General features: G+C 34.7%; 1 protein-coding gene across 1 annotated transcript; it reads left to right on the forward strand.

Annotated features, from left to right (window-relative positions):
- Positions 1-36,046: 36,046 nt before the first annotated feature.
- LOC115960910 (beta-carotene hydroxylase 2, chloroplastic-like) lies at positions 36,047-38,803 on the forward strand. Its single transcript, XM_031079913.1, has 7 exons — positions 36,047-36,613; positions 36,701-36,760; positions 36,872-36,943; positions 37,253-37,387; positions 37,554-37,679; positions 37,817-37,873; positions 38,376-38,803. Exons 1-7 carry the CDS (start codon positions 36,236-36,238, stop codon positions 38,451-38,453), a joined length of 906 nt encoding a protein of 301 aa, XP_030935773.1. The 5' UTR covers positions 36,047-36,235; the 3' UTR covers positions 38,454-38,803.
- The last annotated feature ends 22,145 nt before the right edge of the window (positions 38,804-60,948 follow it).

Consider the following 60,948-nt stretch of genomic DNA (forward strand, 5'->3'; position numbering starts at 1 on the left):
GGTTTTAGTATGTGGCTTGGAGTGGGACCAAAAGGGAACAAACAAGACACTAGCTCTAATGGGCCTTGGGCTTTTCTGTCAACTCTTGACAAGTCCAAAATTATCATTAATTATATTTAATACAACTATATAAATATAGTTGTACTCTAAGCTTTATTAATAAATTATATCCCAAGACTTTATTGTACATGCAACCCCATCATACAATATTTGTAGTAATACAAAGTCATGAATGTAGACTGTCACTTTGAAGATCACTACATCTTAATCCTTGAGTACCCAGTTTAATCCTTTAATTTATTCATCATATATTTATGAAATCCAATTTCATAAATATATACTTTAGTAACTCCTTACTAAATTGGTTAGGCTTAACACTCTAAATAACCGAGCTCATTAAATTTATCTCAAGGGAATATTTTATATCTCCATTAAGAGATTATAAATTCCATCTTGAGAATATATGTTCCATCAACACTAAATGTGGCTATCCAACATACTGAGGTTTTGATCGTGACTTTAGATCTCACTCCTGATATATCAAAACAACCTACACTTCATGATCAGGTCCATTATTCTCTCAAGATTAAGAGTTCATGTAAATAGAAGTCGTGAGATTTATTATTCATTTGACAGTCATTAGGAGAATAATAAATTTCACAGCAGTCTAGTTCAATATGTTTTAACTCTTAAAACATATCAACATATCAACCAGAAGTCCCCACTTCCATGATCAAGACAAATCATCTTAGTTGATATATTATAGTCTTCGCAGATGAAATGTCAAATTTCATTACTGACTACGAACTAAAATTTTAAGTTTACAAAGAACTTATGATTTATATCTTTTGTGACTAAATTACATAAATCATATACTATGTATCTCATGGGCTATATGATAATGTCCAAATATTCATGTTACCATTATTTTATATAACAATAAAACAACTTTATTAATTATAACATTAAGTCATACATAATGTCATACATAGCATCATACAATAGGATTTAAAGGCACTAATCCTAACACATTACACCATTAAGGCATGGGAGAATGCGTATGTGGTTGCATTTGGATCTTACACGTGGAATGGCTATGAGCAAAGGAAGAGGCAGCGTTGGCTAAAAGATTCTATTCTTGGTCCATGCCAAAGGCATGATTGCCTTGGGAAGGAAGTAAAATATGCATCTCACATGGTACTGAAGCACTCACAAAAAGGGAGATAGTGACTTTCTAAGGTCAGCAACTATGAGGACACCCCTTATTGGTTGAATGCATGTTAGACCACTTCAAAGACATGTGTATCATTCATAGTATTCCTGATGTCCCTCTTAATGTCTAGGGCTTGTTTCCAAAGTAGTGGCAAAGTCACCTACCCATGGGCCCCAATGCCATGTTGGTACAATCTCTATCCTCTAGTCAGCATATAATATCACAGTTATGAAAAGGTTCAAAATAAGGAAATGATGACTTGACACCTGTCATTGTACTCAGCCATATTCCTTAGATTATAAGAAGAACATGCAGCTGTATTTTAAGGTAAGAACCCAAGTAGATAGTTGGAGAAGAGAGTGGAAAGTTGACAAAATAGGAAGGTAAAAAACAAGGTCTCTTTTTAAAGAAGAACACTCTTATTGTACAAGAGTGACCTCTTTTCCTCACATAATACAAATTTGAACGGAGCAAGAACATTCCATTCTTGCTCAAACTGTGGTTTTTCATCCCTTTTTTAGGGTTTTCCACATACATCTTGTGTCCTTTTTATGTTCTTCCTATAACTTTCTTCTTCTCTAACGTGTGTCATGTCATAGCTAGCATCTTTGTCACATGGAAGCTTTTTCATGTAGATGTATTGTTAGATAACTTATTTTATTCCTTCATATAAGCTGAAATCTAACTTGCACGTACAGAAGGTATTTAGTATCAAATGATAACATTTTAGCGGTATCAAAATCTAATAAATGTGAGACATGTCAGTAAAAAATAACTAATCCATTAATAATTAAAAGACATATGTTAGTGGGTAGTTATATTAAAAAATATATTTCTCGTTTTTTGGATTTTGATACGGATGGCGTGATATCATTTTATACAAAATACTTTTTCCTAGTTAACAGGAGCCCTTAGAGCATTTGTTACGAGACTATTTTTAGGAAAGTTTTAATATCACTTTTATGAGAAATATAAATAGTTGTTAAAAAAATCAATTACTTTTTTTTCCTTTCACATAAAAAGTTTCTAAAAATATTTTCTAAATCAATGCACTTATGGCATCAGTTAACTTTTCCCAAAAATCAAATCCTAAACTTACGATAAGAGAATAAATCAAATCCTAACCTTAAGCCCTCTTTGGGAGGAGGGAATGGGATGGAATGAAAATGACTAAAATTTTAGAATATTCTTCCCTTCTCTTGTTTGGTAGATAAGTGAGAGGAAATAGAATGAGTAGAAGGGAACACTCATTCCACTCTATTCCCTTCAAACCTCAAATTTCCATTTTCCCCGAAATTGAGAGGAATGGGTAGGAATGAAATTAGATTTAATGAATTTTTTACTAAAACTCTGAAAATACCCCTATATATTCAACCATTTATTTTAAAATAAGGGTCTAATAGTAATATTGTCATAAAATGATTTTATTTCATTCCCTCTATCTTGCTTCCAAACAAGATTACTTACATTCCATTCATTTTTATTCATTTCTATTCCTTTATTTTAAAATATCCAATCAAGGTTACTTAATTCCATTCCATTTCTTTCCCTTGCTTAAATACATTTTATTCTATTTCATTCCCTTATGATCATTCCATTCCATTCTATTCCCTTATGAACTCTCAAACAAAGCCTAAAAGAAGAGAATTATAATGTACTTTTACATTTTAACTAAGAATTAAAATTACTTTACACACATCCCCATCCCTTATTACATCAGGCATGTTATTGTTTTTTTTTTACTAAACAGGCATGTTATATAGTTAGGTATCTCATATCTGTCATTTTTTCCATTTTACGTACGATGTGCTTGTCATACTACTAGTAGAAGATGCAGAAATTCTTTAACAGGTAAACTATATCTTGACATTAGTTGACTTCCATACTCAACTTTCTTTCTTTTTCGATAAACCATACTCATCTATCAACGCATATAATAACGGACAAAATTTAGCTATAAAATTGGTTGTAACATTAGGCTACAACCTTACTCGATGTCTTTTTTTTTTTTTTTTTGAAGTAAATTTTGACAAATTCACCATTGGATTACATCCTCTTCTTATATCCTTCATGCTTGCATAATTTATAGAAAATTAAGGATCAATAGCTATGTCATCAATAAATTGTTTAAATTGCAAGTTTTTGTAGTTTAAAATTATACATAAAATATAAACTTATAGATCATATAGTAAATAATATCTGATTGACACAAAATTTAACATTTGTATTAAGAGTATAAAGAACATGTAATTCAATGGTTAGATTTTCAAAATATGAAGTAATATTTATTTTATTAAATAAGGTTGTAGCCTTATTTTGTAGTTAAATTTTGTCTTTATAATAACGACATAATCAATCCTAAGCGATTTGGTTTAATGCTCATGGTTATTAAACTTGGATTAGCAAGTCCGGTCAGATCAATGATCCAATGAATCAGAACTAAAGTTAGTCTTGTTATTTAATTAGATTACTTATACAATTAAGCCAATAAAATCCAGTAAGACCCAATGATTTTTTTTTTTTTTAACCCCGTACGGTACAACTCAGTCGAGTTGCATGTCCATTGGTTTTATAATTCAGCACAAAAAATACCTCTATAAGTCTTTGGTAGTAATGTTTTTTTGAATAAATAGAGTAATGAAAATAAAGGAGTTTATAATGAATTTGATGTTAGACTTTTCAAGGGATTGGAGTAGTTAGGGAGATCAATATATATGCAATATCCATACAATGTGAAATATGCTTTTGTTTATAGAATTTTAAAACCTAATATAATAGAATTTTATTTAGTAAAAATTTGACTACATTTTATGACATCGTCTTTTTATTTTGTGTTTTTTTTATTATTTTTCTATATTTTTAGGCTTTATTTATTTAATTAGTAAAATAGGTTTGCCTTTATTTTTTTAATTATTATATTTCTTTCTTTCTTTTTTGATAGACCATACTCATCTATCTACGCAGATAATAACGGCATAATCAATCCTAAGTGATTGGTTTAATGCTCATGATTAATTAAACTTGGATTAGCCAGATCAATGATCCAGTAAATCAGAACTTAAGTTAGTCTTAATTAGATTACTTATACAATTAAACCGATAAAATTTAGTAAGACCCAATGATTTTTTTTGAAACCCATGCAACTCAATCGAGTTTGCATGTCCTTTGGTTTTATAATTCTGCACAAAATCACCTCTATAAGTCTTTGGTAGTAATGTTTTTTTGAATAAATAAAGTAATGAAAACAGAGGATTTTATAAAGAATTTGATGTTGGACTATTCAATGAAAATAGAGTTTTAAGTACTAGCTCAGATTATAATCCAAAGGATTGGAGTAGTTAGGGAGATCAAAATATATGCAATATCCATACAATGTGAGATATGCTTTTGTTTATAGAATTTTAAAACCTAATATAATAGAATTTTATTTAGTAAAAATTTGACTACATTTTATGACATCGTCTTATTATTTTTCTATATTTTTAGGATTTATTTTCTAATTAGTAATTTAGGTTTGCCATTATTTAATTTATATATTTATATTACGATCTCTTAGACTTAGTTTTATTTATTTTTTATTTCTTATTTAACCTTGGGTCACCATCCAATTTGGATTTAATGACTATGTTAATGTTTTTAGGCCTATTAGGATAGGAAAATAGATTCTCTCCATTCGAAATTGATTATTTTATATGATTTGAATTAAATATTACAATAGAATATATTCACTTTGTAACTGTTAGATTGATGGCATTTCTAACTCTTATTCGATTTATGATTTTTTTTTTATTATATAATTATACTGTATGTATGGAACAAAAAGGATTTACACTCATCCAGTGATACCTAAGCATAACATAACAAGGTGTCAGTTTTTGAAAGCATATCTAAGCACTAAAAACGAGTTTGCCTTAAAATTATTATGTACTCCCGGAGTATCATAAATACGTACTTCCTCCTCTCACATGAATGGTAGGTCTCACCATGAATTGGTGGAACCTATCATTCATGTGAAAGGAGAGAGTACGCATTTATAGTGCTCCAGGAATACCTAATAATTTTCCATTTAATCATGTAATTGTGTAATTGGAATTGTGTGATTATCGCTAGAAATAGCTAGTAGTCATATGGTTTTTTTTTTCTTATTCTCTTTTTGGACGAGTTATTCATCAGTGCTATCAGATCGTAACATTATCATTCTTTTGATGGGAGGTATGGGAGCAAACTCTCCATGACATTGTTGACAAACTTTTTACCGAATTACTCTCTGCCCATCCTTATTCCCATTCTCTTCAATCAAACACTACATTATATACGTGCAAGTTTAGAAAACTTGTTAGGCAGGAAGTGAAAACATTAGAGCAGTCACGTCAAGCTTGTGAAAAGCATGGTTCAATTCATATAAATGTTCTGCTATATATGGAGGCCAGGGAACTTAAATTTCTTTACCTGTACGAAAGAAAACTAGCTAGGCCTCAGGCTGAACTTGTATATTGAATAATATTAGCGAAAGATAATAACTCAAGCTTTACTTAATTGAATAAACTTGGCGGAGGAGAAAAAACTCAAGCTTGCTTGAAAAAGATACTACCACGTTTAGAGTAATTCTTAAGCACTCTTAGAACACAGAGAATAGTGTTTTTTTCTCTCACATTTATAATGGATTCTACTCATTATAATCTTGATAAGGTTCACCATAAATGTGAGAGAATGGAACACAATTTCTTCATATTTTAAGAGTATTTAATAATTATTTCTGCATTAGAGTCATTTCAGAGAAGTTTCCTCAAAGATCTAAAATATGACTCTGTGACTGTGACTCTGTCCCATATCTATTTCTCTCTGATTTTCTTCAGCGCAGTGCTAGTTTCCTTTTGAAATCTTCTTGTGTGCAGTGTGCTCATGACAATATGACATGCTCCTGAAAGATAAAAGGCTCTTGTGAGGAAATGTCAAATAAACAACCGTTTGGCCCATGTCAAATTGTGTTTACTACTTTTTTTATTCTTTCTTTCTCTCACCTAATTTTTGTTTGGATTTGAAAAATTAGATTACTGAAATAAAAACAAACACACAAACAAGCAGATTGTGTCCATTTAGAAACAACTTATCTAACTTTTGTTGAAAGTATTATAAATAAAAGATAAATAATAAAATAAGTGTGTGACTTGCATAAGACCAACAAATAGTAGGGGAAAAAAAAAACAATAAGCTAGCTTATGAGTGCATCCCAAACAAACATTAACCTGCCAAAGATGGTTCATTTATTTCAATGACAAGTGCATCAAAGATTTCGCTTGATTGTTGAGAAATTATTAATTCATTACTATCATAGTAAAGAGAGTTTAATCCTTCCTAAAACCCTGATAAGTTTACAAGTTACAACTTATGTAATTTTTCATTTTTAAAGTTTCAAAATATTTTAAAAAATTTGAAAACATTCGCTTCACTAAACCCTAATCATGATTTGGTGATCAGGAATGATGCTTAACACACACACACACTCACACACAAAAAAAAAAAAAAAAAAAAATTAAAAAAAAATTAAAAAAATTAAAAAAAAAAATCTCCTATTAAAACAAAAACAAACAAAACAAAAAACAAAAAACAAAAACTTTCACTAACTATGGTTAGGATTTGGTCACGGGAATTATTTTTTTCAAAATTTGAAATATTCTACTAGTTAATAATAGAGAAATTCTACGTCTACAATATTTTCACAACACTTTCATTACAAGTCCTAGATAGCAAGTTGTTACAGGTTTTTAATTTGAATTCACTACTGAAATTATTTTTTTTCCCAGTAACAATAGCAACCTATCACCTGAGATTTGTTATGAACATAGCATTTCTCGTTAAACCCTTAGCATTAGATAAAAATAAAATAATAATAAAAATTGTGCAATGTTTTTATCTAACTTGGATTGCATAAATTTTTATGCAACTCACTACAGGACGGATAAAATAAAAAAAAAACATGTACTATTTTATTAATGATGGGAAAATTTAGACCCCGGTTGATAGAATTAACAAGTTTTTAACCCAAGTTGTTAATTAGATTTATTATAAATAAAATTTGTTAAAACAAACAAACATCAATATCATGTCAAAATCATGCAACAAAAAAACAAATAAGACAAGATATGATGACCTAGGAAAACCAATGAAACAAAGTAGTTTCACAATTAAAAACCTAGGGGGAAACCTTCCCAAAAAGCAATACACTATAGTAAAAAGAAATTTCAGATCTAGTACAAAACCTTTGTCCCTAGACTCTACAATCCTCATAGATGAACTTACAACAAAAACCTTCCACCGCTTCAGAACCTCTGAACTCTTCAATATATGAACGCCACCCCTTTTGCACGGATCTTAGTACGTGACTAACTAATTGTGCAAATCTCAGTACAAGACTTAATCACCAACTTGAAGAAGATGTTGGCTGCAAAGTTCTTCACTTCATCAACAATGAAGATCAAAAAGCACTTGATTACAAAATCCTAAGGCGCAAAGACGCAATAGCTTTTTTCAAAGAGAATAAGGCATTGGTCACTTTTTGCATATGCTCTCCTTGTATTCTCTTATGTGACAGCCTTTAAAATAAACCTTATATATGTCTAAGGTTGTGAGAAAAGAAACCCTACACAAATACATAAGCATCGGCTGAAAATCAAATTTGAAAAACTGATTTTCGTATCTGTTGTGAGCTATCGAGAGGTATCGAGAGCTATCGAGCTAGCTATCAAACTTTAATGAATCAGCACTTCTTCACTTGTTTCTTGGACAGATTTGCATGGCTTCAATACTAGACTTGAACTCCTATTTCTTGAAGTACTAAACCCATCCTAGATCTACCTAAATACAAATAAAGTGCGTTTTGTCAAAGGATTAGCCAATTCCATAATGACATATGTTCCTAACATGATTTACATATATCCTAACAATCTCCCCCTTTGGCAATCCGTGACAAAACCACAACAAACAAATGAACATATGAGAGAAGTCATAAATCACTCAACTCATACTCACTTGTTGAATACAATAAAATCTATCTTAACAAAAACTCTTGAAAAATTTTGCAAGAAGAGAGTTTATGGCAAGTAGACTTTAACAACCTGTATTTCTGAAACACTTTACACTTTTTTCAGAGAGAATAAGGCATTGGTCACTTTCTGCATGTGTTTTCCTTGTATTCTCTTATGTGACGACCTTTAAAATAAGCCTTATATATGTCTAGGGTTGTGAGAAAAGAAACCCTACACAAATACATAAGCATCGACCGAAAATCAAATCTGAAAAACTGATTTTCGTATCTATCGAGAGCTATTGAGCTGGCTATCAAGTTTTAATGAATCAACACTTCTTCACTTGTTTCTTGGACAGATTTGCATGACTTCAATACTAGACTTGAACTCTTATTCCTTGAAGTACTAAACTCATCCTAGATCTACCCAAATACAAGTAAAGTGCGTTTTGTCAAAGGATTAGCCAATTCCATAATGACATATGTTCCTAACATGATTTACATATATCCTAACAATCTCCCCCTTTGGTAATCCGTGACAAAACCGCAATAAACAAATGAACATATGAGAGAAGTCATAAATCACTCAACTCATACTCACTGGTTGAATACAATAAAATCTATCTTAACACAAACTCTTGAAAAATTTTGCAAGAAGAGAATTTATGGCAAGTAGACTTTAACAACCTGTATTTCGGAAACATTTTACACAAAACTCATCAAGGCATCTTAGTGTGAAACGGAAATAATAGATTGTATACAAAAAATAAGAAATATGTGTATAAAGAAAGAAAAGAAACAACACATGGAGAGATAGGTGAAATAACATATATCAAAATATATATAAACCAAATATAAGTACAATGTATGTCAAATGGTCACAAGACCAATGTACAAGAAGAAGGAAGTAAGCACTCCCCCTATTAAGATGAAACACATCTCCCCCTTACAAGGGCATGTATTTCTCTCCCTAACATATAGAATCTTAAAAAGAAACCACATTTTCTCCACAATTTTCCCCCCTTTTTGTCATGATTGACAAAAGGTACAAGAAGCTAGAAAGCTCTACCCGAGAAATATAAAGATGATCAAGGGGGTACAAAGAATCCATATAAATGCATGAATGTGATGAAACAAGATGTTATGGATGACAAGACAAAAGAAAGATGCAATCATGGTATATTACATAAATTAATTTTATAACCTAGTTAGTAATGGATCGTACATAATCATGGTATATTACATAAATTACTTATATATGTGAATTAATTTTAGTTATATGATTAGGTTTTTTATGATTTATTTATATTGGACTCCTAGTTTTTTACACTAAATTAACTCATTTGACGCAAGATTAAACTCTAATTGAATTCCAATTTTTACACTAAATTAACTCACTTGACACAGAAATTTAAAACTTAGATTGTATGAGACACATGTCACAAAAGTAGACTCTAATTGAATTCCAATTGAATTTTTTCTCAGCTTTACCTATTAATATATATATATATATATATATTACTAAAGCTACATCATTAATTTGTAAAAATGTTTTAAAATAGTTTGTGTATGTACCATTACTCATCTCACATTATATAGATATTGCATATATATTGATCTCCCTAACTACTCCAATCCCTTGGATTATAATCTGAGTTAGTACTTAAACCTCTATTTTCATTGAAAAGTCCAACATCAAATTCATAATAAACTCCTCTGTTTTCATTTCTCTATTTATTCAAAAAAAAAAACATTATTATTACCAAAGACTTAAATAGAGGTGATTTTTTTTTTTTTTTTTTTTTGTTTACCAAAAAAAAAAAAGAGGTGATTTTTTTGTGCAGAATTATAAAACAATGGACATGCAACTTGACTGGGTTGTACGGGTTTAAAAAAAAAAACAAAAACAAAAAAAAAACAAAAAACAAAAAAAAAAAAACTAAACTAAACAAAAACAAAAAAACCATTGGGTCTTATTGGATTTTATCGGTTTAATTGTATAAGTAATCTAATTAAACAATAAGACTAACTTCAATTCTGATTCACTGGATCATTGATCCAACCGGACTCGCTAATCCGAGTTTAATAACCATGAGCATTAAACCAAATCACTTAGGATTACTTCTCAAAAAAAAAAAAAAAAAAATCACTTAGGATTGATTTTGCCGTTATTATATGCGTTGATAGATGAGTATGGTCTATCAAAAAGAAAGAAAGATGAGCATGGAAGTCAACTAATGTCAAGATATAGTTCACCTGACAAAGAATTTCTGCATCTTCTACTAGTAGTATGACAAGCACATGGGAAGTAAAAAGGAAAAAATGACAGATATGAGATACCAACAATATAACATGCCCGTTTAATCAAAAAAACAATAACATGCCTGACGTAATAAGGGATGGGGATGCGTGTAAAGTAATTTTAATTCATAGTTAAAATGTAAAAGTACATTATAATTCTCTTCTCTTAAGGTTAGGATTTGATTTTTCCTCCCAAAAAAAAAAGTTTAGGATTTGATTTATTCTCTTATCATAAGTTTAGGATTTGATTTTTGGGAAAAATTAACTGATGCCATAAGAGCATTGATTTAGAAAATATTTTTAGAAACATTTTACGTGAAAGGAAAAAAAAAGTAATTGATTTGTTTAATAACTATTTATATTTCTCATAGAAGTGGTATTAAAACTTTCTTAAAATAGTTTAGTAACAAATGTCCTAAGGGCTCTTGTTAATAAGGAAATAATATTTTGTATCAAATAATACCACATCATCTGTATCAAAATCCAATAAACGAAAGACATGTGTACAAAAATAACTACCTACTAACACATGTCTTTTAATTGTTAGTGGGATAGTTATTTTTTACTGAAATATTTCACATTTATTGGATTTTGATACCGCTGACATGTTATCATTTGATACCAAATATCTTCTCGTTAACTAGATCCATAAGGTTTTTTTTTTTTTTTTTTTTTTTTTTTTGTGTGTGTGTGTGTAATTATACCACATAGAAATGAAGTATTTTTTGTTTCTAAATTCCTTTATAAAAAAAAGGCCATTTATGTGAATATAAAGAGGTATTTTAGTGCAAAAAATAGACAAGACAAAGATGCATTAATTTTGATAAATAATGATTAATTAGGGACCATAAATGCATAGATACACTGTGGGGACCGGCCCAGAATAACAAGTTGGCTGGGCCTTGGGCCCGTCCGAGGACGACCCTGTCCGAGGAGACATCGCGGCCCATAATCCCTACCCAAGCCAACTGGGGCGAAGAAAACACGTCCGAGGAGTAATTCCTCCTCGGACATTCCAAAGTCCAGATCAATGATGCATCCCAGTTACTGTAGCCCTCACTCCAAACGCATAAAAAGAAAGAAAGCTCAAAATATCCCAGTAAAGGCTGTCACCACCACATTAAATGCACCACAACTACTCTCCTGGCCGCATTAATGAAGAGAAGACCCCTGAACAGTATTACCTTGGTCACTGCAACTCACAAAGAACTGGTAAGGGCGTCTGATGAGACAGGTGCTCAGGTGGGGGTTTGGATGATCAACAAGTGTAGGGCCCAGATGATAAAAGAGGGTCTATATCATATGTAAGAGTCCCTCAGAAAGGGGGACGGAAAAAAGGGGAGGAGAGAAGAGAGAAAAGCAAGAAGTCATTGTATGAAAGCATGCCCATGAATAAAACTTCCACTTTCACATCCATTTTCTGGATTTACGTTTCTACATCCACTAAGGACATGCAACGAACCGTCTGAGCCAACTGGAACCGAGTTCTTCAGCCCACACTCTACAAACTTCATTGTGTGGGACTTCTTGGGCCAGGGCCTGATCATCCAGGACCGGGTAAACGAAAATCGTGTCCCTACATATACTAATTTGGTTTCTGATTTTTTGCATTAATTTTAATAAGGGTCACAGTAATCGATGTCCTTAGAGCAATTGTCAATAAATCATAATAGGATAATTTTAAACTACTTTTATGAGAAATATAAAAAGCCGTCAACAACATTATTTTATTATTTTCCTAATAATTTTTTTTCTAAAAATAGTTCTTAAACTAATGTCATAAGAACATTGGTTAACATTTCCATTATAATAAAGGGTATGTTAATGGGTGTCCTTAAGGCAATTATTAATAAACCATATTAAGAAAGTTTTAACACCACTTTTATGGAAAATATAAAAAGAGTCATGCTAATGGATGCCCTTAGGGTAATGGTTAACAATTTATTTTAGAAAAATTTGGACATCACTTTTATGGGAAATAGAAAAAACTATCAAAATATTAATTGCTTTTTTTTTTCCTTTTTCCATAAAACTTTCTTTAAATGAATTGTTAACCATTGCCCTAAGGACATCCGTTAACATTTCTCATATAAAAAATTGTCATAAAAATTAATTTTTTTATTACTTTTCACAAAATATTTCTAAAAATAGTTTCTAAACCAATGTCTTTAGGACATTCATTAACATTTCACTTTGATAAATAATGATTAATTAGGGACCATAAATGCATCGAGGCATTAATTTGGTTTTTGGTTTTTGATTTTTTTTTTTTTGCATTAATATTGATAAATAATTTATAATTAGGGACCATAAATGCATAGATGCATTGATTTGGTTTTTGATTAGTTTGAATTAATTTTGATAAATAATGATTAATTAGGGACCATAAATGCATAGATGCATTAATTTGGTTTTTGATTTTTTTTTTTTTTTGCATTAATTTTGATAAATAATGTATAATTAGGGACCATAAATGCATAGATGCCTTGATTTGGCTTTTGATTTTTTTGCATCAATTTTGATAAATAATTATTAATTAGGGACCATAAATGCATAGATGCATTAATTTGGTTTTTTTATTTTTTTTGCATTAATTTGGTTTTTGATTTTTTTTTTTGCATTAATTTTGATAAATAATGTATAATTAGGGACCATAAATGCATAGATGCATTGATTTGGTTTTTGATTTTTTTTTTGCATTAATTTTGATAAATAATGATTAATTAGGGACCATAAATGCATAGATGCATTAATTTGGTTTTTGATTTTTTTTTTTTTTTGCATTAATTTTGATAACTAATGATTAATTGGGGACCATAAATGCATAGATGCATTAATTTGGTATTTGATTTTTTGCATTAATTTTAATAAAGTGTATGTTAATGGGTTTCCTTAGGGCAATTGTTAATAGGGAAATGCTAACGAATACCCTTAGGACAATGGCCGTTAACAATCATTTTTTAAAAATTTTTTATGGGAAAAGAAAAAAAAAGTAATTAATGTTTTGACAATTTTTTCCTTTTTCCATAAAGAGTAATGCTACAAATACAAACTATTTTACAACATTTTTACAAAATGTTGATGTGTCTAACCTCTTATTGGTTTTCATCTAAGCCCACTATTAATATCATTTTTTTTATTTACCAATAATCACTAACTACATTAGCAGTTTGTAAAAAAATTTGTAAAATAATTTGTATCTCTAGCATTATTCTTCTCATAAAAGTGGTGTTAAAATTTTTCTAAAATGGATTGTTAACTATTGCCCTAAGGGCACCCATTAGCATGGCCATACATTAATACCTCTTTATATTCACATAAATGGCATTTTTTAAGGAATTTAGAAACCAAAAAAACTTCATTCCTATGTGATATGATTACAAAAAAATAAAAATAATATGAGTTTGGTTAACGGGAGCTCTTAAAACATTTGTTATTAAATTATTTTAGGAAAATTTTAATATAATTTTTATAGGAAATATAAAAAAATTGTTAAAAAATCAAATACTTTTTTTTTCTTTTTACTAAAAAATTTTTTGAAAATTCTTTTTAAATCAATGCCTCATCATCAATTAACTTTTTCCGAAAATCAATTCCTAACTTTATAAGTTACTTTTACTTTTTAACTACCAATTAAAATCACTTTGGAGTTTACACATATCCCCATCCCTATTACGTCAGGCATTTTTTTTTTTTTTTTTTACTGGAAAACACACAATATTTTATTCAAAATTGGAAAAGGAGAGTACATCATGCATGCACGCATGCTCAATACAACTAGGGCATTCCTCAAGCCAAACTACAAAGTCCTCCACGTTAATTGCATGTTAAGCCAGTACATGGGCAGGGGCATTTCCTTGTCTTTTGGTATGGGAAAAAGCAAAAGTGTGAAAACCTTGAACACGTTTAAGGATTTCTGTGACTACATTCTGGACTGATGAAGCTGCTTCAGTCAGACCGTGGATAGCATTACAGATCACTAACAAGTCACCCTCAAAAGTCACGTCCCTAACCCTGACCTCCATCGCGAAAGTGACCCCTATCTCTATGGCCTTAACCTCAGTCTCTAGCGACCCCAACGGAGTGTACAGCTTTCTACTAAGCGCTACTATCACATGTCCTGCGCCATCTCGTATTACCACTCCCACGCCAGCCTACTTACTTTTAGAGAACACAGCCCCGTCAACATGCACTTTATAGCCTCCCAACTGTGGAGGGACCCATTTTACAACATGGTTCCGTTCTGCAATGGCCTTTGGTCTTTCATTTGCTATCTGGAATTCCTCTAGCAAACTAAGAGAGCTTCTCGTCACTAACAGTCCACTCTGAAGCTTGCCCCCGTGTCTTACTTCATTCCTATCTTTCCATATCCCCCAGCAAATCATGACAGTCCGCTCAAAAATTCCTGGCCGTGACTCCTCCCACTTTTGTAAATACCATATAACATCCATGTAATCCCACAAAGGATGAATTTCAAACGGAAAGGATAGCTTGCATGAGAACCACACCTCTTTCACATGGTCACAAAACCAAAATAAGTGGCATATGGACTCCACCTGCTCCCTACATACTTCACATGTGCTATCTTTTATGATATTCCTCCACCATAAATTTTCCTTTGTAGCTAGGATGTTTCTACAAGCTTTCCACGCAGAGTGTTTGACCTTGTTTGGTACATTCATCTGCCATAGTCTTCTCCAGGTTTGTTTCATAGTTAACTGGTTTGAGCCTTCAACCATCTCTTTATCCCATTGGTCCTTCTGTACCAGTCTATACGCATTTTTGACCGTGAACCTTCTGTTCCTTTTTTTGGCCCATATCACTCTATCCCTTGCCCCAGTGACACTCAAGGGTACGCTTAGAATTGCATCTGCATCCTGTGGTAGAAAACATTGGCTGACTAGGTCTCTCTTCCATTCGCTGCTATCTTCATCAATAAGATCACTGACCCGCTAGATTTGCCTCGGTAATCTCTCAGGCATAATAACCTTGTATGTTTGTGGACTTGGGATCCATTTGTCCTTCCAGACCTTAATTTGTTTACTGTCTCCCACCTGCCATCTCATTCCATATCGCACCAATGGCTGGGCTGCCATGATGCTCCTCCATGCATATGAAGTTTGACACCCCATACCAGCATCCATAAAATCACAGCTTGGGAAGTATTTCTCCTTGTAAACCCGATAAAACAGGGAGGAGGAATTTGTTTGGAGTCTCCACCCTTGTTTTGCCAGAAGAACAAGGTTGAATAGTCGTAAATCCTAAAATCCCATATCGCCCCTCTCCTTCGGCAGGCACATTTTCTCCCAACTCAGCCAGGCTAATTTCTTTTCATCCTTTACTTGTCCCCACCAGAATTGCCTAACCATTCTAGTCAACTTCTCACATAAAGTATTAGGAAGCTTAAAGCAGCTCATCGTGTAAGATGGAACTGCTTAAGCTACCGCCTTAATCAGTACCTCTTTCCCGACATTAGGCAGTAGTTTTTCCTTCCACCTTGTAAGCTTGTTTGCCACCCTTTGCTTCAACTGTGCAAATGTGTTTCATTTCGATTTCTCTACCAACAAAGGCAGACCCAGATAGGATTCATGAGGCTTGATAACCTGTGCTCCAAACATTGCCTTTATTGCTTCTTTTGTGTCATGGTTTGTGTTATGGCTAAAAAAGAGGGAAGTCTTGTTTCTGTTGAGTTGTTGACCAGAGGACTCCTCGTATACTTGGAGCACTTGCTGTATTTCCTCACCCTCCCTAACCGTGGCTCTTTTGAATATCAAACTATCGTCAGTAAAAAATAGATGGGAGATAGTGGGTACCCTAGCTAAGGCAGCCACACCTTTGACGGTCTTGTTTTGGACAGCCTGGTGCAACAGTGCTGACAACCCTTCGACACAAATGAGAAATAGGTAGGGTGATAGAGGATCCCTTTGCCGCAACCCTCGTGTTGGAACAATGTGGCCGCATGGCTGACCATTAATTCGTACTGCATATGTCACTGAAGAGACACACCTCATCACTAAGCTTATCCACCTTTCATGAAAACCTAGTTTTACCATGATTTGTTTTAGACAACCCCAGTCCACCCAGTCATATGCCTTGCTCATATCCAATTTTAGGGTCATCTCTCAATTTCTACCTTTCTTCTTCCTGTTGATGTGATTCATTAATTCATGAGCCACCAAGACATAGTTTGTGATGAGCCTCTCTAAGATGAAGGCGCTCTGGTTTTCGCATATTATATCCTACAAGACCAGTTTAAGACGGTTTGCCACTGCCTTGGATGTAAGCTTGTAGGCCACATTGCACAAATTGATCGGCCTATAATCCGTCACTTTCTCAAGGTTTTTCATTTTAGGGATAAGTATAATGTGCATTTCATGGAACTTAGGAGGGGCTACACCATTGTTAAGAAAGTCTAACACAGTTTTTATAACAATAGAATTCACATTAGACCAAAAGTGCTAGTAAAAAATAGGAGGCATACCATTCAGTCCAGACGCCTTCAGTGGGTGCATTTGCTTCAATTCTTTTTCCACATCATGAGCATGAAATTCCTGCAAGAGTAAGGTATTCATTCTATCTGTCACCTTACCCTGGATGGCCTCAATTAGCTCTGTACTGACTCCAGCCTAAGATGAAGTAAACAGCTATGTAAAATACTCCACAAAAGTTCTGCCCATTATTTCCTCATTATCCTGCCAAACATTATTCGACTCCTTGATCCTGGTAATGATGTTACGTTGGTGTCTGTTAGAAGCCTTGGTGTGAAAAAAGGATGTGTTGCGGTCACCCAACTTCAGCTAACAGTTTCTTGATCTTTGCTACCACATGTCCTCTTCCACCAAGAGCATTCTATTCAACTCCAACTTTGTTTCCTAGATCTCATCCATAACATTATTGGTACTTTTCTTGCCCTCCAGCCCTTGAAGCTTTTCCTGAAGCCTTGCTATTTTTTTGCCTACATGACCAAAAGTATTCCTATTCCACACTGTCAGGTACTGTCTACACTCCTCCAAACATTGAGAAAACGGGTGTTGGCCCCCCATATTCAGTGCTCGATCCCATGCTTCAGTCACTACCTCCTTGCACTCCTCATCCCTCAACCACATGGACTCAAACCTAAATAGCTTCTTTCTTCAAGTTCTCCGCTATCTGTCTCGAGGAGCCTTCAAAACCAACATACAGTGATCCAACATGGAAGCTGCTACATGATGTAGCCTCACATTTGGGAATGTAATAGACCATTTTGTGGACACCAAAGCTCTATCGAGTCTCTCTCTAACCCATCCACAATTACCAGTCTCCTGCACCAGGTGAAGTTTGATCTTGTGTAACCTATATCTCTCAGGTTGCATTGATTGACCGCTTCACAGAAATTCTTCATTTGCCACTTTGGACATATATTACCACCTTCCTTCTCTCTCCCATGCATTATCTCATTAAAGTCTTCTATACAAATCCATGGTAGGTCACTTCTTTTACTTAGCTCTTCTAGCAGTCTCCAAGACTCCTCACATATATTAGTTTTAGGGTGGCCGTAGAAACCAGTAAATCTCCACTGTTTATTACTCTGTTCTTCAGTAATAATCGCATCAATATGTCGAGGTGAATAGGTTTGGAAATCCACTTTCATAGAGCTTTTCCATAGGAGTGCTAAACCCCATTTCACGCTGAACACTAGGAACTACTAGACCCTGTTGCCGATCTAGTTTGTACTTAATACGTGCCATCTCAGACACTACAAATTTGGTTTCCATAAGAAAAACCAAGGTGGGATCTTCCTCCAAAATAAGCTTCTGGAGAGCTTTCATTGTACATGGGTTCCCAAGCCCTCAACAGTTCCAACATACAGCACTCATTGCTCCTGGCACGGCTGCACCGCAGCCAACGCCAATCCAAGGTGTTATGTCATGATTTTCCCTAGAGCCATGACTTTTCCATCCAGTTTTTGTTTCTTTCCAGTTTCATCATTAACTGGTATCTCCTCCAAAGGTATTCATTCATTCCTTCCTTCTTACTTCTACTTCGTTTGCTTCCACATCCATTGACATATCATCCTCTTTTTTCTCCCCATGCACTTGATCCCGAGCCCCACTTGCATTGTTTTCCTTCCCTACAGAGTTACGTCCTACTTTATTCTTTTTCTAAGTAGGCACCCTAGTAGTTTTGTTTTTATTAACCCCCTGGGGCCTGGGAGTCAGCTAACCCATAACAAAATTGCTTCCCATTGTTTCGTGGGCCGTGTTCAAATTAAATTTATGAGGAATGGTAGTGGTCAAGTTTGGAAATCCACATTTTAGGCCAAGTCCACGTTAAGCCCGGCCCAACTTTCAACCTTGTTTTCCTGCTTGTCACTTCCTTCTTTAACCCTTGTGCTCTGCACCGTGTTCTGCAAATCAGTCGAAATATCCAGCACACTATCTGCATTTAATGGATTTTTCGAGATTACCGCCCCGCCCGTGATGGCCTCATATATCTCGCGAATCTACTTTTCAAAAGTTGGAGATTGTAGATTTTCTAGGATTTGACGTATCTGATGCATCTTTAACGGATCTAAGATTGCCACGTCACTCCTCACGTGCTTCCCACGAGCTGTCTTGGTCATCATGCCCTGGTCATCCTCTGCCACCACCACCACCTTGCATGCCTAATCCTCCTCTTCGCTTGGGCTCTCTTCGTTTCCTTGCGATTTCCTCCCACCCCAATCACCTTTTGTTACAACGACTAACTGTGGTTTCTATAGCCATTCCTGGGTTGCACGCAGCCAAGGGCCATACTATTTCTCTTCCGCCCTAAGAGTTTCTCCACTCTGAATCCACTAAATGCAGTCTCGCTCATCGTGGTCTACCATCCCACACCAATAGCAAAATATTGGTAGATGTTCGTACTTGAAGTCCATCCATGTTGGCGACTGCCCGCCAAGACGAACTAACCTTCCTCAGCATAAAGGTACGAATATATCCATTGACACCCTGATGCGCATATGGCCTCCCAAGCAAAAACCTTTGTCATCCACATCCACCTTTTCCACCATCCCCAAGGTCCCACCGATCAATACTCCTGCATCCTTTCTGTCACATGGTATGATGACCATGGATTTGTACCCAAAAGGATGCTTTGTTGAACTATACTTTTGTCACCACTTACACCAAGTTTGTGGAGGATCAAAAGATATTTATCAAAATACCACGGACCCAGCAAAAGCACCTTATCTAGAGCTTCCTTTAAACCAAATTGGAAGAGAACCTTGTTGTCACCCATATCATACACCTCGAAATTGTCTCGGTTCTCCAAATCGTCTTCAAGACTCTCGACACTGATTCCAGATTCACCCGTCTCTTCGTGCTAAATTTTCCTACCAGGACATAATCGTGCTCTCTCGCTATCGATGCCAAGTCCAGCTCATTCCCTTCTCTTTCTGATAATTTTAAACCTGCACACTGGTCCGTGATCTCCTCCATAAGGATTGGTGTTGTGAGAGAGAATAAAACTATTTGATTAAGTTCTACCACCGAAATAGAGAGAAGATGTTTGCCCAATGGCAAACCCTAGTTTCACCTCAAGGTTTACGAAGAAAACCTAAAGAGAAAATGTAAGGTATGTATAACCATCAAGCGTGTTATATTGTTAGGTATCCATCATTTTTCCTTTTTACTTACCATGTGCTTTTCATACTAGTAGAAGATGCAGAGAGTCTTTATCGGGTGAACTATATCTTTGACATTAGCTGACTTCGATACTCATCTATTTTCTTTGTTTTTGATATAACATACTCATCTATCAACGCATATAATAACGGCATAATCAATCCCAAGTGATTTGGTTTAATGTTCTTGGTTATTAAACTCAGATTAGCGAGTCCAGTCAGATCAATGATCTAGTGAATCAATACTTAAGTTAGTCTGGTTGTTTAATTAGATTACTTATACAGTTAAACTGATAAAATCTAGTAAGACCCAATGGGTTTTTTTTTGAAACCTGTGAAACTCAGACAAGTTGTCCATTGGTTTTATAATTCTGCACAAAATCACCTTTATAAGTTCATGGTAGTATTTTTTTTTTTTTTTTAATACAAGATAGAATTTCTATTCTAGCCCAATCTAAGTGTACATGTGTGTGAATCTCCCTTCTAGAGACTTGAACCCCGGCCTTGCCCCTACAACCCACAAGCACTTATACTTGTGGAATAACCATCGCACCAAAGGTATGCGGTGGTAGTAATATTTTTTAAAATAAATGAAGTAATGAAAATAGAGAGTTGATATTGAATTTGATGTTGGACGTACTTTTCATTGTTTTTTACGAAGATAAGAGTTTCAAGTATTAGCTCAGGTTATAATCCAAGGGATTGGAGTAGTTAGGGAGATCAATATATATGCAATATCCATACAACGTGATTTTTGAGTTTGAGATATGCTTTTGTTTATAGAATTTTAAAACCTACTATAATAGAGTTTTATTTAGTAAAGACTTGACTACATTTTATGACATCGTCTTTTTATTTTATGTTTTCTTATTCTGTGTCTAGATTTTTAGGCTTTATTTTTAATTAGTAATCTAGGTGTGCCTTTATTTAATTTATATATTTATATTATGATTTCTTAAACTTAGTTTTATATATATATATTTTTTTTTTCTTATTTAACCTTGGGTCATCACCATCCAATTTGGATTTAATAACTATGTTAATGTTTTTAGGCGTATTAGGATAGGAAAAAAGATTCTCTCCATTTGAAATCAATTAATTTTTATGATTTGGATTAAATATTACAATAGGATATATCCACTTTGTAACTATTAGATTGGTGTTATTTCTAAGTCTTATACTACGTAACTGAACGAAAGTGATTACACTCATGCAATAATACCTAAGCATAACATAACAAGGTGTCGTTTTTTTTTTTTTTTTTTTTTTGATGGGACAAGGTGTCAGTTTCTGAACGCATATCTAAGCACTAAAAATGAGTTGCCTTATTATATTTTAATCATGTAATTTTGTAATTGGGGTTGCGTGATTATCGCTTGAAAGAACTAGTAATCAACTAATCATATGTTTTTTTTTTTTTTCTTACTCTCTTTTTGGACGAGTTGCTCATCAGTGCTATCAGTATCAGATCGTAATCACTATCATTCTTTTCATGGAAGGTATGGGAGCAAACTCTCCATGACATTGTTGACAAACTTTTTACCGAATTACTATCAGCCCATCCTTATTCCCATTCTCGTCAATCAAACACTACATAATATACGTGCAACTTTAGAAAACTTGTTAGGCAGGAAGTGAAAACAATATTAGACCAGTCACATGAAGCTTGTGAAAAGCATGGTTCAATTCATATACATGTTCTGCTATATATGGAGGGAACTTAAATTTCTTTACCTGTACGAAAGCAAACTAGCGAGGCCTCAGGCTGAATTTGTATACTGAATAATATTAGCGAAAGATAATAACTCAAGCTTTACTTTGTCGAAAAAACTTGGCGAAGGAGTAAAAACTCAAGCTTGTTTGAGAAAAATGCTACCGCGTTTAGAGTAATTTTTAAATACTTCCAAAGTTCGGAAAATAGTATTTCTTTCTCTCACATTTATAACGAGATTCACTTATTAAATTCATAATAAAGTCAATCACGAATGTGAGAAAAAAACACAATTTTAACGTATTTTGGGATTACCCAAAAAAAAATTTCCACATTTAAGTCATTTCAGAGAAGTTTAGTCAAAGATAAATAATGACTCTGTGAGAGTGTGACTCTGTCCCATGTCTATTTCTCTTTGATTTTCTTCAGCACAGTGCTAGTTTCCTTTTGAAATCTTGTCGTGTGCGGTGTGCTCATGACAATATGACATGCGGCTGAAAGATAAAAGGCACTTGTGGGGAAATGTCAAATAAACAGCCATTTGGCCCATGTCGAATTATGTTTACTTTTGTTTTTCTCTCTCTCTCACACCTTTTTTTTGGGTTTGATAAATGAAATTATTGAAACACAAATAAACAAACACACAAACAGGTAGATTATGTCTGTTTAGAAACAATTTACCTAACCTTTTTTTAAATACTGTAGATAAAATGTAAAATTTAAATAAAATAAATAGATAACTCGCATGAGATTCACAAATAGTAGAAAAAATAAACAATAAGTTAGTTTATAAGTGTATCCCAAATAGGCATTAACCTGCCAACAACCGTGTCATACTTACGAGCTGCTCAAGCTATACAAACAAGATAACCAAGGCATAAACAAAGGAGTCATGGCTTAGAATGGATTCTGGAACTCCCCAAAGAAAACATAAAATCATGTTATAAAGGTGTGTGTAACATGTAACATCGGGCTAGGTAGACTAAGATTTAGCCTATTATGAATATCTTTCAATAGATTCATTGCGAAACATAAATCTTAATAGTAATAGTACTGCTATCATAGACATTTCATCGTAGATGTTGGCTAGGCCAAAGAGGCGAAACCATGTTAATGCCATGTATCCTCTCTCATTCCTTTAATTTCGTATTCATGTTTACTCACACACTACATGTGATGTCAAATTTCTTGCATTTATCACTCTCTCTTGTTGAGACTTAAAAGTCGGTTAGGGAAGGGAAAAACAGAAACTTATGCATACTTAAAAGCTGATCAGGAAAGGGTGAAACATAAGTTTTGAGCCAATCATAGATTGGTTAGAGTAAATGGCAACTGATTGCATTATAGCAAAAGCCAATCTCTGTACAGAACTTTCCCTTGGACAACCAATCTGTTTAACAAAATTATAGTTGTTAATACCATATAAAATTATCGAACACAATTTCACCTATACATTTTAGGCATTAGAGTTTTATTAATGTATGTAGTGGCAATTCAAGATAATATATAAAAATTTTGTATACATTCAAATATTCAGATTTATTTGTCATGTATTTTCAGCTGCATTTGTATTGGCACAAAATGTTTTCTCCATTTTTAAGGTGTTTAGCCCAGTTGAAAATATTGATTCAACAAAAAATAATTTCGGCTTGACAAGGAAAAACACCTTCACAGAGTGTAAATCGTTTAATGCATCACATTTACATCAAGCCCCTCCTTCAAGGTTGAACCCTTTCACCTCCCTCTACCATCATTGTACCCAATCGTTTAATGCATCACATTTACATCAAGCCCCTCCTTCAAGGTTGAACCCTTTCACCTCCTTCTACCATCATTGTACCCAATCTCTCTCACTCTCTCTCAATTGTTTAACCTACAAGATAATTTTTTAAAATGAATAAAAATAAATCTTCTAAAAATGAATAAATTTTGTGATTATTCGTGTCGTCAATATGGTGTTATTACTTTTAGCAAAATTACTATATTGAAAATATGCAAATATATGTGTTTTTCCATAGTCAAATGATGGATAATGTTTTCTAAACATTTTTAGGAACGCAATCAAATATAGGAAAACAAAAATGTTTTCAAAAGTTTTGCATGCAGCCTTCATTTTCTTTTAATTAACCATTATTGGTCCTTTTTGGGGTCAGGACTTATTGGCATGCTGTTATACCCCATCGTGTTAATGGCCCAATCTTTGCACAGTGATGGAGTTGGGCGACTTCCAATAAGCAGACATCTTTAGTTTCAGATCAAATCCATAAAAGAGATTTTTTAAGGATAGTAATGGAAAAAGAGATAAGCCCACGAGGCCCATTTAGAGTCCAGTTCGTGTGTTCTTCTTTAAATAGACTGCCCCAATAGGCTAATATAAAGAAGGTAGTCTTTTCTTGTCCGAAAACTTTTTCAGATTGAATTCCAAGGAGTCACACAATTTTTTTTTTTTTGAGAGTGCAAGGAGTCACACACTTGAAGAAAAAAAAAAAAAAAATTCTCGTCACTGATGACATATGCCAAAGGTTAAAAAATATTAATTACAGTGCACGTTTTTTTATAAAAAAAATATTTATTTATTTACGATGTTTTTTTTAATGCATAACTCAAGGTTGTTATTTTTACTCTTTGAATGTTTGGATCCACGTTCACGTTTTTATTTATTTTTTTTTTCTAGCACATATGAACAGTAATATCATATAGATTTACTGTGTAGGAGATAAAATACACTGTTTATGTACTGTTTACGCACTGTTCATGGGTTCCACGGTACTATTCACACATTTAAAAATAATTTTGCAACAGTATTTTCAGTTTTCAGTTTCAGTAAAAATAAGTTGTATTCAAACGGACCCTGTTGTGTGTGTTTTTACGTGGCATTTTTATTTATATTCTTGGAGCAACCTTATTAGCTCATGTAATTTTTTCGTCTATTTTAAGTATAAAAAAATTACTTTTTCTATTTTACATACTTATTTTTACAAAATACTCATATCAGTCTATCTATTCTCAATGGCGACTCCAGGAATTTTGTCTAGGGTGTTCCTGGACAAACCAAAACAGTAACCTATCCTATTCGACTTTGAACAAATTTTGGGTCATTTCGGTCTATTTAGGGTGTTTCGGGACATTTCAGTAAATACCGGCCGAAATTTAAGATTTGGCCGGCATGAAGTTTGTGTTTTAAAAAAAAAAAATGTTCTTAAAATCAAAACAAATTTGCATTCTTTACACCGAAAAACCTCAAAAGGAAAAAAAAATGAAAAGAAAATAAATGAACAAAAGTACCTGTGCAACAAACTATAAGTTCATTTGAAATATTAATAAAATTATTAATTATAGTTGTTTAGTTGTTTTATTAATTTGTTTGTCTTTTATAAACTATAATTTATTGTATTATTGTTCATTAATTATAAAATTATTATTTGTTGCTTAGCCTAACATAATTTAATTTGTTTGTCTTTTATAATGTATTATTTAATTAAATTATTAATTATTGATGTTTAGTTGCTTCATTAATTTTTTTTTAATATCTCACCCCACACCACACGGCCCCTTGGCCCCATTTACCTCCACTCAACCGACAAGATTCACACAAGAGGAGCCAATCAGATAAATTCACAAATCACAATCCACAAAAAGACAAACTCACCAACACCACCAACACAATGACACAAGGATAAAGTAAAAAAAAAAAAAAAAAAGGGACAAATAAATTGAATAATTATAAAGACTTGAAGAATAAAGACCAAAGAGAGAGAATCAGACTTAAAGACTAAAGACTAAAAAACTTGAATGATTATAAGAGCTCTCTCTCAGATCACAGTGGCACAGTCCACTCCGCAGCAAAACCCAAAGATTAAGAGAGAAGTAAAGTGTAAAATACCTTGAGGGAGGCCTGAAGGGCAGCACTGCGGGCCGCGGCAGCACGTCGAGGCGTCAGAGGCAAGGAAGGATTCAAGGCCAAGCATCGGCATCGCAAGCTCTAATCCAATCGGACCGATCTTCGATCTCTGATGCCCGATCCAAGCTCAATTGCTCGAGTTTCAAGTGGAGCTGTGGAGGCGCCGTCGCCGCGTCGCACCTGCTTGATGATGAGGTTTCAGGCAGTCTAGCGGAGGCGTAAGGCGTTGTTGAGGTTTTTTTCTTTAGGTGGTTTCTGATTTTAGGTTAGGTAAGTTTCTGATTTTAGGTTTCTAATTTTAATCGGCGGATGCGTATTCGTATTGGGTTTTGATTGGTTGGCCTTTTTTTTTAGAATACGTTTGGGTTGGGCTTGTTGGGTATTTAGTTAATAATGTATTTTGATTTAAAAATCTAGTTGAGGTTGGTTTTGTTTGAAATTGATGTTGGGCTTTTTTGTTTTTTAGGCTTGCTCTGTAACCGATTTTTTTTTTTTTTTTTTAAGATTTTAGTTCAAAATTTGTTTGTCATAAAAATTTTAAGGGTGTTCCTGATTTTGCTGAGGGTTTTTTTTTTTTTTTTTTATGGGTAAACAAATAATAAAATTTAAATTTTTATATATATGATTTTTTTTTCAGGTCAAGGTGTTCCTAAGAACACCCTGAACCCAACGTGGCGTCGTCACTATCTATTTTACATATCTATTCAATAAAATATTTATTCTTTTATAATTTTTTATTATTTCCTCACTTACTACCCCTCTCTCTCACAAACCCAATACTACCAAATAATACTAAAATATTAAATGCACGAGCTATAGTAACCGTGCATATATATACAGTTACTATAACACTTGTATATTTATACATAATTTTACACTCGCTAATATGAGTATTTTTTTCTCAAAATATGTAAAATAGACCACTTTTTATATTTTACAAGATTATGGATGATGTGATATAGTAGCTATTAGTACGTGTACGTATTAAATTTTTTTTTCGATTTTTCCTTTTTTAGCCTTTTTTTTTTTTTTTAAGTGCAATTAATAAATCAGCATATCAATAAAAAGCTAATCTAAACGCACGTACACCCTGACAAGTAGTGTGTTGATACGGCACATCGGCATGAGACAAGGATGCAACAACTGGAGCACACTAGGCTAGCAACTCAACTATGCCTAGCTAGTCTTGGTGGTAATCGACGAAAAATCCAATGACCCTAGTCATAAAATGACATTTAAATCCTAACTGGCACCGAGAACTCTGGAGTTGCGGAATATTACATGAGAGACTATCTTTACAACAATTTTTTTAATATTTTAATAACAAATCATAAATGGTTATTTGTTAATTCAAATTTAAATTTAACACTAATATTACTTTTTTGTTCTAACAATAACAATGAATAATAATCTGCTATTTAAAATTTATTATAAAAATATTATGAACATAACATTTCTCGTATTATCCTTATCATTTTTTGTGAGATATTTCATATTATCCATATCAGGAAAATCACATGCCATTGATTTGGATTTCAACCTCATACTTGGATGATGACATAAGTTCCTCTCCTATCAAGCATAAAATGAAATGAGAAGTTATTTACAAAGGAACCTTCCCGCCAATCAACCCCCAATGATTCTTTAGATGTTTTATTTTTCCTTTATAACAAATCATTTACAATTTGCATCTTAAGGAAGCATGGAACATCCTATAACCTTTCTCCTATCCTTTTATCATATATATACACGGAATTCAATAAATTAACATTATCAAAAGTAGATAACATCTGCACTAATTAAATAACTTGCTAAGTGGAAAATTAAAAATAAGGAAAAGTACTAGAAAAGTAACTTTTTAGACTCAGTTGGGTTGAATTAAAGACAAATCTATTGGCAAAATGAAAACAAAGTTTGGCCTACTATTTACTAAATTTGAATTAAATATTAAAGTGCAGAAATAAAATGTTAAAAACTTATTTATAATTATATGAAGAAGTTGTAATTCACGTGGGTTGGTGTGATAAGTGTTAGAGGGAAAAGTGGCAAATTGCTTCTCCGCTATAAACATGTAGATTTATATTAGTTTGGAGAAAAAAATTTAAAAACTTAAAAGGCTAAATAAAAGCACCGAAGAGACTAAAAGAGAGTTTCTCATTAAGCCATTAAAAAATAAAGCAAAAAACCAACAACAATAGAAGAGTGCAATATTGTAACAAGGAAAAATTGAAGAACAAAAGAAAAGGAAGAGTAAATAGATGCAAACCTGAAATGAAGAACAAAGGAGAGCAATCAACACACCATAAACCTACACTGATTGATGAGTAGCTAGCCATGTACAAAGAAAGCTAAAATAAAAAAGAAAAAGATGGAGAGTAACAAGGTTATCAGTGAGAAGGAAAAAAAAAGGGGGGGTGGGGTGGAATTTGATTTATTAAAAAAATCAAATTTTGTATGTAAAGCTATAAATTCAAATTTTAATTAATTGGTGAGAAATAAACATTTGATTTTATCAATGAATTTGTATGTAAAACTATTAAATCAGGTTTTAATTTTGATAGGAACGTTGGATTTTTTTTTTTTTAAGTTTGTCCTCTTCATCTTCTACATGTGGTTTTCTTGATATTTTAAAAGAAAATGGATTCCATTGGCCAATAAAAATAAAAATTCCTTATTTTCTTAGATGAATATATTTTATTAATTAATAAAGGGACTTTTTTTTTTTCCATTTGGGAGCCTAGTGGTTGAACCAGGACTACCTATTGGTTAAAATTTGGAGGTCTTCTTCTACTTGGAACCCTTAGGTGATCAATTAAATTGCCTATACTATACTAATTAGGAATATATTTGATATTAAATGATACTACATCAACCGTATCAAAATCCAATAAATGATAGACATGTGCGAAAAATTATAACCTCACTAACACCCCTTGAGAATAATAGTAGAATACTAATATGGTTATTTTGCACAAGTGTCTCTTAATTATTAGATTTTGATGTTGATAATGTAGTATCACTTGATACTTAATACTAAATACTTTTCCATACATTAGAGCCAACCTTGATTATTACTAAACATGAAACATTTTGTATTACCTAAAGAAACACATAACATAACATGGATTGGGGGTACCACCATCGCATCGTTTCACTTAATGTTTAGCGTGGTTCAAGTAGTGACGTTTTAACAATTGTGTTGTACCCACTATAATAACCCTAAGGATGTGTTTGGTTGGGATGAAAATAGGGAGAGATAAATAGGGTAGAAAATATTGTTTTCTACTGTTTGGTTGAGGAAATAAAATAGGAGAGAAAGTTTTCCCTCTTGGGTCCACTTTTTTTATCCTCCCAAATTATGAGGAAAATGAGGGAAAAGTGATGAGAAATGCATTTTACACAGATACTCCCACTTTATTACACTTACCTACCCCTCTCACTTTCTCACTATTATATAACAAGAACATAATAATCAATTTATATAAACTACATTTTTCATCCTTCTTTTTTTCGCTCGAACCAAACAAAAAGGTTTTACACCCTTCCACTTTTCCACTCCTCCAACCAAATATACATGAGAGAAAATCAAATATTTTATATCCTCCCATTAATTTTTCACCCTTCCATTTTTTTACTCTTTCAACCAAACAGATCGTGGTAGTATCGGAGGACCTTTTTTTAATTTTTTAAAGTTTGGGTTACCTGTTGACACTTGAATTGGTGTACACAAATTGAATGCCAGGTGTCACTGTGACGGCAGTAAACATGACACGTGCCCACTTTTTGGTGACTAAAGTTAGGCCAATCCGTGTGGGGTGCATTAATGTTACATCGCCAAAAAGTACCAAATTGTTAAGAGAGTAAAATGGAAGCTACGTGGCACTTTATAACTACGAGAAACTTGAAGCTGAAATCCAGAATTACCAATAAAACCCAACGTGGACCAAGTGGTGTCGTTTTAAGCAATCCGAGATGTGATTCGCTGTATTCTCCATCAGCAATCCTGGTGCAGCCCCGTCCACCTCTCGTTACTGACATGTGTTGCTTGGGTCTTGTCCACACGTCAATCTCCACTTTACCCTCCATTGCATGCTCCTCCAAAAATCCAAAAATCCAAAAATATCAGTTAGTGCTAAAATTGTAGGCATTTCTTTGTTTTGTTTTTTTCTTAATTTATACTATTCATAAAAGTCCAGTTTAAAAGGGAGGTTGAGTGTAGTTTAAAAATATCTTTAAATCTTAATTTTAACAAGAAAAAATTTAAGGACAATCTTGTAAAAATATATATTCAATTCCACTTAAAATATTTACAAAATAAAATACCCTTCTACTAACTCATGTTTTCAAAACAAACTTATTTAAAATAAATAAATAAATAAAAAGAAAAATATGATACTAAACCCAAAAAAAAAAAAAAAAATCTCATCGCATGTGCAAAATGCATGTAATATGGCTAGTATAAAAGTCCGTTTGAGAACAGCTTATTTAGCTGAAATTGAAATCTTTTTACTGAAATACCGTAGCTAAAACTAAAAGTTAACTGAAATAGTACGGTGGAACTCATAAATAGTACCAAAAATAAGTTAAATAAAAAAAATAAAATAAAAACTGCATTTTTCAGCCAATACGAAACACAACCTAAGTAACAAATTCATTCATTTAAAGAATATAATATTTAGTAGAGCCGTGTGAGACTCATATGACAATATAATATATGCTATTTATAGTAACGTTAGACTTTGTATTACCTAATAAAGTTTGATAGTGGAGATACTCTAGATTGCAAATAAATGATTTTATAAAATGTGTGACCAATAGGGTTGCAAACGAATTGAGATGTTCGTGGACAACTCGTTTTCACTCAATTAAAATAAAAGAGTTTATGTTTATTTATTTACAAATAACGTAAGCTTCGGCGTAAGCTTTAGCCTAACTTTGAGACTTGTTTGGTAGATGTATCTAGTTCAAACAAATTGTTTTGTTCATGAAAAGGGCTTATGACCATATGAAACATGAATACATATGTAGAACCTAGGTTCGACTTAAAGCTTGTTAATAAGATGTAAAAAATATCTACGCATGCAATTTGGCATGGCTTATTTGCAGCTCAGATCTATTCATGTGAAAGTCATCACTTTTGCATTTTCTATTCTTTAGGTGCAGTTTATTCTGAACATAACTTGTTTTTTTTTTTTTTTTTAATAAGGTAAATTGTTTTCCTTATTTCCTCTTAAAGATCTCAATTGCAATAATAATAAATCTAGATTCGAATCTCACATACACAAAAAATCAATTGATATCTTAACCTACACAAGGAAGAACAATTATTATGAGAGGAACACTATAAGTTCAATTCTATCAAATGTGGGTATATATAAAGAACAAAATTTAGCTATAAAATTAGTTGTAGCCTTACGTTACAACCAATTTTGTAGCTAAACTTTGTGTGTGTGTATATATATATATATATAATAAACTTAGTTGCAATAGAATAAATTTTGATTATTTATAACTATATCATTTTGGTTGCATATTTCACTCTTTATTATTTTGTATGCACATCTTTTACTCTCACAAATTTACTATTTTTTAAAAAAGTGCAAGGAGTGCTCAGCTAAAAAATAAATAAATAAATAAATAAAAAAGTGCGAGGAGTGAAGCCTTTTCACATCATTTTGTAACAACAAAAATATAGTAGTTTGTTTCTTGTCTAGTTTGCAAGTGATTTTTTTTTTTCTTGAATAAAAAATGGGGTCTATGGTGTTGACTCATTAACTTTACGCCACGTGATAGTAACGAATGGTATCATGTGTACCTCATAGGTCTTACCGAAGGTTATTGCTTGAATTGCTCCTCTCTAAATACTAAAATAAAAACTCTTACTATCAAGCCACATTGTGTGTAACGTTTGAAAGTGAAATTAGTGAATACTGAAGTATTATGTTTGTAATAGACTTATTGTTCCTTAAGTAATATTATGTGTTGTTTAACCAAAAAAAAAAAGAAAAAGTATTACGTTTATGAATACAGAAAAACAAAAACAAAATTGTTGACAATGCCATAATAACTATATATACTGTAGTTGTTTCTTTTCCCAAAAAGACAAGTTTGGCCGAATAGTAAGTTGCTTTATGTATTTGACACATGCCAACTTCTATATGCATACCCAATTTTTTTCCTTTTGATTTATTTATTTTTATATATTAGTAGTTGAGACTTGGAGGTGAGTAGATTAATTTTTGAACATGGAATGTTTCTCTTAAAAACATTAAATGTCAGTTAACTTACAAGACTCATAACATATATACCTATATCTATTTGCACATAAGTTTTTATATTAATAACAATTTAAGAAATCACTCCATACACACCACCCGTACTCTTGGTGCGGTGGTCACTCCACAAGTATAAATGCTTGTAAAGAGTAGGGGGTAAGGGTCGAGGTTCAAGTCTTCAGGAGAGAGCTTCATATACATATACACTTAAATTAGGTTAGAGTAGAAATTCTAACTTGTATAAAAAAAAATCACTCCAATTAAATCCAATTAAATTTTATAGGACAAAGTAAGATTTTAGTCTATCAACTATCAGTTGAGTTTAATCTTGTTGATGAGCTTTTTTTTTTGGGAAAGGGATGAACTATCAATTATGTTAATTTAATTATAATTTTGAAAACGATTCAATGTTACCATTCTGCCACTTTCTTCTTTAAAGAATTGTGAATTTTTTAAATTTGTTTTACCAAACAAATAATTCAACATATAGTTAATTAATACAGCACTGAAGAATTCAAAGGAGATACAATTTGCAACCTTTCAACCATTATATTCAAATGAGAGCAAAAAAAAAAGTTGAATATATTTCAAAACTCTAAAAACTACATTGTTTGATTCAACTTATTTTCATTTATATTATTGTCTTAAAATATTATATTTCTTAAATATAATTATATTTTACACAATAATCAATAATTTAGGTAAATTCGAACAATTAAATATAGGTTAAAGATTGAAATAATCAAAAGTCTTGTATCTTAGCAGCATAATCTATTCTTTTTTATTAGAAAACCCATCAAGAATTCACCCCCCCCCCCATTATTTTAAGAGAAGTAAATCTCAAGTGATAGGTTATTATTGGTTATTAGCCTGTTATTGGAAAATAAAAATAAAAATTTATGTTTGAATGTTTTTGTTAAAAACATTTCCGTTTGTTTCGATGTAAAATATTTTCACATTTTACAATATTTGTTTTGTAGTAATATATTTGGTCAAAAGTAAAATATTTTTAGTCAACCAAATCAATCTAGGCATTGTGTAAAATATTTTACACTTGAAATTTCGGTAAAATATTTTACATTTTTCCTCTCCCTCTTGCTCAATACCTTTCACACTTTCTCCCTCTCACACTTTCTCTACCTCTCATATTTATCTCCATAACCCAGGCTACCCAGCCACCTCCGATCCCTCTATCTCACCTCCAGTATGCTCTAATTGGCACCACCAACCAACTCCAAGCTCTGCCAGTGCCGCCCATCACCAGCTCTAGGCTCCGCCAGTAAACATATTCAAGACCAATACTGAACTTCACATAGAACGCAATTCCTTCACCACACTTGAGAGAAAAATTCGGCCATTGATGCTAAACTTCATCTACTAATGCTATGACTTGATGTTAAACTTCATATGGTAACTACAGTTGTTGAATGGTTGATGTGAAAACTTTGTGAGAGTGACAAAGATTTACAGGAGACTGGATTTTTTTTTTGTGTTTGTGTGTGTTTGTTTAGATCTAAAGAACAGGGAGAAAGCGATTTAATAAGAAACCTTTTAAGAGACTTTTTTACTGTATTTAGGACTAAAAACGTGTGAAGCATGCCTACCATTAGTGGACCTTCTGCTTAAGTAATTGCATGTTAGACACGTGGCATATAATACTCTTATTTTGAGATATACTCTTATTGTGTGACCCAGGGGCGTAGCCAGGATTTTTAACCTAAGGGGGCCGAATTGTGTATTTGCATATTAGTCACTCATGTGTGTGTTAAAGAATTAGCAAAATAATGATGGTAATCAGTTAAAACAAGACAATAGACTTTTATCAAATTTATTAAAAAAAAAGGCTACACAGTAGACTTTCACATTTGAACACACATGAACACTGCACTCTTGTTTTCTTAGAAAAAATAAAAGGAAACAACACCTTGATAGCTTGGTAATTTTTTAAGTAGTAAATGTGAGTTTTGTTGGGTAAGTCCACTTGAGAAACTAAAATATTGTGATTGTAAAACTAGTCATATTACAAAGGGAATGAGTTACAAAGAAACATGGTATGATGCATATGAATGACTCACAATAAAAGAAAACATATGAGAATTGCCTTGGTCCTTTGATTGATCATACAACAACAATCATATTTCAAAGCAAAAACCATTAAAGCTAACATTGGGCTGGGTATGTAAATTTTTTTGGAGGGGCTAATCTGTACTTTTGCAGAGCCATTTTTTTATATAGCACTATATGGGGGTTTCAAGCTTATGTGTGCCTCCGCCCCTGGTGTCACCCATTAATGACTGCACCTTTGGAGAGAAAAACGTGTAGAGGAGGAAACTTAAAAAAAAAAGGGTTTAATGCTCATATATTGTGGATTGCTGGTGGTTTATGGTCAGATTTATGGTTTAATGGTCAATTTTTTAGGCGGTGGCTGTCTTTTTTCTCTCTTCTAGACCTAGTTTTTTGGGGTGGTTTAATGGTTTTATGCTCATTTGGTAGTGGTTTTGGGGTGGTTGGTGGTGGCTTTTGCTCATTTGGGGGTGGCTGTTAATGGCTTGCATTTTCACATGTTTTGTCATTCCAAACACTTGAAAATGTTTTCTGTAAAATATTTTATAGTAAAACTTTTGACATGTAAAATATTTTACATAAAAATTATTTTATATTGAAACAAACGGAGCATATGTGTTAGTTAAGTTACAAGACTCATAGCATACATACCCATGTCTATTTGCACACAAGTCTTTATATTAATAACAACTTACAAAATCACTCCATACACATTAGTAACCACCGGGTTTGAGAGAGTTTCAACCTATGGTCGCTCCTGATGATGCTCTTTATCATCAAACCAAGACACCAATTGGTTTTTGGTGTAGGCGGGGATTGAACCCCAGATCTCTTATTCATCTATCAGAGACTTTACCAGTTGAGCTAACTGGAACCTACAGTAACCACTGGGTTTGATTAATGGGCATTCACATTTCTCTACTTATACATAAGGAAAAGGTCAAAGGAAAAAGCTAATACCCTGGAATTAATCCTAGGTATTTTTTGAGAATTGCTAAATAAAATCCAATTAAATTTTAGGAAAAGTAAGATTTTAGTCTATCAACTATGAGTTGGAGTTTAATCTTGTCGATGAGCTTTTTTTGGATAGGGATGAACTATCAATTATGTTAATTTAATTATAATTTTGAAAACGATTCAATGTTACCATTCTGCCACTTTCTTCTTTAAAGAATTGTGAATTGTTTAAATTTGTCTTACCAAACAAATAATTCAACATATAGTTAATTAATAAAACTCTGAAGAATTCAAAGGAGATGCAATTTACCTTTCAACCATTATATTCAAATGAGAGCAAAAATAAATAAATAAAATTTGCATATTCTTCAAAACTTTAAAAACTACCTTGTTTGATTCAACTTATTTTCATTTATATTATTGTCTTAAATTATTATATTTCTTAAATATAATTATATTTTACACAATAATCAATAATTTAGGTGAAAGCGAACAATTAAATATAGGTTAAAGACCGAAATAATCAAAAGTCATGTAGCTTAGCTGTATAATCTATTCTTTTTTATTAGAAGACCTATCAAGAAATCTTCCCCCCAATTATTTAAGAGAAGTGTTATATTTACAACATTCACAGAACAAATCTTAAGTGATAGGTTATTATTGGCTATTAGCCTGTTATTAGTTAATAAAAAAATAATTTAAGTGGTGAGTTTAAATTAAAATTAGTAACAACTTGTTGCCTATGATTTGTTCCGAAAACATTGTAGACATAGAATTTCTCTTTTTTTAATCATTAAATAATTTATTAAAAATATAGAGAGATTGAAATAATAATTGAAATGGTGCTTATGAAGAATGGCATTAAAGGAAATAAAGAAAAAGAATGGTGGCAATTGGTATTTGCATCATTTTCCACAAGTGGTTAAAATATTCCTATGACGAGTTTTAATTTAGAGAAGATGTGGTCTCTGTGCATTTGGAGTATTTAACCCCTTCACTCGAATCGCCAAACCCAGAACCCCATACGCTGTCTTCAACATTCCACACAATCTCTCTCCCTCTTTCTCTCTCACACACACTCACACTCTCTCTTTCTCTCTCTCACACAGCTTTTTGCAAAGTCTCAAGCTCACCCCAATTGCTCCTATGGCGGCTGGACTCTCCGCCTCCGTAACCTCCAAGCCCTTCCGTCTCTTCCAACACTCTCACCTCCTAAAACCCACAACCCTCTTTGCTCCCTCAGTTCTCCGCCACAGCACAATCAAAAAAACCAGAAGAAAAGCTTGCTTAACTGTCTATGTGATCTTGGAGGACCAAAAACAAAGGACCCAGTTGGTGAATCCTAAAGATGAAGACTCTGATGGCCTGACTAAATTTCAGATCCCATCTCCACGTGTGGCAGAGAAGTTGGCCAGGAAGAGATCCGAGAGGTTTACTTATCTAGTGGCTGCTGTTATGTCTAGCTTTGGTATTACTTCCATGGCTGTCATGGCTGTTTATTATAGATTTTATTGGCAAATGGAGGTACTTTCTCTGCCTCTCTCTCTCAAAGATTATGTCTTTGTGTATATTATATTTAGTAGTGAAAATTGGGTTTTGTTTTTGGTATAGGGTGGAGAAGTGCCTATGTCTGAAATGTTAGGTACATTTGCTCTATCTGTTGGTGCTGCTGTAAGTTCTCTAATCTTTTCTTTGGAAAATTTCAAGTGATTGGAAATTCAAAAAGTTGTAATCTTTAGGTGATTTTGTACCTGAATCGAATTGGGTAATTTTGATTTTCAGGTGGGAATGGAATTTTGGGCAAGATGGGCTCACAAAGCTCTCTGGCACGCTTCCTTGTGGCATATGCACGAGGTTTGCTTTCAATATCTCTATCTGAGGCTTGAAAACATTTTTCTGGAAACAGTTTTCAAATAACACAGTTGAAAAAACACAGTCCACATATATAAAATGACACGACGTGGAAGTATGCCAAAACATCGTACAGTTCCTTTATCGTTTTAATTTAAATTCAATCATATAATCGCACCGACTAATATAATACCCAAAAAAAAAAAAAAAATTAATTGTTTCAAAACAATTAAATTCAATGTCTTATATGTTTGAATTTAATCGAAGAAATATAAAGCTAAGAATACTAAGTTTTTTGGTTGGTATTTGCAGTCCCATCATCGACCAAGAGAAGGACCATTCGAGCTCAACGATGTTTTCGCCATTATCAACGCTGGCCCAGCTATTGCTCTCCTCTCCTATGGCTTCTTCCACAAAGGCCTTGTTCCTGGTCTTTGTTTTGGTGCTGTAAGTCTCTCTCTCTCTCTCTCATATCTTTCTGAATCTTGTTTAATATTCCGTGGTTAACGGTTTAATCGTACTTAATTAACTGGGGATCGCAAAATTATTCTTCACGTGTGACCGAAAATGACCCTGTGAATTTCTCATATTGACATTTTTGGACTTTGAGCAGGGTCTTGGAATTACAGTGTTTGGCATGGCTTATATGTTTGTCCACGATGGCCTGGTTCACAAAAGATTCCCAGTGGGACCCATTGCCAACGTACCCTACTTTAGAAAGGTTGCTGCAGCTCACCAGGTGAATACTCACCACTCGTACAAACCAATTATCTTTTATTGTCTTTTGTACCAAAAATTTTAATTTTTTTTGCAATGGTTTTTTCTCTAATAGAATCTAACGGTCAAGATTTTTTTTTTGTTGATCTTTTTCTGTAGCTCCACCACATGGACCTGTTCGATGGTGTGCCATATGGGTTGTTTTTGGGACCTAAGGTATGCTTTTTAAAATTAAAATTATTGGTTTTCTTTGTAAGTTTATTTGTGATGCAATCTAAGATGTTGGTTTTGAGTTTTATGTCTCTTAACCAATAATTTGAGATCATTTTCAAGAAATTTCTTACTCGATGTATGTGGAATAGAGGCAATTCGCGTACTTGAGGAGTAGTGTTTCAAGCTCTCACAAAAGGGTGAGCCTTATGGTGGGTCCCACGTATGAAGCCCACTCTCTATGTGAGAGCTTAGAGCATTACTATTCAACTTATTTCTACTACTATTTATAGGTCTCATTGTATTTTGTGGTACTATTTAAGAGTCTCATTGTACTATTTCAACTATTTTTAATTTTATTTATAGTACTTTCAATAAAAAAATTTCAGTTTCAACTAAATAAACGGTTCCGAACGAGCTCTAAGAGTCCTAGACATTACGCTAAAAAAATTAAAAATAAAAAGTTTAACATGGAGGCAGGTGGCTGATTTTGTGCATTGTGGTGCAGGAACTGGAAGAAGTGGGAGGTCTAGAAGAGTTGGAAAAGGAGATTAACAAGAGAATCAAATCAAATAGTGGTCCTTGACAAATTAGTCAAGGGGACCTCGTTTCCTAGCACAATTATCAGATTGGGCGAACAGTGCAGTGATAAATATCAAAGATTTTGAGGCTCTTAGTTACTGTCTTATTACAATGATATGAAAAGAGGCAAGAGAATGAAACAGTAGATTAAGGAGGCTTTTACAAAATTTTTACTTGTGTGTTTATGTGAGTGTTTCATATTTAGTGGGATCAATGATCAGAATGAAAGAGATATACAGTAATGGGATTCTAGAATCCCACTGAATTTGATTGCTCGCTGGAGAAGACTGTACTTGGTTCTTGTACAAAATCCCAAACTAATAGATGATATTTCTTAAAATTGTCACACCTCAATCAGTATTTTATTTTATTTATTTTTTAAATTTTGTTATTTAGTCAGTACTTAGACTAAATTTTGTGGTGCATGATTTAATTGGAAGATTAAAATCAGTTAATTCTGATTAAAAAAAAAAACTTTTATAACTAAAGCCTACTTTGTAAGGTTGACCAGTTTGAACTCTCCATTCCCTCCACACCAAAAAAGAAAAAAAAAAAAAAAAAAAAAAAAAAGAGAAAGAAGAAGGAAAAAGGAAGAGAGCAACCAAAAGGCTTCTTAGGCTTGAACATATACTAAACATTTTAGTTATGAGATATGTTTTAAAATTACTATTTTTTTTTTTTACTATAATTGTTCTTTATCATCACGATAACACATAAATAAATTTGTATTATCAATTCTCTGAATACAACCAAGCTTTTTAAAGTTGTTTGATACTATTTATAATCACCCACCTATTTTTTTTTTTTTAAGTACAGTGGCGTACCATCATAAGGACTGAAGGGGGCCTTGGCCACTTGGCCCCACCCAATTTTTTGAAAAAAATAAATGAATATTTTTTTTTTGAATTATCCTAAATAATTTGAAATTTTTTAAAAGAGCCTTATCATTTTGGCTCCTATACCCAATAATATACATATATATTTAAGAAAGTCTAAAAATAAACATAACTCTCATTTAAATAGAAAAATAATACTAGAGATACAAACTATTTTACAAAAAAGATTACAAATGGCAGATGTGATGAGTAGTAATTGGTAAATGAAAACGTAATATTAATGCTACTACAGTTTTGTGTTTACAACATAAAAGTAAAAGTTCAGTGTGACTAAACTAGACAAGAAATAATGAAAGACAAATTTGAAGCTTCCGTAGGCCCTTTATTCATGTATAGTGCTCATGTACGTGTTACTTTACTTTTCATTTGCTTTCTTTTGATTTCTTTATTTTTCATCTGCTTTCTTTTTTATATTCCTTATAATACATTATTTGTTATTATAATAATCAATATATTATATACCGTATGGCATTATAATTTACAAATGTACTTGATTAGTTTGATTAAAATATAAAGTATATACTACTATATTAACATGTATTTAGCATTTCAAAAAAAATTAACATGTATATAATTGTTGTTTATAGCACATATTGAGTTATGAAGTATTGTACATTACTATTTTAGATTTTATACACACACAAAAAATTTTATAGATGGCCCCTCAAAGATAAATTCCTGGCTCGAGCACTGATTAAGTAGGTATTTTTCCCAAAAAAAAAAAAAAAAAAAAAAGTTCTTCCATCGTGAAATGAAACCCACTGCACTGTCAAGCTCTATTTTTTTTTTTTTTTTTTTTTCTGAGAATTGTCAAGCTCTTTGTTGACCCATCCTAACTTTGCATCACTAATGTTCGGTTGAATTAGTATTTTTGAAAAATTTGTCTTTTTAAAATTACAATTAAACATTTGGTAATATATGAAAAAGTGTTGTTTCTATCAATTGACCATTGGATAATATTATTTAGCAAAAAAAAAAAAAAGACAATTTGGATAATATTGGTATAAAATTACTGTTTCAGGTGTTACTTAACCAAAAAAAAAAAAAAAAAAAAAAGGGACTCAATGTAAATTACAACCCTAACAATCAAGGTTCCTTCATGTTCTCCATATGGCAATTACCCCATCACCATTTAATTATGAATTTCACAATCTCATAAATTTTAACAAGGCTTGGGGTCGCATTTCCCTTAAAAGAAAAAACCAGATAGAGTGAAGCCAACCAAGTTGCCTTAAAACATCAGAAAACCAGATTAACCCAACTACGCACAAACTTCAATTCTCAAGTCTATAGCTTAGTCAAATACCCATCAATGATAGTATTTTTCTTGAAAAAATGAGAGTTTTGACAGTACCTCTAAATTGGCATTAAGGCCTAAAAGCTTCAACATCAAGAGACATCACGTATCTCACAAAAATCAACTTCTCATTAACTCCTTCACAAAACTTTAGGACATTCTCAAGGCTATAGCTTAGTCAAATACCCACCAATGAAAGTGGTATTTTTCTTAGAAAAATGAGAGTTTTGACAGTACCTCTAAATTGGCATTAAGGCCTAAAAGCTCCAGCCTCAAGAGGTATCACGTATCTCACAAAAATCAACTTCTCATTAACTCCTTCACAAAACTTTAGGGCCAATAAATTTAGCATGTACAAGAATATGCCCACAAACTCCAATTCTCAAGGCTATAGCTTAATCAAATACCCACCAATAAAAGTGGTATTTTTCTTGAAAAAAATGAGAGTTTTGACAGTACTTCTAAATTGGTATTAAGGTCTAAAAGCTCCAGCCTTAAGAGGCATCACTTATCTCACAAAAATCAACTTCTCATTAACTCCTTCACAAAACTCTAGGGCAATAAATTTAGCATGTACAAGAATATATATCTGTGTGTGTTTTTAGAAGCACAAACTGAAAGTTCAAATATGTGTATAAACACCTTTAAACGTTTAGACCCCCAATTTACAAATTAACCAATTCAAGCATTATGTCAAACAACTAGTGTGCGGAAAATAAACATAAGCTATAATATAGAATTGGATAAACTATCTAAGCCAAATTAAAATCACAACCCATAACAGATAATAAAAGGCAAAGATAAAAGAGAAGGAAGATGCAAACACAAAGACAACACGCGATGTGTTATCGAAGAGGAAACCGAAACCCTCGGCGTAAAACCTCTCCGCCGCCCTCCAAGCGGTAAACAATCCACTAGAAAATATTGTTGGGATACATGGACAGCAATAGACCCTCCAAGCCTAATCTACCCAGTGCATCTAAGCCATCCGAGCTTCTTGCTCCAACGAGGTTGCGCCGAACCTTTTTCTTTTCTAGCTTCCCGGATTCCGCTACTAGACCGTAGCATCAACCAATGTAGATTGATTCCTTCCTAACTACTTCCCAGAAATCCAAACAGCCCTCTCACAGTGATGAATATGGTGAGAACAAGGTTTGGTAAAATGTCTCTCAAGGATTTGACAATGGAGAGGAAGAGAGTTGAGGAATTTGAAGAGACTCTAATGTATAGATTGTGGGTGAATCAATCTTGTTTTTCTTTAGGGTTTCTCTCTCAAAATTCTCTCTGGAAGCTCTCTTTCATTTGTGGGTAAAAGGGTTATTTATACTGGAGTGAGAGAGGAATGTGAAACGTTAGGATTTCCAAAACAGGGGTGGCTCGCGGCTTGACCTCGCAACTTGACTGAGTCGCGAGATCCAGTTGCGAGATAACCGTATGACCAGTTGTCCTGTTTTGTCCTGTAGTGCTCCAGCTAGCATGACTGTTCACCTTCCGGCATGCTTGGCACGTGTGCGGCGTCTGGCAGCTTGCAGCCGCAAGTCACCCGCGAGGCCAAGCCGCGAGTCTATATTTTCTTGCACACTCTTGAGCAAACTTTACTCTATCTCACTCACTACCCTTACAACAAACTCACCTAAATACATGGTTACTAAATGCTGAAATACAAGCAAATTTGGCATGGAATAAAGCCAATAAAATGGTTGATTAAATTCAACCTTACACAAACATCTAAGTCATTTTTCGCATTCATCACATCACTCCAAATTTACCGACTTTTGTGATTCAGAATCATATATCGTTATGCTTAGTTGGATATTCCCTGTACATTCTCTTTTGCAAGCTTGTTGACTCAAGTGCAATTTTGAGACGCACCATTAGTCTTTTTCACTCTCTGTGTTGGTGTTGATGCAAGATTCGTACTTGACTTCCCCAACTTAAACCCATATTCAAAAGCTAAGCCAAATCAAAGTTCGCCTACTTTCTACTTCTAGATTTATAAGGTAAAAAGAGAGTGCTACATCATTGGACCACATGCCCGTATTAGAAAATGTAAATCAGAATTCATAAACTAGGAGAATTTTATACAATGATAGAGCCATTGATCATAAAGGTTATCTAATCTAATTTGTTAATGTGCAAGCTCTATGGACCATGTGCAACCCCAATCAAGTTTTTGTGGGACACCTTTTAATTAACCTACCGGCCACTTTTGTTCAAGATATGGCTACGTGTGCGTGGATTACATATAGCTCTAGCATTCCCATTTGGGGTCCTCCAACTTTGTTGTCAAATCGAAACCTTTTAGTGGCTCATGCACTTCACTTTTAGTGGGCTTTCCAAATAGCAATTCAATACCTGTCGAAATTTAAGAAAACCTCCCACGTAGTTATGTGATTATGTCTATTAATTTAATTAAAAAGGTCAAAACTCAAAAGGACCAGATCTTCTTGGTCGGAAAGTTTTGATTTATTCATCCAATACTATTATTTTATAATTATATATTGCTTCCGACATCAAAATGCGCATTTTATAGTAAACTTATCTTCATATTGATATTGACTACAACCGAAAAATTTGCATTAAGATGGCAAGGTGGACCATCCAATATCATATATAGTTGACCATGTTCCAAGTTCTATGAACAGTAAGAAATCAATTATTCCGAAGAAGATCTATTGTTGAGGACAAAAGATTTTTGTGTTTGTTATATATGCATTTTCATGACTATAATAAGAGCAAGAATCACGTAAATTTACGCAACTTTTATTACAACTCGTCATATAATGAGTTATAAGTGGTAGATGCATGGTGAATCGTGTTTATATGGCGAGTTGTAACAAAAATTATATAAATTTATATGATGTTAACATTTTTTTCTATGATAAAGAGTTCAAGTTTGACGCGATATACTATTTGCCAATAGAGCAGGTTTAAAGTTGTGTAGGAAAAAGGCCTACCTAGCAAGTGTTTCAAGTAACTACGCTCGGTGTTATGTCCAAACGTAATTTTGTTAATTCGCACTAAGTTTAGACGTATAATTTTGTTGACAATTTTTTCATAATTGTTAAAGTTATAGGTAAGTTGATAATAAATTAAAAGACCACAAATAGTGTCGGTGATAGATTAACGTGAAAATCAATAATATTTTTCTTTATTAAATTGATAACAATGTGTCATTTGATGTGAACAAAAATTGTGTTTGTTAATCACTATCTTACAATGTACGTGGCTTTATAATATTGGCACTTCTTTTAATAATTGTAGTATTTATTTATTCTTAAAGTTTGAATATGGGCATCGTTAGAGTTTAGACAGCGGATTTTCCCCACCGCCCAAGAACATTTAGATCGACAACCATCCATTTGAGTGGAATTTGGGCCCGTGTTGTTGTATCTTTGGTCTCCCACTTTATGCTTTGGAAATGGGGAGAAAAGATAAGCATTTTGACCAACAAGAAAAATGAAAGGATTGTGTTATCTCCGAGTCATCTACCCATCTTATTAGTCATGAGTCATGACTCAACCGATGACTTTTATGGTGGGTCTGCGTTTGGAGAAGGTGGACTCGAATCACTCGATACTTTCTTTTATTTTGGTAGGAAAAAAAAAAAATGGGTAGAAGGGGAGCGACACTTATTATCTCTAGACTGTTTGAGATGAAGATGGAATATAAGAAGCACCAACATACAACTAGTTGTTGAGATTCAAACTCAAGTCTTGAGACTTGTTGGCTTGGTATCTAACTAATTAGACCACTCGATACATGCATCTTACTTCTTCTCATGTGTGAATCTCAACTTGCAAACACGACACAAGGGTTAGGCTTTTGCTATATGAGTTTGGGTCAAATTAAATCAACCCGAAATCAACACAATGAAAAACATGTCAGTTGTGGGTTGACCTAGTTAACCCATGATTGATAAGATTAGACATGTTTACTTATTTGTGTCAATACAAAATGACCAATTTTAACCCGACTTGTTTAACTTGTATAACAATTAAATCTTTATTTTGTTTTAAATGTTATAAGTTATAATTTTGTTTACAACGGTTGGTTATTAAATAAAAAACAATATTAATTAGTCAAATAGGTTAAAATGGGTTGTGTTTGAAGCAGGTTAAATGGATTGTATTTGTGTTAACCTAATACAACCTATTATTATTATTAAGCATGTTGAAACTGGTGGTGTTGCATTTGTGTCAACTCAACATAACATGCTTCTTAAGTATGTCATACGGGTCATGTTGTGTTAACCAGCTTCAACATGTCGTGTTGGGGTTTAAGATCAAGACACGATAAAAGGGATGATGTAGATTTCAGATACATAAAATATTTATTAAAATATCTCTAACTCAACACGACATGCCAAAAAGAATTTTCATCTCATTATATTATAAAAGTGATGGATGTAGATTTCGGATACATAAAATATTTATTGATATGTTTAGATAAGTTCTTTTATTTTAGTTTATTTTTTGATGAATTTATTTTAGTTTATTTTATTCAAAAGTAAATTAAGTCAAATTATATGTATAAAAAACGTATACATAGATAAAATAAGTTAAGTAAAAATAATAATAATATATAAAACCTAATTCAAACAAAGCTAAATACTAAATAGATTATAAAAACTCACAAAATTTACACTCGCGGATGGCATCTTAAAAGTTTATCATATGCTCGATGATGATTATTCTTTATCATTAGATTAAGAAACCGATTAGTTAATTTTTTTTCTCTTGTTTGCTCTCTGCCGGGAGCCACGGCGATGAAACCCTACTACCTTCTATAGGCCTCCTCTTTCCCCACGCCTGATGGAAACTTTGGTTTCTTTTTCATCCCCTCCATATCATACTCCTTCCCTCTCCTTTCTCTCCCTTCCCACTACCGTCATAACCATGGAGGACCTCGTTGGACAGTGTGCCCGCTTCTCCCCTCCACATGAAGGAATGTCAAACAATTCCCTTAGCACAAGACGTGGAGGATAATAGCAAAGTACTTGTGGTGAAACTCTTTACCAAGCATCAAGTTAGCATGGAAGCATTCTCGCGAACGCTAAAAAGCATGTGGCACTTTGTAAAAGATTTTGAAATTAGAGACCTTACATCAAAAAAAGTACTACTACTATTCGCCGACGAGACCGACATGCAAAAAATCCTCTCTCAGGGGCCTTGGTCTTTTGACAAATACTTGATAGGCCTATACAAACCCGGTACGAAAGAATCGGTGGATGATGCAAATTTTGACACCGCTTCATTTTGGATCCAAATTCATGACCTCCCTCTTAGTCGTATGAACAAAAACAACGCCGTAGCTATAGGAAATACTCTCAGCGAAGTTGAATAGGTTGATGCCTCACCGTCTGGAGATTGTCGTGGATGCTACCTTTGACTTCGTGTCAACATTAATATCACCCAACCTCTCTACCGAGGGCGCTACGTCGATCTGGGAGACTCGGAACCCCTTTATATTTCACTTCAATATGAGCGCATGCCTATTTTTTTGCTATTGGTGTGGCTTTTTGAATCACAACAAGGGAGACTACAAACTCTGGTCCGACAGCAGCAAAACTCTAAACAAGGATGAACAACAATAAGGCCCATGGTTGTAGGCCACCATGACTAACGTACAACCACCGCAAGTTGTCCATACCAAAATGACCAAACCCTTAGTACTACCACGACCTCACCGACCCACACTGTCCCCCCCCATGCGACCATCGCTGCTGGTGGCAAAAACACACACCCACAACCGGAGCCAACCACCACCATACAACCCGCCTTTACCATGATACATGTAACAATTCCAGATACAATGCCAATAAACACAAAGATCCTATTCGACCTGAATCTGTTTAATGCGCATATCACGAAGATTGACAAAGCCTTGAATTCCTTTCCTAACTCAAGCCTTCCAAACCCACTCACACAGTTGGCACCAAGTACAGTTACGGAAACTTCAATACTTCCCTTTTTGAACTCCATAAAGCTAGCCATCCCATCAGAGGAAAACACAGACAGACTAACTACCACCCATACTGACACTCCCTACCCCATACCTGACCCCCACTTCACAGAGATACTGCCCAACTTTCTAGAAATGCAGAAAACAACCACTAGCCCCACACGCTCCACCCTGACAGTGAACATTGGCCCACTACCTGGCACCTGGTGCAAACTAGGCCCATCTAAACATATAATGGACACATATGAATCTAGTGGACAACTTTTGGGCCCAAAACGTAAAAACCATGCAGAACACCCCTATGCAGATACACTTAATGATAAGAAACATAATCTCTTCAATGATGAAGCCAAAACCTTGGGTAAGCTCATGGTAGACAATTTAGGATTGGTAGTGGCTGTTTGGTAGCACTACCGGAGTAATGAATATCTTAAGTTGAAACTGTCGGGGGTTTGGAAACATGAGGAGACATGGACTTTGCTTGAATCACTTGGCTGCTCCAATACAATGTCGTAGCTATGTCTGGGTGACTTCAACGAGATTATTAGCCGTAGGGAAAAGGCGGGTGAAAGCCTATGTCCAACCAGACAAATAGACCATTTCCGTACCGCCATCTCACGTTGTGGCTTCTTGGATTTAGGTCACATAAGCTCTCCTTTCACATGGTCACGGAACCACCCTTCAGAAGGTCATATCCACATTCGCCTAGACTGAGCCCTCGCTACTACTGCATGGAAGAGAAATTTCCCTGAAACCGTGGTGCACCATTTATCGATGTCCACATCTGACCACTCCATGCTTGCGGTCTGTCTACCAACTTTGAAACCACGCCAAAAACACTACCACCCACCTTTTCATTTTGAAGCAATGTGGCTTAAAGACCCACATTGCGCTGAGGTTGTTGAAGAAGCATGGATGGAGGGCTTATATAGGCCGGAGGGTGTCCAAATCTCCAACTGTCTGGCCAACTGCAAAACATGCCTATCTGCATGGAACAAAACAGAATTTGGACATATGAAGAGGTAGATTGAACAACTAGAGGTCACACTGCAACCCTTGGAACCGCACCCCCTATAGAATTATACGAAAATTCACGAGGTCCGCAAATCCCTCAACTATTGGCTTGATGCAGAAAACATGATGTGTCACCAAAGATCCACGCACCTATGGATAACTAATGGTGACCGGAACACATCCTTTTTTCACCAAAAAACTTCTAATCATAAAGAGAGAAACTCAATTCGAAGAATCATTGGTGAGAATGGGGTTTGGCAGGAAGATGACCAAATCATGGAAAGGGTTATCTTGAATTACTTCACTGGTATTTTTCAAACCAATGGCCAAATGGATACAGCAGCAGTAATTGAGGCAATAGAACCCGTTGTCACTGGCCCCATGAATGAGTATCTCTGCCAAACTTTTCAAGCTGAGGAAGTCCACAAAGCACTAAAGCAAATGCACTCGAAAAAATCACCAGGCCCAGATGGCATGCCCCCACTCTTCTATCAACGCTTTTGGTCCTTATTAGGTGAGTGTGTCACCAATGCTGTACTTGATTTTTTAAACTTGGGAATTATCCCCCCCAATTTTAATGAAACCCATACTATGCTCATACCAAAAGTGAAGAACCCTACAAAGATAACCCAATATAGACCAATTAGCTTGAGTAATGTCATCTCTAAACTTGCCTCCAAAGTCCTAGCAAATAGATTGAAGTGTTTCCTTCCAGATATTGTCAGTGAAAATCAAAGTGCTTTTATGTCTTCTCGCCTTATTACTGATAATGTTTTAGTTGATTTTGAGACCATGCACTACTTAAACAACAAACAAAATTGGCGGCAAGGGGAGATGGTTTTGAAATTCGACATGAGTAAGGCTTTTGATAGAGTAGAATGGGGGTGTCTAAAAGATATTATATTGAAAATGGGTTTCTTTGATAAATGGGTGAACATTATAATGCTTTGTGTTACCTCAGTTACATATTCTGTCCAAATTAATCGTACACCTCGAGGCCACATCACCCCTAAAAGGGGCTTGTGTAAGGGGACCCCATATCTTCTTTTCTTTTCTTGTTATGTGCAAAAGGACTATCAGCTCTTCTCCATTAAGCCACAAGAAATGAAGGATTGCATGGAGTAGCTGCCTATCCACAAGGCCCTCCAATATCACAACTTTTCTTTGCAAATGATGGTATCATTTTTTGTCAAGCCACCTGGAACAAATTTTGGAGACCTATGAAAAGACATTTGGCCAACAACTCAATAGAGAGAAAACCTCATTATTTTTCAACCATAACATTCCACAAGAAATTAAGGAGTACATACAACAACTTTTTGGAGCGGAGGTCATTAGGCAGCATGAAACCTACTTGGGATTACCTTCCCTAGTTGAAAGATCTAAGAAAAACACCTTTCGCACACTAAAAGAGAGGCTAGACAATAAACTCTCTGGGTGAAAAGAAAAGATGCTCTCACAAGCAAAAAAGGAAGTCCTCATCAAAGCAGTGGCTCAAGCCATCCCTACTTATACAATGAGTGTCTTCAAGCTACCAGATACCTTATGTGACGAGCTAACTAGCATGGTTCGTACCTTTTGGTGGGGACAATCCAACGGTAGAAATAGGATGGTGTGGTTAAGTTGGGATAAAATGTGTGCACCCAAAAAGGATGGAGGACTTGGCTTTCGAGACCTTAAAGCTTTCAACTTGGCACTCCTTGATAGTTTTTAGACCCCTTAAAAACACAATTGGATTAACTTAGGTAATTAGCCAAGTTGTTACTTAGTCCAAATTCCAAATCTAGGTTATCACAATCAAACAATCATATCATGCAAAGCAGCAGAAAGATAAAAGAGACAATGATATGATCACCTAGGAAACCAAACCGATAAAAGCCTAGGGAGGATTTAACCTAACTATCCTCAAGGTAAACCTGAATCCACTATGAAAGAATCAAAACTGTTCAACAGGACTTAGACCACTAACATCCTATTGTTACCCACTAGTAGAAACTTACTGACACGACCACGTGCAAACTCCGAAACCACAGATTCCTTCTTTCTTGGATTCTCCAGCAAGTACAAGTGCACCCGCTTGTGTTTCTTTAAGTTTTTATGGCAACAATTGAATGATCATCAAGCTCTTGAAGAAATCTCCTTCTTGATAATTCTAAGCTTGTGTAAAGGAAAACTCCTCACAGATCTCATAAGAGATTTACACAAACAATAATATGAGCAACATTAAAACGTGGCTAGGGTTTGTCTTTTATACCTATGGCAAATTAGAAAGCCCTAAAAGTTTTAAAACAAACTAGGGCTGAGTTGGAATTCTGCAAAAAAATGCCTCTGACCCGATTTTCAATTGATCGAGCCTAAGCTTCGATCAATTGAACTAGGTCGAGAAGCAGAAATACATTCTGCATCAACTTATTCCAACTTTACATTCCTTAAACAATTTTAAAACAATTTCGATCGATCGAAAAACAGATTGGATCAATCGAAACTGGCAAAGGCTCACAAAAATTTGAGAAAAAACACAGTTTTTAAAACAATTTTAGGAACATCTCAAAGCATTGAAATTGAAGAATAAAATGCATGAGTATGTGATGATATGATTTTCAAAAACAAGGAGTTAAGCTTAATTTTCCCAAAGTTAAAATTTCTTACATTCTCCATAAATTTTCAATCATCAAATCAGTTTTGTATAAAACTCAAAGTATTTGCAAACTTGGTTGGTCAGACCAAAGATACATACAATAACATGTACAATATTTAGCAAAGAGTAACTTGTGTAGTGTGTGTAACTAGCAAAAACTTGAGATACATGTAAGGTGATATGAATATAACAATTAAACACAAAGTCTACAAAAATTCATCACATAGAATTTGAAAGAGACTATCACCTAAAAAGTTACATTATATAACTCCCACATCTCCTAGATCATAAGCTTACAATCATGTAAGTTTCTTGATTTTGCCTCATATTCTACACACAAATTTTAATTATTCAAAAACTTATTAAAATAGCCGGGATAATGTACACACCAATTTTATTTGATTGATTTTAACATTAAGTCCAATAATGTATACACCAATTTTTGCATTAAACCGAGGCTACACCTTATGTTCTTTTTGTGTATGTGCTACACTTTTTAGAGCACAAAATCTTATGATATGCATTAAGGTGTTCATGATTGGCTAATGAACAGTGGTGAAATGGTTATTTATGCCTTTCTCTAAAGGTTCAAGTCCGACAATCAAAGACAAGTAACTTCAAGATCAAGACAAAGTGATCAAAACCATAAACATCTTTTTCACACAACATGCACTACAAATCTTCAACTAGTAAAGTGCAATAAGTAAGCCCATCAAAGCCAAATAAGGTACAAAAGACATGTTATGTGAAAATAAATTTACCAACCTTGTTTTCAAAAACCAAGGAAATAGTGCAAAAACATAATTTGGTTCCTTTTTCCTTTTTTATTTTTTTATTTTTTATGGCACAATTGCACTTTTAGTCCCTATATTTTGAAGTTTTTCCATTTTAGTCCCTACATTTTATTTTTTCCATTTTTAGTCCCTACAACCAATTTACGCTTTCCGTTTTAGTCCTTTCCGTCAGTCAACCAACGGAAATAGCTGAGGTGGCAGCCGGAACAATTAAAATATTATAAAAAATGCCACATCACCCTGACAAATCAGCATATATATTTTAAAAATTAATTTATTAATTTTAACTAAATAAAAAAAATAAAAACAGAATTAAAAATCAAAATTCACCTTAATTAAGATTTAAAGAGTAAGAAAAAAAAACTTGTAGTAACTTTCTCAATTTTTCTTAAATTTTCTTGTCAATCAAACAAAACAAAATCATCAATAAACACTAAACTCAGACCCAAACTCATCTTTCATTTTCCCAAATCTCTCTCTCCCTCTCTCTCTCGGGTCAAACTCCTCTCTTGGCTTTCTCTTATTTATTTTTCTCCGACAGTCCTCTCCATCGAGTGCCTTAATGGTACTTCCACCACCGACGAGTGGACCAGCGATTGTTCAAGTCATTCTGGGCAGATTCGAGGTCGATTCCTTCGTCTTTAATGGCCCCTACTCTTGATGTTGGTGGTGGGTCGGGTTTGGTGGCTATGAATCGTGGGTTAAGGACATGCAGCGGCGGTGGGCTGTCGTGGGCTTGGTGGGTCAGGCTGTGGGCTGCCGTGAATCTGGTTTTGGCTGGGTTCGTGACTTTTGGCTGATTTGGGTTGCTGGGTTATGATGTGGTGGTGATCGGCGGTGGTGTGGTTGGTGGGTTTGTGGTGGTGGTTTTCTGGGTAGATCTGGGTTTGGATCGGCTAGGTCCATTGATGTGAAACCCACAGACCAAGCCCAAAAAGGACTCACTGCCGTTCGTGGCGTCGTGGTCAACAACGAAGGATTGAAGCTTGAGGCAGCCTGGGTTCCTTGCAATGAAACAGAAGTAGAGATCAAAGGTGGTGGATCTGGTGCGTTTGGAGGTTTCGAATCGGTGGTTTGAGTTGAGTTTCAGATCGTTGGGTTTTAGATCGGTGGGTCGTTGATCGTTGGGTTTCAGATTGTTGAGTTTTGTGTTGGTTTAAGTTGATTTTGTGTTGGTTTCTCAAAAAGATAAGAGAATCATACTCTTTCTTTTCTTCTATTTTCTTTGGTGCCCGAAAATTTGGGTTTAGAGTTTAGTGTCTTTGTGTTTGGGGGCTAGAAATTCTGGGTTTGAGTTTTGTGTTTGATGCTTTGGTGGTGTGGGGGTTTGATTTTTCGGATTTGTTCATGTTTAATTTTGTGTTGATGTGGATCTAATGCTAATTTTTTGGGTTTTAAATTTTCTGTGTTTGTCTTCTTGTTCAAATGTTTAATGTGTTCATGTTTAATTTCTTGTTCATGTTTAATATGATGTGGATTTGGTTTTTCTATGTTTGATTTTTGGGTTTGTATGATTTTTTTGAGTTTGTACTCTTTAAATCTTAATTAAGGTGAATTTTGATTTTTAATTCTGTTTTTATTTTTTTTTATTTAGTTAAAATTAATAAATTAATTTTTAAAATATATATGCTGATTTGTCAGGGTGATGTGGCATTTTTTTATAATATTTTAATTGTTCCGGCTGCCACCTCAGCTATTTTCGTTGGTTGACTGACGGAAAGGACTAAAACGGAAAGCGTAAATTGGTTTTGGGGACTAAAAATGGAAAAAATAAAATGTAGGGACTAAAATGGAAAAACTTCAAAATATAGGGACTAAAAGTGCAATTGTGCCATTTTTTATTTATTTTATTTTGAAAAAAATAAACAAAAACAACCTAGAATGAAATGCATGAATGTTATGTAATGCAAATCCTAAAAACAGAGAAAACAAAAAAAAAACAAAGAATAATGGTCACAAAGAATAGCAATGAAGCATAAGAACCATGTCAGAATGACTCAATTAGATTGATTCTTTTGCATCCAAAACTTTTTAGATGCACCACGAGTATTGGAGTTCTTATTCACATAGGAATGATTACCAACTCCTGGATTGGAATAAAAGTTTAAAGCCTTCACCAATTCACAAATGAGTACCATAGGATCTTGTGCTTAAGGCATAGGTACTTTTGGTTTGTTTGCTTTCTTAGCAGCTTACAGCTTGTAATAGTTTCGACGAATGTGTCCAGACTTTCCACAAAAATGATAAACCCATGCAGGCTTATCATGTAACTTGTCCTTAGAAAGGGTAGGCTGCTTAGGTTTAGACTCTTTCAGATCAACCCTAATCTTCATAGACGGTGAAACTTCTATGGGTTTGATAACCTCACTCACAGGGGGCTTGACAGTTTTACTCACAATCTCACTCACAGAAGATTCAGAAGAAGATGAAGGGACAAAGTTTATGGAATGGAAAGCAGACACAGAGATGCTTTCAACAAAACCTAATCCAGATTTGTCAGAAGGAGACTTTTGAACACTCAGCATTTAATCAAGTTTAGAACTAGCAGATCTAGCAAAAGATAAATCAAGTTCCAAAGATTTAACTTTGTCAAGTAATAGCATATTCTCAGTTTTGACATTGTTCAAAAGTTCATTAGCATCAAACAGTTTAACAAGCAAATTCTTCTTATCAAGCTCAAGAGATACAATTTTCTTCAAGCCTAATTCAACATTCATAGCATCCTTTGTAGCAACTTTGCAAAATTTATTGTAGGCTTCTTGAAGATCTGCGTCCTCAGAGAGTTCCCCATCAGAAGGGTTCTCTTCGGTAGATATGCTTTCATTGACTATAGCAGTAGCAGTGAAAGTAATGAAGTTTCCATCCTCGTCACAACCAAACTCATCATCAGAAACTTCACTATCACTAAGAGTTACAGCCATAGCCTTACCCTTAAACTTCAAGTAGGTAGGACATTCAGATTTCATGTGACCATACCCTTAACATCCAAAACACTGGGGACCCATAGAATTATTAGAAGATTGACCTACTTTTTCTCTAGGTTTATTAGTGTTGTTAACTTTAGTGGGATCATTCTTCCTAAAGTTTCTAGGTTCAGCAGTGTTCTTATCTCTTACCCTTCTGTTGTTGTTTCTAAGAAAATTCCTAAAGTTCTTAGCAAGGTAAGCAATCTCTGTAGCAGAGAACTCATCATCAAATCCACCAACATCAATATCATCAACTAACTTAAGAGCCATTGGTTTGGATTTGCTGGTCTTAGGTAGGTCAAACTCATAGGATTAAAGAGATTCTAAAAGTTCATCAATAATGGTGGAGTCTACATCCTTGCTCTCAGTGATGGCAGTCACATTGGGTTTAAAATCTTCAATCAAAGATCTAAGAATCTTCTTAATAATTTTAGGTTGATCATAGATTTCACCCAAGTTATAAGCAGAATTAACAATATTATTAAGTTTAGCATAGAATTCATCAAAAGATTCATCATCAGACATCCTAGTGCTTTCAAATTTAGAAGTTGACTGCTGCAATTTGTTGATTTTGACAGACTTTATGCCTTTATGCACAGTCTGGAGGATATTCCAAGCAGTATAAGCAACCTCAATATTAGAGATTTTCTTAAATTCCTCTATAGAAACAGCGTTAAAGATAGCATTCATAACTTTGCTATTGAACGCGGCTGCTTCTTTTTGAGAAGTTTGCCACTCACTAACAGGAGTAGTGGGCTTCTCCCATCCGTATTCGACGGAGTTCTAGACTTTCTCATCAATTGATTTCAGGAATGCTTTCATCCTTACTTTCCAATAAGCATAGTTATTCTCATCAAAGTGAGGAGGAATAACAAGAGAATGTCCATGTTCCATGACAACAGGGGTCAAGGATCAGCTCAGTGATCAAAAGATCAACAATAAGAAAGCAACTTGCTCTGATACCACTTGATAGTTTTTAGACCCCTTAAAAACACAATTGGATTAACTTAGGTAATTAGTCAAGTTGTTACTTAGTCCAAATTCCAAATCCCAAATCCCAAATCTAGGTTATCACAATCAAATAATCATATCATGCAAAATAGCAGAAAAATAAAAGAGACAATGATATGATTACCTAGGAAACCAAACCGATAAAAACCTGAGGAGGATTTAACCTAACTATCCTCAAAGTAAACCTGAATCCATTATAAAAGAATCAAAGTTGTTCAACAGGACTTAGACTACTAACATCCTATTACTACCCACCAGTAGAAACTTACTGGCACGATCACGTGCAAGCTCCGAAACCACGGACTCCTTCTTTCTTGGATTCTCCAGCAAGTACAAGCACACCCACTTGTGTTTCTTTAAGTTCTTATGGCAACAACTGAATGATCATCAAGCTCTTGAAGAAATCTCTTTCTTGATAATCCTAAACTTGTGTAAAGGAAAGCTCCTCATAGATCTCACAAGAGATTTACACAAACAGTAATATGAGTAACACTAAAACGTGGTTAGGGTTTACCCTTTATACCTAGGGCAAATTAGAAAACCTTAAACGTTTTAAAACAAACTAGGGTTGAGTTGGAATTTTGTAGAAAAACGCCTCTGACCCGATTTTCGATTGATCGAGCCTAAGCTTCGATCGATCGAACTAGGCCGAGAAGCATAAATACATTCTACATTAACTTATTCCAACTTTACATAAATGAACCAATTTTGAGCAAGTCTAAACATGACTAAACATCTTGTTTTAATCATGGTTTGCCAACAATACACATTACAGTTCTAAATACATAAAATCCTAAGTCTTTAGAACTTAACATTCCTGTTAAAGCAAGGATGGCATTTGCAGACAAACACACACTCACTGGTATACTGTGTTCTTAAAGCTCGTTATTTTCCTAACAGTGATTTTCTCCATGCAGAGCTTAGCCGACAACCTTCCTATGCATGGTAAAGTATCATGGCAGCCCAGCACATAGTCAATGATGGCCACTATTGATAGGTGGGCAATGGCACTACTATCCGAGTGTGGAGAGACAGATGGATCCCACAACCATCTACTTTTCGCACTATCACCCTGCCAAATACGCTCCACATTGACTCAATTGTTTCTAAGCTTATTGATGAAGCAACAGATATGTGGAAGGATGCTTTAATGAAGCATATTTTCCTACCTACTAAAGCTCAGACCATTCTAAGCATCCCATGGAGCCATCGACGCACTCATGACCGCATGGTTTAGGCCTATACACCTAAAGGAATTTTCACGGTGAATAACACCTACAAGATGGCCATCGCATTATCACCAAACACAACCACGGAGGGGGCCTCGACCAATGATATGACGGGACAGTTTTGGCAAACAATTTGGAGCCTTGGTATCCCTAACATGTTAAAAACTTTTGCATGGAAAGCAAGCTGTAACATCCTCCCTACGAAGGTAAACCTTTGCCGTCGCGGAGTGATTGACAATGCAACCTGTGAAGCATGCGGAATGGCTGAGGAAACAAGTGGACATTTGTTTTGGGATTGCACCAAAGCACGTGAAGTTTGGGTGGCCATAGGAATATCTTTTGATGCTACGGATGTGAGCTTCAAGGAGTTTGTTGATCTTCTCTGGTATGTAATCTTTGTGCAGTGCATGGGTAACGATTTGATTGAGCTCATTATCACAATGGCGTGGTGCATGTGGTAGAACCGTAACAAGGCAAGGCTTGGCTCCACCAGACAGACCTGCCATGAGATTATCCACAAAGCTCGCTCCATCCTCGATGACTTCCAGCTAGCTCACCTTGCTCGGTCTCTTTTCAAGGAATAAGCGGATCCTCGTTGGATTCCACCATCCCACCCATGGTACAAAGCTAACATTGATGCCGCAATCTTTCCAGACCTTCACACTTTCGACATCGGGGTTATAATACGTGACCATGAGGGATCGGTGATAGCCGCTTTGAGTAAACATTTGCCTTTACCGCTGGGTCCATTGGAGGCAGAAGCAAAAGCCGCAGATGAAGCGGTCTCCTTTGCATGGGATGTTGGGGTTAGGGAGGTGATATTTGAGACAAAGTCGAAGGTAGTCTCTGATGCCCTATGTGGTACCATTACACCCCAGGTCTCATTTGTGGACGTCATTGGAGGGACTCTTCACTGACTGCAAGCCTTTCGACGAACTTAGTTCCAACATGTGAGACGAATAGCTAACCAAGCAGCACATACTTCAGCACGACATGCTAAAGGAATTAGTGAATTTGTAACTTGGATAGAGGAAAGCCCACTCTTTCTTGATTCCAACTTATCCTTTTCTATTCAATAAAGTTTTCAGTATTTCTCATAAAACAAAAAACAAAAAAAAGAAACCGATTAGTTTTTAACATAAACAGAGATCAAATCTCAAATCTTATTAAGCCAACTAAAACTTATCATTAACATTAAAAGTTAAAACAAATGGATAATTTATAGAGCATCTGCATTACCGGGCATGGCAAATTAGGCTGAGAGGCTGAAATGGACCATAGTCTGAAGTCGGCCCAATTCATTGGGCCTATTACATCCACCACTCTCTCTTTAGGCCCAATAGTAAATATGATCTCCCTGTTCTCAATGTTAGAAATACTGAATGATTGTATTGTATTTCATAATAAGAGAATATACATCAGAGCCTTATATAGGAGGCGTAAGTGTGCGGTACAAGTAAACTAATTGGGCCTAAAGCCCATAACATAATATACATTAACAGCCCCCCTCAAACTCAAGGTGGATGTGAGACCAACTTGAGGTTGTCAACCAAATCACGAGTGCGTCCCTTAGGAAGTGACTTGGTGAAGATATCTGCAAGTTGATCTTTGGAGGAGACGGAGAAAAGCTTAAGAGCACCATGGACAAGATGATAACGGATAAAATGACAATCAATCTCGATGTGTTTAGTCCGTTCATGAAAGACATCATTATGAGCAATATGAATGGCACTCTGGTTGTCACAATAAAGGGGAGTAGCAGAGGAGGTGGACACACCCAAATCCTTAAGGAGCCATCGTAGCCAAAGGAGCTCAGATGTGGTATCAGCAAGAGCACGATATTCTGCTTCAGTACTGGAGCGGGCCACAAAAGTTTGTTTCTTGCTTCGCCAAGAAATCAAAGAAGAACCAAGGAGAAAACAGTAACCTGTAGTAGACCTGCGATCAGTAGGATCTCCTGCCCAATCAGCATCAGAGAATGCACGGAGTACAAGAGGAGACTGAGCTGAGTAGAAAAGGCCATGAAAGAGGGTGCCCTTCAAGTATCGAAGAATGCGCAAAACAGCAGCATAGTGAGTTGATCGTGGAGCAGACAGATACTGGCTCACCTGATGAACAGCATAGGAGATGTCTGGACGAGTAACTGTGAGATAAACTAGGCTGCCAACCAATCGTCTGTAAAGAGAGGGATTAGACAATGGTTTCCCCCCTGAGGGAGTCAGATGCGCATTAAGCTCAACTGGAGTGTCAACAGTCTTGCTATCAGTGAGTCCAGCTCGAGACAAGAGTTCAGAAGCATACTTAGCTTGAGTAAGATAAAGTCCATCAGTAGAATGAGTGATTTCAAGACCCAAGAAGTAGCTGAGATGTCCAAGATCTTTCATCTCAAATTGCTGACTGAGAAAATCCTTGAGTTCTTGAATGCCACTGAGGTCATCACCAGTTATGATCATATCATCCACATATAGGAGAAGTAAAATAGTGCCTTTGTCAGTGCGACGAAGAAATAAGGCAGAATCATAATGACTGGCCATGTAACCCAAATGAGAGATGGTAGAGCTGAATTTAGCAAACCAAGCTCGTGGAGCTTGTTTAAGGCCATAAAGTGCACGTCGAAGGTAACAAACCTTGTTTGAGTCAACAGAGAGACCAGGAGGAGGTTGCATATAAACTTCTTCATGTAAATCCCCATTAAGGAATGCATTTTTGACATCCATCTGAAAAAGATCCCATTTACGGGCAGCAGCAACAGCTAAGAGGGCACGGACAGATGAGATACGAGCAACCGGAGCAAAGGTCTCTTCATAATCAATCCCATACTCCTGTGTAAAACCTTTTGCAACAAGACGAGCTTTGTAGCGCTCAATGGACCCATCAGAGCGAGTCTTAATCTTGTAGATCCACTTACAACCAACCACAGATTTCCCGGGAGGGAGTGTCACCAAATCCCAAGTATGATTTTTAGATAATGCATCAAATTCCTCTTTCATTGCAATCTGCCATAAAGGGTCAATGGAAGCCTCACGATAGGTGTGAGGCTCATGTAGTGTAGCAAGAGCAGTGTAACAATGATAGTCAAGTAAATGTGCAGGAATAGATCTTACTCGAGTTGAGTGACGAGGTGGAATGTCTTGTGCAAGATCTTCAGGCGGAGCAGGAGCAGGGGACCCAAGCTCAGGGTTGGGGTTGGGTAGCTCGTCTTCAACCTGTTCATCTTCCACCTGTTCATTAAAGGGTGAACTAGGAAAGGGATCAGTGATATCTGGTGGTTGGACAGAGAAGTCTACAAGAGAATCAGGAGCAACTATAGGAGGATCAGGAGCAGCTACAGAAGGAATATGTGCCTCATCTGGAAAAAGATCTAAAACAGAGGAGGAAGATAGGGAGGCACGAAAGTGAGAGAGCTCGACAAAGAGGCGATGTTCCCAAAAGACAACATTGCGGGAAACACGAAGACGATGAGAGACAGGGTCATAACACCGATACCCCTTTTGAGTTTCGCCATAGCCAAGAAAACAACAAAGCCTTGACCGAGGCTCAAGTTTGTTATGCTCATGTGGCTGAAGAAGAACGAAACAAGCAGAACCAAAGGAGCGAAGGTGGTGATAGTCTGGAGATGACCCAAAAAGGCGCTCATATGGAGTTTGATTTTGGATAACCGGACTCGGAATGCGATTAATAGCATGAACAGCATGAAGAGCAGCTTCGCCCCAAAAAGGAGCAGGAACTTTGGCAGAGAGAAGGAGAGCACGAACAGTGTCAAGAATATGACGAAGTTTCCGTTCGGCTCTACCATTTTGCTGAGAGGTACCTGGACAAGTTAGTTGATGAACAGTGCCATAGGAATGCAAAACAGCTTGGAAAGCATATTGAGTATATTCAAGAGCATTATCAGATCGAAAAATTTTGATGCGTTTGGAAAACTGAGTTTCAACCATTTTTGCAAAATTAGAATATACTTGCAATAATTCAGAACGATGTTTCATATTAAAAATCCAGCTATAGCGAGAGTAATCATCAACAAAGACAACAAAATATCGAGACCCACCAATACTAGAGACAGAGGAAGGGCCCCAAACATCAGAATGAATAAGGTCAAAGATATCAGTGGATATTGATTCACTAGTATTGAAAGGCAAAGCTGGTTGTTTTCCTAATTGGCACGAAACACAATCAAAATTTTTTGTAGACACTGAACCTAACAAACCTCTAGAAGCTAATTGTTGTACCCGAGAGGAAGATGCATGACCAAGTCGAGCATGCCAAAGTGCAAGGGAAGGAATTGAAGAAGCTGTAGCAGCTGCAGCAACAGAAACAGGAGCAACAAGTGGAAGACGAAGGTTGTCCACGGGAAACATACGCCCAACTCTGGGACCAGTCCTAAGCTCCCGTCCCGTCCTCGGATCCTGCACAATACACCCAGAATAATCAAAGATAATGCGATAACCCAACTCAGCTAATTGTCCAACAGAAAACAAATTATAAGAAAGGTCAGGAACATTAAAGACTCCAGGAACCGAGAGATTGGAGGTCGCAACGGAACCTATATTATGACCAGACATTGTGGAACCATTTGCTGTGCGAATATTAAGAGGGTGTGGTGCAGGTTTAAGGTCAGAAAATAAGGACGAGTGAGGTGTCATGTGATTGCAACAAGCAGAATCCATAAGCCAAGAGGTAGGAGACATAC

This window comes from Quercus lobata, chromosome 9 (assembly GCF_001633185.2).
Source record: "Quercus lobata isolate SW786 chromosome 9, ValleyOak3.0 Primary Assembly, whole genome shotgun sequence".
Classification (NCBI taxonomy): domain Eukaryota; kingdom Viridiplantae; phylum Streptophyta; class Magnoliopsida; order Fagales; family Fagaceae; genus Quercus; species Quercus lobata.

Coding starts and splice junctions, on each gene's coding strand:
- LOC115960910 (XM_031079913.1), top strand. CDS start 36,236: ATGGCGGCTGGACTCTCCGCCTCCGTAACCTCCAAGCCCTTCCGTCTC. Junction 36,761..36,871: donor CTCTATCTGTTGGTGCTGCT/GTAAGTTCTCTA, acceptor TTTGATTTTCAG/GTGGGAATGGAATTTTGGGC. Junction 37,388..37,553: donor CTGGTCTTTGTTTTGGTGCT/GTAAGTCTCTCT, acceptor GACTTTGAGCAG/GGTCTTGGAATTACAGTGTT.